This window comes from Mytilus trossulus, chromosome 8, assembly GCF_036588685.1.
Source record: "Mytilus trossulus isolate FHL-02 chromosome 8, PNRI_Mtr1.1.1.hap1, whole genome shotgun sequence".
Classification (NCBI taxonomy): Eukaryota; Metazoa; Mollusca; class Bivalvia; order Mytilida; family Mytilidae; genus Mytilus; species Mytilus trossulus.
The window spans coordinates 25,468,353-25,540,441 of record NC_086380.1 but is presented as its reverse complement, the minus strand read 5'-3'; the positions used below and the strand labels follow the sequence as shown (position 1 = coordinate 25,540,441).

Sequence of the window (72,089 nt, the reverse complement as noted above, 5' to 3'; positions counted from 1 at the left end):
TTGATTTTATTGAACCATAAAACTAATTTTTGACTCTTCACATTTTACATAATCCGCTTCGCGGATTATTCAATGTGAAGAGTCAAAAATTAGTTTTATGGTTCAATAAAATCAAAATAAATAATAGCCATTCATTAATTGAAAGTGTTTGAATTAGGATTTCAATTGGATTTCAAATCGGGCACTTGCAGAACAAAATCCTCCTCTGTTACGTAAAATGATTGTTCTGTAGATTTACGACATTAGCAACTGCGAGAAACTTGCAACAGTACTAAGACAACGTTTGAGAATACAAATTACGATATATCGTATGCATGTCGTATATTTACGATACATAATTACGATACGACATGTTGTATCGTATCTTTAGTGAATACGGGGCCAGCGATACAAGATCAACAAAACAGAGATATTTATCATAAAATTCTATTGTCGTCGACACTATTGAAAATGCACATATACCAAGGTGAGCGACACATGCTCTTTATGGCCTCTTGTCATTCCATCGATGTACATGTAACATTATCGGTGCATGATTGGCTAAGTTTGTTTTTTTTATATGTTTCGGAGTTTTTTGTGAAGTCCATTTGCGCTAAAACGTTGTGCGCGATGTTCCTACAACACGACGTTACACTAAAATGCTGCGTCAAAGATTGTTTTTGACTTCGATTTATTTTTGCAAGTTTTATTCGATTTTTTATATGTTGTTGGTTGATTCTGGTTTACGATATCGTAAGTTTTAACTTGTATTCATGAAAGAAACTTACGATGCGAGATGTTGTAAATATTGTTATATTGTATTAGCAATATAGAGGGTGTGCAATGGCATTATATGATATTCCGAGAGTTTATAATGGGTTATAATTATCCGTCTAAATATTAAGTGAAGTAGTGGAAAAATAATTAATTTTCATGAAATAATTACGTGTGCACCAAATATAAATAAAAAGAGTATAAGTAGCAGGATAAAATCATATCTTGTTTTTGTTTATCTAATTTAAATACCATAACCACAAAATCGTAGTAGGGGTATGACTGTTTAATTTGTTTCTCATATATGATAAATGCATTTAGATTTAAGTGGGAAATGGGAAAGGCGAAATAATTATATATAATTCCTATGACCAATTAATCTATGAATATTTATTTATTAGTCCAGGGTACATACGCGACTGTCCCAAGTCAGAAATTTAATGTGCGTAAATGCTGTGTTATTTTCTGAACTGCAAGACCACGACTAAATGAAGTCATTATGTTATTATACAATTTGACACCAGGCACTCTGCGAGAGCCGCACATTTTCTCCGAATGTCATTGATACTGAAGAAAATGTTTCAAAAGACTTTTTTGTGAAGAAGCCAAGTAACAACACTTATGAAACAAGGTGGCAACATTGCTTCTGACATTTCCAACGATACTTCGTCACTTGCTGAATAATAATCTCCAGAGATATATACATTTTCCATTGTTTATCTAATTATAGAGGCGGCTGCATAAAGTACATACATCTCAGTTTTTTTTCATTGGTTTTAGTGGAGCTACATGTACTTAAGTCGGCTTTTATCTCAAACATTTTTAATTCTGCATTGATCGTCTCCAATGGAAATATCACTAGCAAACACAATGCTAGATTTTATATAAATTACCTTGTCCTTGTTGAGCAAAAAATACAATGGTATCCCTGAAGTTTTTCTCGAGTTTAACCGTAAGCGTATAGGAATTACAGTAGTCAGGGGCGGATCCAGGATTTCCGATTAGGGCGGGGGCGTAAGTTTCGAAATTTTTTTTAAGGTAAAAATACAGAAACATCACAAAAAGAAATAACCCTTGTTTGCACATCGCCGGTCAATGTGTCAAAGCCGATTGTACATGGTTTCAATAATCTGAAATGAAATCGGTTCACTTAAGAATTACTTTAACACTCCTGTCCATAACACCAGCCCCGACAAACTTGGTTAAGACGATGGAAATGTGAAGAGTTGACAGATAGACGGGCGGACTGACGGAAGCAAGGTGAGACCTCAAAACCAAACCAACCCTACAATGATATTCACTTTTCCCGTTAAATTCAACAAAAACTAATAAACAACAAAACCAAACAACAAAGTTAATCACAAGGCTTCGAAAATTACAAAATGAACAATACATGTAAATATGCTTGAAAACGACTTCAATCTCGAAAAATTGCTGGAAAAAAAAGTTAGAATACTTATATTTGAATACTTGATAAAAAATCCTGGTTAAATTCTTTTTTTTTTTGAATTTTGAGTGTGACACGGATCGTTCGAATGCATTTAATATGACATCATATATTGAAAGTGTTTGAATTCAAATTATAATTTGATTTCAAATCGGACACTTGCTGACCAAAATACTCCTCTGTTACGTAAACGATTGTTCTGTTGATTTACGACATTAGCAACTGCGAGAAACTTACAACAGTACTACGACAACGTTGGAGAATACAAATTACGACATATCGTATGCATGTCGTATATTTACGATAAATAATTACGATACGACATGTTGTATCGTATCTTTAGTGAATACGGGGCCTGTTCTTTTTGTGATATCATTTTATCATAAAGTACATCAAGTTGTGGAAATCAATTTAATAATGTTTACCCTTGAAGTTATTTCACCTGTAGTAATGCAGTACTGTCTTAAGTAATGTAGGAAGGAAAAATGGGACGAAAGAACAGGTATCCGGTTTTCCATAAATATTTTTTTTTAGATGTGCAAAACTTTTATCATAGGATGTTTAACTTTCATGGTGTATATCATGTCATTGTAAAATTTCTATATCTTAATTCAATCCAAATACAAATATATACTCAATGAAACGGTTTTCGTCGCTGTTTGGGATTAGTCTTTAAATAACCTAAATTTACACCCCATCCTATACTTTTTATCTTTTACTATAAGAAATATATTAGGTTTTTTAGTCTTCTTATATAACTAACAAAGTAAGACCGTGAGACCGTGCGGTCTAACAAATTTCTGATAATATCGTTAACAAAAACTTAACAGTGCGATCAACCAATCGCTAACGTTAACATATAATACCATAGTGCTTTGAAGTCTAGCAAGTACGGTCTAACAAAATCTTTTAGTACTGATAACAAATTTTAAAAAAATAAACCAATCGCTTTTTTCTCTCTTTTGAAATGGTAATATACGCTGTTAAAATATATAAACATGCAGATATGTAGTACCTATTGCAAGATTGCAATATTTTTAAAAATTGTTACATAAAAAAGTAAGCAAATTCAGTTCTAGAATTAAAAGATTAAATTAAACTACAGGGACTTCGGCTTGTCAACTAAAATCACCACGGACCTGCTAGAGCACTAGATTTTTCATTAAAGAAGAAGTTTAAGAACTGAATCGTTTCTCTATAGAGGTCAGTATTTAGTGGCAATCTATTTCCGTCTTGGGTTATGTATCTGGTCCACAGGCACTTGTTTCTATCCATGGGAAGACCCACTGTAAAATATATTTACGTAAATATACCGTTTGATAGTGGGTCTTCGCATGGATAGAAACAAGTGCCGTGATCTGGTCTATAAAAAATATTTTGCCACAATTTTGTATTTTTTTAGTCTATTCATGAATTAGATAATGTGTCTGGTGTGATTTTTTTTACCACTGAATTAATCACCAATCAAACCATATGTATAAGAGGGGGGATAGGACCTTTATCAGGACTCCGGGATCGGGTGTTTTTAACCTCGGGATTTTGGGATTGACCCTTTCAAGATCCGGGAATTCCTTATTCGAATTTCGGGACCTCGGGATTTCGTGTTTTTAAGCCCGGGATTTCGGGATGAGGTATATTTTAGCCCGGGATTTCAGGATCAGGACCCCTTCTACCCCCTCTCATATAAATGGATACAATTTGAAAAAATGTCTGGAACCTGAATCCAAAGACAGAATGAATAAATAAATATAAATATAACTTTTTTATGCATCCCATAAAAATACATATATATTGGCGGGACTGGACACTAACTAATTGTAGCTGATACTCAGTGATTTTATTGTCGTTCCATACATAGGTAATAAAGATACAATACGGTACCAAACATGTGTTAAAAAACATATTCACTATTATCTTAATAATTTCCGATAATATCAATAAAATATCTTTCAAACTAGTGATGCCAGCGTATCAAACTTATAGTATGTCACTTTAAATTTGTTATTATCACATTCATTTTATCACAGAATGCAAACAGGGTAATTAAAAAACGGCGCTGATTGCAGTCCAAATTCAAAAACATTATAGAACTTTTTATAAATCACACTTATTTTGGACATTTTATATGACAAAATATATCTAATTAATTTTATGATAAAACTTTAGAACTATGTGGTCAATGTATAGCCTCAGCAGTTCCAACATTTTTTTCTATAAGAATACGCCACCAAAATCCATTAATCTCCAAGTCTTGGAAGTCTCATGGACCGTGGAGTCCAAGATTTTGTCAACATTATACTGAAGAGTCTATCCGATTCATTTCCTATTAAAATACATTGTTCCCAGACCACTGCAGCTGCCTGCTGGTAAAAGTGGTCTCTAACTTTTACTGTTGTCACATAAACATGCAATTTTTTCACCCAATTTCAAGTTTTTGAAGTTTTTTTACAATAAATTATTCTTCCATATGTATTAAATGTACTTTAAATGTAAAGAAAAGTTACAAAAAGCATTCCACATGATTATGAGTATAAAATGTAAGATTAAAGATTATTTAGAGTCGATTTAGGCGGTAGCACATATTTTAATACATATAAAAATTCATACAGGAGCTATGAGAAATTGAAATTTGTTATTTTTTGTTCATTTCTATGCTAGAATGTTATGATACAAGAAGTCTAATTGCACAAATACTCTTGCATTCAACTTTTTTTGCAGACAGCATGGTCTAATGCACAGTTTTTTTTCACTTTTCAAGGAAAACTTGCATGCAGTTTTAGTCTAAATTGGCATATATATTTGAACCACTAACTATTCTAAAGAAGACTGCTTTTTTATAGATTTAGTGAAATATTTATGATGGACTACAGATTTTATGTACAAAGCTCTTCACATTTCACATACAATGTGCATGAAACAGGCCGGTTAACCAAGGCCATGCATAAAACATATTTTGCACATTTTTCTGTGATAATCTACTTTTCTCTAGATTCGGAGTTCACCTAATGGGTAATAGAATTTGAATTGAGCACAGAAACACAAATATCAAAACATAAAAAGCCTTCAAATAAAAAGTCAGCATGCCTGTAACCCATCAACATGGAAACTGCTTTAAACTGCTTATTTAGCCGTAAAATGACAGAATTTCTATCAAACACAGATTTAAATCCTTTACTTTTATTGAGACCAGTAAACCATTCAGGGAAGTTGCCAAAGTACAGAATCTACATTTACTGATTTCATCTCTTAGGCCAGAGTAGAGTTATTTCGTAGTGCATTTCTTTTAGACAATACATTGTACATTCAAATTAAAAAAAATCGCACTTGTTCAATCTCAAAAAGATTTTACAGTGTAGTGTACTACTATTGGGACAAATAAAGCAAAATTATAGAAACTTCTACCAGCTCTCTAACTCAAAATATTGACAATTCTGTGTTAAGGATGTCTAAAATTCAGTTTGACAGCTTCAGACATACTATTTTTTTCCCTTTTCCACTGGACCAAATCACTACTTAAGGTAGCACAATACAAAGATTTTTTTACTTCCGATCACCAACCTTTGAAATGCTGTAACTTTCTTATGAATGCATAGAAAATAATAAAAGAGGTATATATAGATAGATAAAAGATTAATCTTTAAAATGAATGCAATATTTTTATTATGCAATCATTATGTAATCAACTATTATGTAATTAGTGGCAAAATCTGGGTAAGTTCACTTGAATGAATTTAGCTCTTTCATCTCTTCAACTATACAGAAAATTTTAACAGAATCTTAAACAACACATAATGGGCTTCAAAATAGTGTCTCAGATTGTCTCTATAGTATTTTATTTTCTCATAAATCTCAAATCAGTGTAAACATCCTAACCACATAAAAGAAGATAATGTTTAATTAGGTGTAAAATTTGTTCTATACATTCTATCTGAAATCTGAGACACCCTTTTGTAGGTAATGGCCATAGGAACAACATATGATAAAATCAACCCTCTAGGGATACCTATGCAGAAGCTAATTTCATTTGAAAGTGGAAATTTGGTGAAAAATATTTTGGACACAGTTAACATTATAATTGGTTACATAATTGTTGCATAATACAAACATTGCATTAATTTGAACGAGTAATCTGTTAGCTATCCAAAACTACCACTTTTATAAATTTTCAAGCATTATTAAGAAAGTTACAGGATTTTATAACTTGGGAGTTGGAGTCATCAAATCTTTGTATTGTGCTACCTTAACATAAAAATTCAGCACCCAAATTTTTTATCATGTAATTTCATCCCCTTACTTAATATTTCATGCATAAAATGTCAAGAAATAAATTAGAAAAGGGTATGAAAAAAATTGGCAAGTAATACACTGTTCACACTAGGGAATATATATATGTGGACAACGAAAATCAAAGGACAATAACTGTGTCCTCGCACCAATTGCTAAACCTCTTTTCTAGTCTCTAACTTTAATTTGTCTCAACAAATGTTATAAAACTTATACACTGCTTATTACAACAAAACACAGGTTAAGTTCAAATTTGACTTTTTTCACTGTTTCTGGTCTTGAGTTACAATTATTTATGCTCCATTATTATAAAATGGAAAAATATCCAAATCTATGGTGGATCTAAAAAAACTTTTTTTTACGGCTTATATTTATTTATATATATGATTTACAAACTTCAGAAAAGGTTGAAAAGCATTTTAATTTGAGGATATTCCAACCTGAAGCAAGTTGTACCAATGTTAATGATGGAAGACCCTGTTAGAATACTGTGCATACCTGGGGCTAAAACTTAATCAAAGATGACCTATGCTGAAGTGGTGAGACTTGCTATGCATGTAACAGGAGACCAAACTGAGACCACCTTTGATATAAAGGTATGAAAATGATGTCTATTATTATATGAATGAATGGAATATATTCCAGTTGAATGTGACTTTTTTTTTTATATCCCCTAGTCCCTACAAACAAAGTTTTGGGAGATACATAGAAATCCCTATATCATCCATCTGTAATTTTGGCAAGTGCAACCCCTCAGATCTGCTGAAATTGATGACATTACACAGTAAAACATAGGGCTCCTTATCAGCGAGGTGTATAGGCGAGTTAGGATAGTCGAGTTATGCAGGGCAAGATATGAAAGATCAATTGCAAGTAACAAAAATAACATTTTTCTCTAATTTCTTAAGAATTATATATACAGTCATATATATATAATATATATACAGTGAGTGAGTCTTAAAATGGTTGTGGCGTCTGATTTTGTAATCAAAATTTTTACATTTACTTTACATTTAATAAACAAAACATAGATGTACCCAAACTTAGTTATACATTGCATCAGGAAGGGTCCCGGTATTTTGATTGCAGAATTTGAAAAAGTTATGTGATAATTATTTATAAGAGGCCATATACATGTATGTTGGAAAGTCTTGCACACATAAAATTCTTTCATGAGAGTGACATTGTTCATTTTTCTAAAATAAAACGGGATACACTGTAGATACAAGACAAAATGTATACTGTTCTGAACAAATCAAGCATAAGAAAATTAATCATGTAGACAAATAAAATAAACTTGCAAATTGCCAGAACAAATATTGCCTCTACAGCTGCCCCAAAAAGACCACTCTTAATGAAATTTGCAGCAGAAGAGCTCGTTTACATATAAGTGCTATAGTTTTAGTTACTATCTCTCTTTAAGTTTAAAATGACACTCACAGTGTTGTCTATGAATTTAATGATCATGATGATAATTAAATTACAAGCCATCCTCAGTATTTCAAAAGGCTATCTGTTTCTATGGAAAATAAACATACTTTGTGTAGAGATTACATTTTTATTACATGACACTCAGACTCAGATGAACAACATAAAGATGATCGAATCAACAATACTGTATACAATTCTATAAGCAATCATCCTTCAAAAATGTTAAAGAGATACACCCACAAAATATAAAAATAGTTTTCCCCACATATCACATGAATGAATAATTATATCTTAAAAATAAAATATATCATATTTTTGTTATTGGTTAATAAAATTCATTTTATTGGAATTTTGTTTACAGTGTATAGAAATGAAGAAATCAATGGGAGCCCCTGCCAAAAGGAGGAGTGTTGTTACAGAATATAAGTTCCCAATGGTAAAACTATTCTGGAATATTATTTCCACAAGAAGAACTATTATTGTATAGCAATATAATATTTCCCACAGAAAGTAACCAAAAGTTAGCGTGCAATAAATTCCATTATTGCACTAGTGCAATAAATCTTCAAAATTCATGACGTCATCAAAGACAAAAACTCAGTTCAAACCAATATTTACTTTCAAATATTATATTGCTATACAATAAAAAGGTTATTGCATGAATATTGGGGAATATTGTCCCTCGTAGATCATATATTGCACTCGCAAGCTCGTGCAATATAAAATTCTACTCGGGACAATATTCCCCAAGATTCATGCAATAACCCTATATTACAGTAGGTGTTCCTAACGGAATAAATAGTATCAAATATTTGTTCCAACAGGTACAGGTATTATGACATTGTTTATAATAAAGTTTCAACTGGAAGTTCTGTTAGGTGGAACAAATTCACATTGACAGAGTGCCTTCAGATGAGATTGGTAGAAAAAAGAAAGAAAAAACAGTTTTCATATTATTTTGAATAGTATGACTACAAATGACCATTTATAATAATATAGGAATTAAAGATATTATACCATAAATTCGTTTTACACCAGCTTCATGCATGGCAAATGTTTGAACGTCTATACATTTTCGAAAATAAAGTGCTTATATAATCTTTGATGAAAAAAGAAATGCTGTATTTTGATTCCTAAATATTGAATGTTAAATAACTAATCCGCGAAAATTCAAACTTTATTCCTAATTCTTAACTTATAAATATCAGGGTTGGTCATTGATGCATTACTCTTTATGTGTTTATCTTTTCTTTTGCTCCATTATGAATTATTTTATTTGTAATAAAATTTACAAAGGGCTTCTCCAGAAAAAAATACAAAAAGGTTTGAGTTGGCATCTATAGTCTATACTATTAAACCAGAAGACCTCATTCTGTGTGTAGCTTCTCTTCCTTCCACAATAAATTAATCCTCATGCCTCTGTGTTCTATAGGTATTATGCATAGTGGCATTTGTCATCTATTCTTTTTCATTCAGTTTGGGTTATTTAGGAGAAAAACGAAAAATAAAGGCGTACGGATATTGTTTCAGTCGTCAGACAAACTTGTTAGTCATCTAATACTTTAATTTAATAAGAGTACTCGGGGATAGGACAGTAATTTTCTCGCCGATGGAGACTCTCTATATAATAAAGCAGTGATCGCCGTGGAGAAGAAACTCCTGTTCATAAATTACTTTTGGACACAACATATATATTTTACATCACATGATAATACATTGATATAATTTTGAAGAAGACTCACTCACACATGAGCCGTAAAAAATAACTACCAACAAAACTACTTAATAATTGTACAACTACTGTAATTCCTTATCTTTTAGTTTAAAACTGTTGAATGTTTTAGTACCTTCATCTCATATTTGATACATTGCATTATTTATTTTTTAGAAACAGGGTATAGATGAGTGATCTAGTGTTTGAGTTCACTGAGGATGTGGCTGTCATCCTAACAAACAAAGGTTTACATAGTATTTATCAGGTATTGTTGTATATGGCTGATATATATGAATATATATATTGAACTGCATAAATATCAGATCTCTGCATTTCCATCCATTAATAGTGTTGCTTCCAAAATCACATAAAGAATATATTTAGACTCCATTACAATGTATCTTGAATGCATTTATTTAACTATATATGCAGTGTAATGCAAGACATATTTCTTAATGTGAGAAACAGACAACAGCTAGCTACAAACATGAAAAAATAGATTTAATTTTCTGAGGCTTATCACATTTATTGAATGATCAACTTACAATAAAGAATGGAAAGGGGTAATGTGTCAACGAGACAACAACCCAACCAAAGAGAAGAAAACAGCCCAAGGCCACCAATAGGTCTTCAATGTGCATTTTTTATTCTTATAAGCAAAAAATAAATAAGAATTTATATGCTTATGCCTTCATTTTTTTTGTAGGCAACATTCAGACAGTCAGATATTCTACATTTCGGGTTAGTTATATATATACACATTCAGAATTCATCACACCATTTGAAAATATGGTAAATTACTTAAAGGATGTTTTCATCTCCTTTTCAAAATATCAAGCTTTTCATCAAACTGGTAAATATTGATATGTGATTAATAAAGAACAAAAGAGCAAAAAACAATTAATAACTGTCTTGTTTGTGCTTTTTTTGTTTGTTTGAGATATATCATGCGATATAGGCTATTGAAAATTTGTGGGGAAAATTATCTCTTGAATTTCGATATCTTAATCATTGACAAGTCTTACTTTCCAAACACTATAATAATTACAAAATGCTAGGAAGCTAAAATTACAAGAATTCAAAATTTGTACAAATGACTTCTTTCCAGAATGTTAAAGATTCTGAAAAGAAAAATGAATGTTGCATTTTTGTCTTCAATTGGATAGAACTATAGAGGAATTACGAAATCTGACAAAATTTAAAAACTTAACTAGTGAACATCTTTGATTAATATGGATTTAATTCTGCTGTATGGTGTTTAAATCTGAACTTAAGGAAAATTGATATACACTAGAATACAGGGGTTCAAATTTAGGTTGGTTCTAAGTCCATGACCTTCCATTTACGGATTAAAACTATCCCACAGGTAGTTTGTTGCCTATATTTGCAGTTTAAGAAAATTACAAAAACATTTTGATCAAAAGAATGAAAATTTGGATCTTTATTTGCCTAACGTGAATTTGAACTGTGGAACAAAAATACATACAGTTTTCAACAAGCATTTAATTCATTTGTTTTCAATACATCATATAAAAAAATTATGTAGAGTGGGTGGTTAATTCAATACGATTTTCTTTTTATTAGATACGGAATAAAGAAATTGCTGTTGAGGAAGAGAGGAGTTTCTGTGACGAGATTGATACACATAGAGCATTTGGTAGTGTATAATAACAAGTTAACATTTTTTTTTAATTGGAAACAATAAATAACATGGCTTCTAAAACGGTCATATATTCCTTACAAATGAAATTTGTCCAGACATTGTATGTCTGGGATAAGCATGATACCTTCATCTACTTTTCAGCTTTCTTAAGAGACGGTCATATTAATACAATTCACCAAAACATTTGGAAGTTCCTATATGTCAGCTGTTTACATCTGATTTCTTTTTTCAAAAAGATTAAAGTTATTAGAAATATGTTAGTAAATGTTTTATAAATATGATTTGATAACAAAAATTTAAAAGGTCATTAAAACAACGTTTGATCTTGTCAGTATGTGTGCAGGTGGGAAATTTAATAATCTATCAATGCTCATCAAAAATGCTATTAAAATTATCATTGATACGTTTATCTAACTTTCATTTCTAGTATTTTGATGATGAAATAATGTGGAAAGAGCTACTTTTACTCAATCGTGCTTTATAAATGCACATGGATTTTACGTATCCATATCTGGTCCATGTTTTATCATTGTCAAGTCAACATCTGGTACATGTATTACCAAAATATGTTTTTCAAAATGAAAATATAGTTTTTGATAATGTTATTTTGCACAAATAAAGAGTCTAAGGCAGAATTCAGTACACTGATGTTGCTCACTTCAAATGATGAACTGTCAGTTAAGCACTTTACGCCAGAACATTGAATTTATTTCAAAGTAAAGTTTGATATCTGTTTTTTTTTTAATTGTCAATCATTGTCACCATTTTCAATCTGACAACAGACTTATATTTTAAATTCAGTTTGAGGAATTATTCACATTTGCACAAACAAAATTTGTTGATAGTTTAAGACCCCTTTTTGGCCCCAAACTATAGCAGTTTTACAAAATTGTTGAAATGTAAACTTTCAGTTATTTATTGGACAGTAGAATGCATCTGCAACATAAATACTGGCTGTTCTTGACAATACAATGCACATACATCAGGTACTAGCACCACTGAAATCTTAACAGTTCTAGCATTTTAGTCAAATTTTAGACGGTTTTCATGTAAAGCGAAAGTAGCCGCATTCGTGTTCATCCTTTATATTAAAATGTAAGTTGTATTTTATGATAATACAAAACATATATAAAGGTTGAGGATGAACACGGATGCGGCCACTTTCATTTTTGACAAAAAACATCTGAAAAGGTGACATTTTTCAGCATATTTGGTAGATTTTTCATATTTGAGCTTGAATTGGAACGTTTTTTAATGACTAAATCAGTTGAAATCTTTCACAAAAACTATTAATTCAAATGAAATAGTTTTTAAAAAGTGGTAAAAATCTTTCGTCAGATGAACCTGAAATTTGAGGCCAAAATCGGCCCTTACCGGACCTATAAAAAAAATCTCAAACATGGTGATTGAAGTGCATGTTATATTATATAAATTATTGCAGTTCATCATCCACTCTTTATGTACTTTTAACTTGTTAAAGCAAACTTAAGTTTAAAAAAAAAAAGATCTGAGAAAGTCAATCAAGTTAAAGAGTGTGTATATATTGCAACTTAAAACTCTTTATCTCTTGTCTTTATCTATTGATATAAATATATATCTATGTGTATATTGTTTCAGAGAGTAATGAAGTTGTGAGTAGTATTTTAACCAAAAGAACATCTACCCTAACAACAGTGAATATTAAAGCGATCAGTTGCTGTATGGTGATATTGAAAGAAATCCAGGACCTACAATGGTATCAATCACCCCAAAAAAATATTTTTTAAAACTGAAATTTATCTAGGATTATTTGATCTGAAAAAAAACTTTCAATATGAGACATATGAATGGTTTAATTTTTAAATTTTTATTTGGATGGAGAGTTGTCTCATTGGCACTCACACCACATCTTCCTATATCTATATAACAACTTCATTAAAATCCATTTTATTAAGGCATATTGGAAAATGTTTCAATTCATCTTGTGACTGTCATACAAGTGAGAAGTTTAGCTAGCTATAAAACCAGGTTCAATCCACCATTTTCTACATTAGAAAATGCCTGTACCAAGTCAGAAATATGACAGTTGTTATCCATTCGTTTGATGTGTTTGGACTTTTGATTTTGCCTTTTGAATTTTGATTTTCCTTTTTGAATTTTCCTCGGAGTTCAGTATTTTTGTATTTTTACTTTTTTTTTTTTACATATTTTCATGGAGATTTAATGTTTTATTGACCAATGGAAAATCTGCTTAGTACTCTGGTGAAGTAAGGCAGACTGGATATGCTGCTCCAAACAGTTTCCCTGGGATGAATAAAACATTTGATCAATTCAAAATGGACATGAACAAAAAATCTACCTTTACTGCTTTCTCACAGTATTTTTTAGTTTGGTTTCCTTTAAATTTCAAAACGAGAAGAGACTTTACTGGTATAGTTTTAATTTTCCAGATACAAAATCAAAAATAAATAATTCTGTTATAATTGTTACATTGTACTGTATACTAAATTTATTGAAGATTATTGTTTTAAACCTCTTGCCTTGGTATTATCGTGTCCGTATCCAACTTATTGAGTTTTTGAGGTGAATATAGATCTCACTCTGTCAGTCTGTCTGTCCATTAGAACTAAACACAAATTGTCCTATCAAATCAATGTAATTATCTGCCCTTTATTATAAAAGGGTATTTTTTTTAATTAAATTTAAATATGCTTGATTACACTTAAATGTTTTGATAGTTGGATCTACCTTGCAAGCCAAAGATTTTCCAGTCGTATAATAAATTATATTTGGTAAAATATTTTTAAACCAAAAAAGGTATTTTTTGCGACATGTACAAACCAGAAGATTAGAAAAAGACACCATACCAACTTGAGTTTGATATATCACTGGGAAAGCCAGTCATCTTGTGGAAATGTAATATAAATAGTTCAAACTTTTTTTTTCTTTCAAAATGTTTATTTCAAAAATTAAACCAGATTTTGTGAATTTTACATGAAAGTAATTTTATTTTAGGTTTATGAAGACTTCTTAGAGCTTGCCATATAAGTGTCAACAATTTTAAAGAACAGGGAAAACTATTATTGCACTTAGTTTTGAGTTTTTGTTTTATATTTTACCACTATGATAGACTAATGTTAAATTCAGGAATTGTATTTTTCTGATATATCTGTTTTGTAATTACGTTTTACTCATTTTTAAATACGTTTGAGACGGTTTTTTTATACCTTTTCCTACTTGAGTAGCATTGACAACTATTTTAAGTTTTTAGTAAGGTTACTTTCTTTGGGTTTTGTATTTTATAATATTAAGATGTCATACTTGAATACCTTGTAGTTATGAACTGTGTATTTTACTTCTTGGTTCTTTGATATGTGTAGTATTATTCTCCCCCCTCCAATTATATTTAGTTTTGTAAAATATATTTTCCATAAGGCCTGTCAACAATGGATGCCTCTCTAGATAAAGATTAAATAATCTTGGCACACATTAAATATGAATTTCAAAAGAAAAAAATATGTATGAAGACTCCATACAAAACTACTTTGGAAAGTATCACTCCAGTGATTCTTCTGGTAAAATTCAGGTATGCTCTAAATCTCAGTTTTCATTGGGAACTTTCTTCATTGCATAGAGGATGCTTTATCATCTGTTTTATTATACATAACAATGCAAGTGTTAAATGTTGGGAATACAGAAAGACAGACATAATGATTATGATAAGTTAACCAATAATTTTACTTCAAATATAATGAATATTTAAACTGGAATTGACTATTCACATGTTATGCTCATTGATTGTTGACATTATGTGTTGAAAAACAGAAATAAGTCAAAAGAATTACAAGACAGAAAGTCCAAAAGTCACAATTTATCAATTGATAATAAATTTGTTTGCTCTATAATAGAATAGAATGTTTCTAAAAATGTCGATTGAATTAGTCTTTCTATAAAAAAAAATCTCTCCAAACCACATTGTGACCTCTTTTTATATATGATTTAATTGGTTACATGTTGGTCTATTTTGTTATATACTTTAATGTTATGCATGAAAAATATATTAACTGTATGCAAATTAGGAAAAATTGAAAGTTTTATGATAATAAAAAAAAAAAATTAATTAAACTTGTTTTGATTGATTTGATTTTATCCAATATGTATATTAAAAGAAAAGCTAGTATTTTATTGTTCAAAAATTACAAATGGATTAGCCACAAGTTTTTCAACTTAGAAACGTCTTCTTCAAAAAGGAAACCTGTTCCAATAATTGATATGGCTTTTAAATATAATTTGCATCTTAAAGAAAATAATGGAGGAAAAGAAAGAAACGAGAGAGACAATTGCTTCAACAGGATTATACTGTCATAATCAAAGTCACATTTACTGTTTACACAAAGAATTGACTCAATTGAGTGTAATAAAATGCCTGAATTAGACTTAGCATATGTGAAATGATTTTATTATTAGATGATAACTTTACTATTCCCACCAAGTAAAACTAGATCAGGATACAATCTGTGTGAATTATATGGGTTTCTTAGAAATGATCTACATGTATACATGTATGAATTGTCTGTGATTCTTAGATATCGTCAGTATGTTATGTCTTTTTCAAAGATCTTGTCTGAATGTATTTTCCAATATTCAAACATACAGTGTGTATGCTGTGTCTGTGGTTATTAGATACATTCCAAGCAATATGTAATGGTTTTAAATTATGATAAATGACCATAAATTTTTCATGTTACAGGATAATTTTTCTGAAATATAAATTTTATATCTCAAAAGTTAGAAGACTTGGATGCTGCAGATACCATATGTTAAGATTTTTTTTCTCTGTTAAATGTCCATGTCCATGTCCATGTCCTCAACCTCATTTTAATGGTTCAGCATCTGCTTATATGTTTGTCATTTAAATTTAGTATATACTATGAATAATAGGATGGATAACTATATTTGGTATATTGATTCCTGGCTATGTATACATTTCAGTTATACAGGGTTTTTTCTGACCTTTACCTCATTTTATGTTGAAAGTTGTGTGATTAGTTCCATTTCTAAAATACTGGAAGTAGTAGGTCAACTATATGTTGTATATGTAATGATTGAAAGGGGTACATACATGTATCAGTCTGGCAGGTTTCATCTAACCTTGGTCTAATTTTCATGATTCATGAATGTCGGTCAGAATTTATCTGAAATGTGAATTGTCTGTGATACTTGCAGTGAAACCTTAATCTATAAACTCATAAAATCAATGGTTAGTTAAAGATGGACAATGTAAGACAAATGTACATAGACCATTAGTAAAATATAGATAATGAAATATTTAAGGCATGTACATAAGACAATTAGTTAACTTTAGATGTTAAAATATATAAGGCAAATGAGATTTCTAGAAACAGTCTGTAGGTACTGTTTGCAGTTCTTATATATAGTCTGTAAGTATTGTCTGTGGTTCTTCGATGTAATCTGTAAGTATTTTCTGTGGTTCTTAGGTACAGTCTGTACGTATAGTCTATGGTTCTTATATACAGTCTGTACATATTATCTGTGGTTCTTAAATAGTATGTTTGTATTGTCTGGGGTTCTTAGATGTAGTCTGTAAGTACTGTGTATTGTTCTTAGATACAGTCTGTAAGTAAAGACTATGGTTCTGATATATAGTCTGTAAGCATTGTCTGTGGTTCTTAGGTATAGTCTGTAAGCATTGTCTGTGGTTCTAAGGTACCCTCTGTATGTATTGTATGTGGTTCTTAGATGTAGTCTGTAAGTATTGTATGTGGTCCTTAGGTACAGTCTGTAAGTATAGTCTATGGTTCTTAGATACAGTCTGTAAGCATTGTCTGTGGTTCTTAGGTACAGTCTGTAAGTATAGTCTGTGGTTCTAAGATAAAGTCTGTAAGTATAGTCCATGGTTCTTAGATATAGTCTAAGCATTGTCTGTGGTTCTTGGATGTAGTCTATAAGTATTGTCTGTGGTTCTTATGTACAGTCTGTAAGTCTATGGTTCTGAGATACAGTCTGTAAGTATAGTCTGGTTCTTAGATTTAGTCTGTAAGTACTGTGCATGGTTCTGAGATATAGTCTGTAAGCATTGTCTGTGGTTCTAAGGTACCCTCTGTATGTATTGTATGTGGTTCTTAGATGTAGTCTGTAAGTATTGTATGTGGTCCTTAGATACAGTCTGTAAGCATTGTATGTGGTTCTTAGGTACAGTCTGTATGTATTGTCTGTGGTTCTTAGATACAGTCTGTAAGTATAGTCTATGGTTCTTGGGTAATGTCTGAATGTATTGTCTGTGGTTCTTATATGTAGTCTGTAAGTATTGTCTGTGGTTCTTAGATACAGTCTGTAAGTATAGTCTATGTTTCTTAGGTACAGTCTGTATGTATTGTCTGTGGTTCTTAGATACAGTCTGTAAGTATAGTCTATGGTTCTTGGGTAATGTCTGAATGTATTGTCTGTGGTTCTTATATGTAGTCTGTAAGTATTGTCTGTGGTTCTTAGATACAGTCTGTAAGTATAGTCTATGTTTCGTAGGTACAGTCTGTATGTATTGTCTGTGGTTCTTAGATATAGTCTGTAAGTATTGTCTGTGGTTCTTCGATGTAATCTGTAAGTATTTTCTGTGGTTCTTAGGTACAGTCTGTACGTATAGTCTATGGTTCTTATATACAGTCTGTACATATTATCTGTGGTTCTTAAATAGTCTGTTTGTATTGTCTGTGGTTCTTAGATGTAGTCTGTAAGTACTGTGTATTGTTCTTAGATACAGTCTGTAAGTAAAGACTATGGTTCTGATATATAGTCTGTAAGCATTGTCTGTGGTTCTTAGGTATAGTCTGTAAGCATTGTCTGTGGTTCTAAGGTACCCTCTGTATGTATTGTATGTGGTTCTTAGATGTAGTCTGTAAGTATTGTATGTGGTCCTTAGGTACAGTCTGTAAGTATAGTCTATGGTTCTTAGATACAGTCTGTAAGCATTGTCTGTGGTTCTTAGGTACAGTCTGTAAGTATAGTCTGTGGTTCTAAGATAAAGTCTGTAAGTATAGTCCATGGTTCTTAGATATAGTCTAAGCATTGTCTGTGGTTCTTGGATGTAGTCTATAAGTATTGTCTGTGGTTCTTATGTACAGTCTGTAAGTCTATGGTTCTGAGATACAGTCTGTAAGTATAGTCTGGTTCTTAGATTTAGTCTGTAAGTACTGTGCATGGTTCTGAGATATAGTCTGTAAGCATTGTCTGTGGTTCTAAGGTACCCACTGTATGTATTGTATGTGGTTCTTAGATGTAGTCTGTAAGTATTGTATGTGGTCCTTAGATACAGTCTGTAAGCATTGTCTGTGGTTCTTAGGTACAGTCTGTATGTATTGTCTGTGGTTCTTAGATACAGTCTGTAAGTATAGTCTATGGTTCTTGGGTACAGTCTGAATGTATTGTCTGTGGTTCTTATATGTAGTCTGTAAGTATTGTCTGTGGCTCTTAGATACAGTCTGTAAGTATAGTCTATGGTTCTTAGGTACAGTCTGTATGTATTGTCTGTGGTTCTTAGATATAGTCTGTAAGTATTGTCTGTGGTTCTTAGATACAGTCTGTAAGTTTACTCTGTGGTTCTCATATACATTCTGTAAGTATTGCCTGTGGTTCATAGATGTATACATAATGGTTCTTAAACACAGTTTATATGCATGATTGGAATATTTGCCACTGGATTTAAATCGTTTATTGAACGGACAGAGACTAGCGGTTGAATAACCTAACTATTGTATTCATCGATAATATGATCTCGTCCTGAACATGAATGAAATATTTGTCACTGGACGTAAAACAAACATGAGACAGAGTTATAAGATGGATATGTAGACCCTACAACGATAAAAAAAAACCAATGAGACACAGTTATACAAAATACATAAACACTATAACAACGTTCACACATGATAGGTATGAACCCTTTATAACGTTCATACACTGATGAGACAGAGTTATTCGATGGGTATGAACCCTATATAAAGTTCATACACTAATGATACAAAGTTTTTCGATGGGTATGGACCCTATATAACGTTCATACACTAATGAGACAGAGTTATTCGATGGGTATGAACCCTATATAACGTTCATACACTAATAAGACAGAGTTGTTCGATGGGTATGACCGCTATATAACGTTCATACACTGATGAGACAGAGTTATTCGATGGGTATTGACCCTATATAACGTGCACACACTAATGAGACAGAGTTTTTCGATGGGTATGATCCCTATTTAACGTTCATACACTAATGAAACAAAGTTATGCGTTGGGTATGAACCCTATATAACGTGCACACACTATAGAGAAATAGTTTTTCGATGGGTATGAACCCTATATAACGTGCACACACTAATGAGAAAGAGTTTTTCGATTGGTATGAACCCTATATAAAGTTCATACACTAATGATACAAAATTTTGCGATGGGTATGACCCCTATATAATGTTCAATCACTGATGAGACAGAGTTATTTGATGGGTATGAACCCTACATAACGGTCATACACTGATGAGACAGATTTTGTCGATGGGTATGAACCCTATAAAACGTTCATACACTAATGATACAAAGTTTTTCGATGGGTATGGACCCTATATAACGTTCATACACTGGTGAGACAGAGTTTTTCGATGGGTATGAACCATATATAATGTTCAATCACTGATGAGACAGATTTTGTCGATGGGTATGAACCCTATAAAACGTTCATACACTATTGATACAGAGTTTTTCGATGGGTATGAACCCTATATAACGTTCATACACTATTGATACAAAGTTTTTCGATTGGTATGGACCCTATATAACATTCATACACTGGTGAGACAGAGTTTTGCGATGGGTATGACCCCTATATAATGTTCAATCACTGATGAGACAGAGTTATTTGATGGGTATGAACCCTATATAACGGTCATACACTGATGAGACAGATTTTGTCGATGGGTATGAACCCTATAAGACGTTCATACACTAATGATACAAAGTTTTTCGATAGGTATGGACCCTATATAACGTGCACACACTAATGAGACAGAGTTTTTCGATGGGTATGATCCCTATTTAACGTTCATACACTAATGAAACAAAGTTATGCGTTGGGTATGAACCCTATATAACGTGCACACACTATAGAGAGTTTTTCGATGGGTATGAACCCTATATAACGTGCACACACTAATGAGAAAGAGTTTTTCGATTGGTATGAGCCCTATATAAAGTTCATACACTAATGATACAAAATTTTGCGATGGGTATGACCGCTATATAATGTTCAATCACTGATGAGACAGAGTTATTTGATGGGTATGAACCCTATATAACGATCATACACTGATGAGACAGATTTTGTCGATGGGTATGAACCCTATAAAACGTTCATACACTAATGATACAAAGTTTTTCGATGGGTATGGACCCTATATAACGTTCATACACTGGTGAGACAGAGTTTTTCGATGGGTATGAACCCTATATAATGTTCAATCACTGATGAAGCAGATTTTGTCGATGGGTATGAACCCTATAAAACGTTCATACACTATTGATACAGAGTTTTTCGATGGGTATGAACCCTATATAACGTTCATACACTATTGATACAAAGTTTTTAGATGGATATGGACCCTATATAACGTTCATACACTGGTGAGACAGAGTTTTCGATGGGTATGACCCCTATATAATGTTCAATCACTGATGAGACAGAGTTATTTGATGGGTATGAACCCTATATAACGGTCATACACTGATGAGACAGATTTTGTCGATGGGTATGAACCCTATAAAACGTTCATACACTAATGATACAAAGTTTTTCGATAGGTATAGACCCTATATAACGTTTATACACTAATAAGACAGAGTTTTTCGATGGGTATTGACCCGATATAACGTTCGTACACTAATAAGACAGAGTTTTTCGATGGGTATGAACCCTATATAACGTTCATACACTGATGAGACAGAGTTATTCGATGGGTATTGACCCTATATAACTTGCACACACTAATGAGACAGATTTTGTCGATGAGTATGAACCCTATATAACGTTCATATACTAATGATACAAAGTTTTTCGATGGGTATGGACCCTATATAACGTTCAAACACTGGTGATCGAGACAGAGTTTTTCGATGGATATGAACCATATATAATGTTCATACACTGATATGACAGATTTTGTCGATGGATATGGACCCTACAAAACGTTCATACACTAATGATACAAAGTTTTTCGATGGGTATGGACCCTGCATAACGTTTGTACACTAATTAGACAGATTTTGTCGATAGGTATGGACCCTATATAACGTTCATACACTGATGAGACAGAGTTATTCGATGGGTATTGACCCTATATAACGTGCACACACTAATGAGACAGAGTTTTTCGATGGGTATGAACCCTATATAACGTTCATACACTAATGAAACAGAGTTTTTCGATGGGTATGAACCCTATTTAACGTGCACACACTAAAGAGAAAGAGTTTTTCGATGGGTATGAACCCTATATAAAGTTCATACACTAATGATACAAAGTTTTGCGATGGGTATGACCCCTATATAATGTTCAATCAATGATGAGACAGAGTTTTTCGATGGGTATGAACCATATATAATGTTCATACACTGATATGACAGATTTTGTCGATGGAAATGGACCAGGCTATAAAACGTTCATACACTAATGATAGAAAGTTTTTCGATGGGTATGGACCCTATATAACGTTTATACACTAATAATACAGAGTTTTTCGATGGGTATTGACCCGATATAACGTTCATACACTAATAAGACAGAGTTTTTCGATGGGTATGAACCCTATACTAGTATAACGTTCATACACTGATGAGACAGAGGTATTCGATGAGTATGAACCCTATATAACGTGCACACACTGATGAGACAGAGTTTTTCGATGGGTATGAACCCTATAAAACGTTCATACACTAATGATACAAAGTGTTTCGATGGGTATGGACCCTATATCATGTTCATACACTGACGAGACAGAGTTATTCGATGGGTATGAACCCTATATAATGTGCACACACTAATGAGACAGAGTTTTTCGATGGGAATGAACCCTATATAACGTTCATACACTATTGATACAGAGTTTTTCGATGGGAATGAACCCTATATAACGTTCATACACTATTGACACAGAGTTTTTCGATGGGTATGAACCCTATATAACGTTCATACACTGATGAGACAGAGTTATTCGATGGGTATGAACCTATATAACGTTCATACATTGATGAGACAGAGTTATTCGATGGGTATGAACCCTATATAACGTTCATACACTAATGAGACAGAGTTATTCGATTGGTATGAACCTATATAACGTTCATACATTGATGAGACAGAGTTATTCGATGGGTATGACCCCTGTATAACGTTGATACACTAAAGAGACAGAGTTTTTCGATGGGTATGAACCCTATATAACGTTCATGCATTAATGAGACATAATTTAATCGATGGGTATGGACCCTATATAACGTTCATTCACCAATAAGACAAAGTTATCCGATGGGTATATACCCTATACAATGTTCATACACCAATGAAACATAATGAGCCGGTTGATATATACCTTAAACAACTGTCATACATCAATGCGACAGAGTAATTCGATGGATATTTACCCTATTTATGTTTTTTCACCAATGAGACAAAGCTAGTCCATGGGTTTAAATCCTATACAACGGTAAAACACCAATGAGACAGTTATTCGATGGGTCTAAAACTTCTACATTGTTCGTACACCAATGAGACAACGTTAGTCGATTTGTATATAGCATACACCAATGAAACATAATTATTTGGTGGATATATATACCTTATACAACATGCATACACCAATTAAACAGAGTTATTCAATGGGTTGTCTTATTGTAAAAACAATTGTTCATTGCTGAAGGTCAGATTACCCTTAATTTCTTTAATCCATGATCACTGTTGGAGAGTTGTCTTATTGTAACGATTGTTTATTGTTGAAGGTCAGATTACCCTTAATTTCTTAAATCCATGATCACTATTGGAGAGTTGTCTTATTGTAACGATTGTTTATTGTTGAAGGTCAGATTACCCATAATTGCTTAAATCCATGATCACTATTGGAGAGTTGTCTTATTGTAACGATTGTTTATTGTTGAAGGTCAGATTACCCATAATTGCTTAAATCCATGATCACTGTTGGAGAGTTGTCTTATTGTAAAGATTGTCATTGTTGAATGTCAGATTACCCATAATTGCGTAAATCAATGATCACTGTTGGAGAGTTGTCTTATGTAACGATTGTTCATTGTTGAAGGTCAGATTACCCTTAATTTCTTAAATTCATTATCTCTGTTGGAGAGCTTTCTTATTGTAACAATTGTTTATTGTTGAAGGTCAGATTACCAATAGTTGCTTAAATTCATGATCACTGTTGGATGGTTGTCTTATTGTAACAATTGTTTATTGTTGAAGGTCAGATTACCCATAATTGCTTAAATGCATGATTTGTTGGAGAGTTGTATCTTTGTAACCATTGTTCATTTTTGAAGGTCAGATTATCAATACTTGCTTAAATCCACGATCTCGGTTTGATCAAGGTCATTTACAACAAACAATAGTTCCACACACCAGATCTGAAAGTTGATAACATCTGAGAAACTGAATTGCTGGCTAGTATGAAAATTAATCATTGACCAATAAAACCATAAAAAAAGAGGTCAATGTCAGGTAAACCATAATGTACAGCCTGCCTGTAATGGAATAATCATTCCATACATCCATACATCAAATACTGTTGACTTGCTGCTTACAACGTCCCAGAAAAAAATATGTGGTCAAGTTCATGTAGCTATCAGACTGATTTGTAATCATTTAATACACCAACTTAATATGATACACAGACAAAAAGTGTGCAAACCTATAGTCCCCTTTGACTGTCTAACTAAGAGCCTAATAACTTGCATATAATTTTGGGTTCAAAGTAGTAATAATATTTTTTGGTACAAACTTTATTTCATTCAATGTCATTTCAAACAACATGAGTCACAAACATTACAAATAATAAATCATTCAGTTAATGTTCTTATTGCATCTATGATAAAAAGCAAAGAAAGTTTGTGAGGGCTTTTCCATTGAACTGAGAGTAGGTAGGGACTTTCAAAATATCCCTACAATTAAGAACAATATTTTAGATAATTCTACATAATGATAAAAGATGCATACTGAACTAGTGAAAATGTGAGCTACTGCTCACTGATGATATCCCCGCCACAAGTGGATAATATTAATAGTGTTAAAATATGCAAGTGTTCGGTAAACAAGAAGTTGTCGAGTGATGAATCTGAAAACGCATCACACGGTATAGCTGACTTATATAAATCCTGAAACCAAATTTCAGAAATCCTTGTATTGTAATTCTTGAGAAAAATGTGACGAAAATTTTCAACTTGGCTATCAAGTGTAAAATCATACAAGTGTTTGGTAAACAGGAAGTTGTCAAGTGATCAATATGAAAACACATCACACGGTATAGCTGACTTAGATAAACACTGAAACCAAATTTCAGAAATCCTTGTATTGTAGTTCCTGAGAAAAATGTGACGAAAATTTTCAACTTGGCTACCATGTGTCAAATCATACAAGTGTTCGGTAAACAGGAAATTGTCAAGTGATCAATATGAAAACGCATCACACGGTATAGCTGACTTATATAAACCCTGAAATTAAATTTCAGAAATCCTTGTATTGTAGTTCCTGAGAAAAATGCGACGAAAAATATTCATGGGACAGAAGGACGGACGGACTGACGGACTGACAGAAAGAGGTAAAACAGTATACCCCCCTTTTTTTAAAAGGAAAGCGGGGGTATAATTAAGACCCATGACCCAAGTTTAATAATTTAACTTCCCTCCCTGATACATTTTAATGGAATAACCCTCACAGAGAATATACAGCTAAAAAAAAAAAAAAAAACATTTCATACGTGTGATATTGTTACGAAGACATACATTGAAATGTTTTACTTAAATATATGTAATTAATGTAAACACATGAATATTAAGTAAGTCAAGAGTATGGATAGTCATAGGAATGCACATAATAAGCGATACATTATTTTTTTTCTTTAATAAAAATGATATATAGTCAACATTATCATTAACACAATTTATGATGGAGTATGTGCTGTATAGATGTCTTATTTAGAATTTGAAATTTGTATGAAATGTTCGCAGACTTCAAAATAAATAATTATCACAAATGACAAAATCTTTTGAATCCCACAGAATAAAAAAAAATTGATTTGTTTTAGACTAATTAAAAAATTGGCAAACATGAATGTGTCCATTAAGTACAAGGATGCCCCACTCACACTATTATTTTATGTTCAGTGGACAGTGAAATGGGATCAAAAATCTAATTTGGCATTAAAGTTAGAAAGATAATATCATAGGGAATATGTGTTCTAAGTTGATTTCACTTCAACTTTATCAAAAAATACCTTGACCAAAAACTTTAACCTGGAGAGGGACAGACGGACAAAGGGGCGGACGAATGGACACATAGACCAGAAAACATAATGCCCCTCTACTATAGTAGTTGGGGCATAAACAATATCTAATGTGGTTAGATATTTGTTATTAAAGCTTCCTCTTATGAATAAATTCTATAAGATATATTTGTTTGTATAGCAGAGATAACAATGACTGCCAAAATTTAATGGTCATATACAAAAGAAATATTAAGTGCATTTCAAATATTAAATTCTTGCATATCTGTATCTTTCCTCTATCAATTTTCTTCTTAAATGACCTGAAAATAAAATCATTGTTTCATGGCTATTATAACATTTTTAATAAATAAAATGCAAAACAACCTGTTAGTGCTAACCTGTTAGTGCTAAAATTGAGTTTTCAATTTGAATTATCAATCTAATTTAAGGTCAAGGAACAGTAAATGGACTATTACACCACTGTCCCAGATTAGGGGAGGGTTTGAATTCTGCTAACATGTTTAACCCCTCCACATTCTCTTTGTAGTTGCCTGTCCCAAGTCAGGTGCCTGTAACTCAGTGGTTGTCATTTGTTTATGTGTTACATACCGGTATTTGTTTTTTGTTCCGTGACCTTATTTATATTTGTTTTGCAACATCAAAACTGAAATTTATGTATCAACGTCATATAGTTTTAAAAAAAAAATCTATGGAGAAGAATTAGAGATTTGATGAATTTTAAGACAGATTTTGGATGATTTTTTCCGATTTTAAGGGCTTTCTATACAAATGTTCACTCATATTGAAAGATTTCAATCAGTAAATTTTTCAAATGATAAATGAGATAAATGCATAACTTTTTCGGTTTCCACTAGAGCCAGAGTTCTATATATGCAAAATTTGACTGAAATCTGTGACATAGCCCATTTAATGTAACTTGACTTTAATAAAGATTTTTTCACATCTCCCCTCTGACTATAGAATCCATCTGCAATAGAAAGTTAAATTTGCAAAAACTTATCTATGAAGAGTATACAAAAATAATGTTACCTACAGATAGTAAAATGTAAAATTGAAAATTGGGATTTTTATAAAGAAACAACAACCTGACCAAAGAGCAGAAAGCAGCCAAAGGCCACCAATGGATCTTCAATACAACAAGAAAATCCCACAACCTGAAGCGTGCTCTTAATAGCTGTTTCTTAAACAAAAATATTTACTAGTTCAGTGATAATGGACGTCATACTTAACTTAACATTTGTTTTCGTTCCAATAATGAAATTTCATGTCATATCCAGAATAAACAGGTAGGCATTTCAATGTGTGGTTTATCATTAACATCTACATCATTAGGTCTCTGGTGGAGAATTGTCTCATTGGCAAACTTAACACCACATCTTTTCTTTTTGATACGTTTGTATGTACCATACACATAGAACAAGGGTAAAACCTGGATTGGAGTAATATAGATTCTATCACAGGGTTTTTTGTGTTTTAATATCAACTTGAAATAGATTTTTTTTCATATAAAAACATAAAGGGCTGCTCTAGAAAATACTATGTCCCGTCCCCCAAGAAAACATATAAAGGCTGTTCCAGAAAATATTATGCCCCCTCCAGGGAAGGTTATTAAAAAAAATTATGTATTTAAGAAAAAAAATATGTGGGTGGTTGTATTATGCATTATACTTTCATATCAAAATAAAACTTTAATATGTATGATATCATTGTATTACAATTTCAGGATATATCTGATAATTAAAATGTTATGCTTCAACAAAATTAAAAACAAAGGTCAAATGTTAAAAATAGTGTTGTCTCGTACAAGACTTAGAATATATTTGTCAAAGTAGGAATTTAAAAATCTGTAAAATTTCAAAAAATATTTTTTGATTGCTGTAGTTTTTAATTTATTTTGTGAAGAAGAATATTGTCAAGGTTAGAAACTTGCTTTTAAAAGGGATAACAGATATTATATGTGATGCACCAAAAACCCACCGGATGACAAGCTTGATTGTTTGTTGCTTTACGTCGTATTAGCACAGAAAGGCTATATCGCGGTGACCAGATGACAAGATATTTTTTACTTTGTTTGATATTTAGTTTCATGGTGTCCTTATACTTATGAAATGAACAAAGAAACTAAAAAAATGTGTAAGGGTTCCGCGGAACCCAGTGTCTTGCCTACTTTTGCTGTAACTCCCAGGCTCAACAAAAATGAGGAAAAAAAATATTCCTCTTGATACTATCTTTTGATTGTAAGAAGCTATTGTCCAAGTTTGGTAAAAAATTCAGGATAGTTTATGAATCGAATTAATGTTTTAAAAACTGTAACTGCAGACTGTATGTAATATTAACTGGAAGAAAAACTAAGTCAATTTATAAGTAAAATACAGATACACTGGTACAAACCCAGGATAGTTAAAGAAAGTTATTAAAATTCAAAAACTTTAACCACAGAGTGAATGTAATGTTTCCCCGCAGAAAAACTAAGTCCATTTATAGGTAAAAAACAGAAGAAATGGAATTTTATTTTTGCAAACCATTTATAAATAAAATACAGAAAAAATAGAATTTTAATTTTACTAAATTTCTTTATGGATACTATCTTATGATCATAAACAAGCTTCTATCCAAGTTTGGTAGAAATCCAGTATAGTTTAAGAAAGTTATTGAATTTTCAAAAACTTTAACCACAGAGTGAATTTGTGTGGACGCTTGAAAGTAGGATCACTTAGTCTTGCATTTTGGACTAAAGTCGAAGGCTCGACAAAAATCTGAGGTTGTCAGGTGTAGGACCTGTCTTGCATAAGTTAGTGATTCACATAAACAAATACCTAATTCTTTCCCAAACAAAGAGAAACATTTAATACAGTTTCAAGTTTCATAAATTTTGACACCAGAAACTAGACCATTTTTCATATTTAAATTTTCATTACATCTATACAGGTGTCATATGTGGAGCAGGATCTGCCTACCCTTCTAGATCACCTCCTTTTTTTAATAGGGTCAGCTTTAGTGTTACATATTTTATGCAATATTGGTTGTCTGTTGGTCTTTTGGTTAAATTTTTCTTTGGTACCTTTCGCTTCTCTTCTATTATAGCTTTTATTATAATATAAAGGGGGCTCGCAGGTCTGAATCAATTTTTTTTTAAAATATAGGATTTCGCAATTCTTTTCTATAAATAAACTTTATCCTAATCTTAAAAGAAAATTTAAATAAAAATATGGGTTCCCCGTTTATTTAAGCTCATAATCTGCATTTGAAAGAAGCATGTATTTCTGTTAAGGTACTTTTTTTCTGTTGAACTAATAGGAGAAAAAAAGGTAAAATCAAAAGAAAAAAAGAAAGAAATAACAGAAATCGCTTAAATTTTTCAATAGTTTAGTATAAGTACAGTTAATTTGAAAACAATAATAAAAAATAAAGGTCACCGATGAGTTAAAAGTTATTTCATTTTTTTCTTTAAAATGACATTTTTCACCAAGGGGAGATAATTTGGAGCATTTTCAATGATATAAACATTTTAAAAGTCATCTGGGGCCAAAACAAATTGGTTTTTTTTGGTTGATTTTTGTACAATATCATAAAGTAACACTAAAAGTGTAATAAATAAAATTTGAAATGAAAAAAAAAATGTTTCAATGTTTGCTGATGTATTTGTACCCTCGAGCCTCCTGAAAAGGAAAATGCAATAAAAAACCCAAAACAAATGGTCAAAATCAATCTTTAAGTGAAATGTCTCCTAAATATTACTGCAATTTTCAAAATTTCTCTACCATTTTTAAGACAATAAACATAACCTGAATTTGCCCTTCTGTTCTATTTTTAACCATGCATGGCAACTATGATGGTTGGCATGCCAGGTCCTTGGACAAGATATCCGAATGATGATTGTATACCAGTTTGGTTATATTTGGCTCAGTAGTTTCAGATTTGATTTTTGTAAAAGTAACCAGACAATTACGACAGACTTCAAGTGATGAGAAAAGCTCACTTGACCCTTTGGGTCAGATGAGCTTAACTGAAATGATTCATCTATCAGCCAACACATATAGACAATGAAAACATTTGTATGAATTTAACACTTATTATAGATATTACCATATGGAGAAAATCCAAGCAACACTGACAGTCTTTAATGCATGTTTTGCTTGTCTAAATTACTATAACCATTCACCTAAAAATAACAAAGAAACAATAACATGATAGCAAATTAATTAAAGTTGATAAATAAAGAGAAAAATAAAAAGTAATAAATGTGGATTTCTTGAATTAAATAAGTCAGTTTCCAATGGGAAACTCTATGCAAGAATGTAAGCCAAAGGGGAGATTTCTTGTTACATTGTTAATATTTCTTGGTTAAGTGCTCACAAGTTAAATCAATTAAAATGTGTATGTGTCTGTCTCAAATCTGGAACCAGGAGACTAATATTCAGTGGTTTGTTTCCATTAAAATTGTTTTTCTATTTATTCTATCATTAATTTAGTCATTACTTTTTCTAATTTAGTCTTTTACTACTCATGGTTGAAGGCATTACTTATTGTCCCTTCTACCCAAATCAATTGTGACTAGTTGTCACATTGGTAATCATGCCACATCTCTATCTTTTCAAACCTCTTTAGAAGTTCCTGTACATGTATAAAGTCTGTATCATATGAAAAAAAACCAAATATGAGTAAAAATGTATATGTTGATCATATGTTGTTTTCGGAGCCCAGAAATTTAGAAATGATCCGGCAGGTAAACTTATTGATCCTTTAAATAAACTCATTTAAACAATTACCAAATCAAAACTGTAATTAGGTCTTTGAATTTTGTTTTTATTGGAAATAATATTGATTTGTTATTATTTAATGAAAATCGAACTATAGTTATATACCTAATAATAAATATAGATTTATGGATCTTACAATCTGTCAATACCTGTATCTTGGCATTGCACAAGTTTTTGTTTTTCTCTTATTATGACACCTGTTCACTAAATCCATTAGATGGTGCATGTGTATTGATTGACAAATCAGTCTAAGATGCATGATTCTTTTTATAAGTTGTTATTGGCTTTGAACTAACTAGCTGTCAGTAACTGTAAACATTTGTTTTTCACTCATTTTTTTGTACATTAATTAGGCAGGTTTTTTTCTATTTTTTTGTTGGGATGTCCAAGTACCCATCCATGTCAACTTTCTGTTTTTTGGTAGATGTATTTCTATTTGTATCCATGAGCTGAGTTAAATTTTTTTCAACTGTGTTATTATGTTGTATTGTTAAACCACTTTTCCAGGTTAGGGGAAGGGTTAGTGCCTTCAAACTAGTTTAACCCTTCACAATCAAATGTGCCTGTCACATGTCAGGAACCTGTAGTGGATTTTTGCTGCTGTGACTGTGTTACATATATTTTTTTACATAAATTAAGCCATTATTTTTCTCGTTTGAATTGTTTTACATTTTTTGTTTTGAGGATTTTTATAGCTGCCTATGTGGTGTTGGTTTTGTTCTTTGTTGAAGGCTTACGGTGACATATAGTTGTTAATTTTGTGTCATTTTAAGCCCGACAAAGTTTTAAAAGTTTTGCTTAATATCTTTATTTCAAATTATTTAAATAATTTCTGTACAGTTGTAAGACATAAAAGTGTCCTGTGAAAAAGTGTCCATGTGGACATTTTTTCATAGATTTTTGGTATTTAATAATGTCCATTGCCATGAAATATTGTCCCTCAAGTGGACAGATTTTTACTGCAAAAGTTATGAAATAGTGTCCACCTACAGGACAAGTTGTCATAGAAGTGGCTATTCAATCGTGACCTCCAAGGGAAGTAATACAAAGGTCATTAACAAGTTTTATTACACTTGAATATTAATAAAAATCTAAAGGATTGATTGACATTGATTAATATACAAATGTTAACAAAAAAATAAGGATGGAAGTGAATAGAGAGAACTTAAAGTTTTAAGAAATACCAAGCTAACGATAATGACAATGAAAGAAGAACAAAAAGGAAGAAGAGTGTAAAGTATAACATCAAATGTGAAGAACTTTACTATATTTATTATGAGAAGGCAATAGAAATTATAGAATTTTGGTATTAAACACTGTCCATTGCCATGGAATGCTGTCCCCTAAGTATACAGCATTTTTCAGCAACAAAGATAATTATGAGTGCCAATGAGACAACTCTCTGTCAAGGTTACAATGTATTAAAGTTCGCAATTATTGGTAAAAAAATGTCTAGTAATAACAAGGCAATGGACATCATTTAATATTTTGATCATACCAAAAAAATGTCCTGATGGACATTATGTCCTGAAAATAGTGTCCACCTGTTCAAAATTATAGTATTAAATAATGTCCATGTTCATAGCATTTTTCATTCATGAGGACATATTTTCATAGGAAATTGTGTCCAGGACACATTTAAATAAGTAAATTTTGTCCATGTATTTACTATGAAATAAAGTCCTGTGGACATCATTTCATGGGAGACAATATTAAATCCTACACAGTATGTGGTTTACCATAAAACATTGTCTTATATGTGAATTGTTGGTGTTCTATTGTTATTCTTTGTCAAATTGTCTGTGAATTGGTCATACAGTGTCATACAGTATTGCTGCCAGATGGGACAGTATCTTGCTCTTTACTTCATCAAAAACTTTAAGGGCATCTGTACCTAAAAAATATACATTTTCATGTATGTGAATAGTCATCTAACTTTCAATAGTTTAGAGGGATTTTTTACCCAAATCATTACAATATTATCTTTGAAAAAAGCAATATTAGTACACAATGTACTACTGGAATTTATTCAAGAAATAAATAAGAAACAGTCAGAAACAATCTGTCAACACCTTATGGTGTTTATACATATATCTCAACTTGTTCGATGTGCTCCTGTATACTAGTACATGTACATTAATTGTAACAATACATTTGATTTTAATGAAAGAAATTGTAATCTCTGAATTACTGAAAATTGTTACACCAAAGTTCTTGATATTACAAACAAGTCAAAACATTTACAAAATGTTATCATTGAACAAGGACATCATTCGTAATTAAAGATCAACATGTAGACATCTTATACTTTCAGGTATTTCACATCCAATATTTTATGGCAATATTCTGTACCAAGCAATGAACTTGAACAAGGAGGATCTGAATTAAGGTCATTTCCTGAAAATTTAGAAGCAAGCTGTTGTCCAGATGTAGGTTTTGTATCCTGTTTAATTATTTATGATGACCTGAACACCTTTCTTTAATTTCCTTTTACCTCTTTCATATGTAACATGGGCTTAATGTCTGCCTCTTTTCCTAACCAAAGGCATTTTATCTAAAAATAAAAAAAACAGACATGAATTCATCATCTTCATAGAAGATCAGTTGTTCGACCTGTTAGTCAAACGCGTTTTGTTTAAATATATTTTTTCCCTTTTTTGGTATTTTGGAAAATGTTTTTGTGCTATTTAAAGACCCTTCTACAACGAAATTTGTTTGACATGCACACGTATAAAAATTGCGTTTTTTATCCAACGCAATCATAGGTTTGAACGTAGTTTTCAATTTAGACTCGTTCATAATATTGTTTATATATATATATATATACATTTAAAGTATGTGTTTTTGTTTGGTTTAGTCACACATTCTATAAGTTGATCCACATGACAAAAACGTTTGAATTGAAGTTAATAAGACAATAACAATCAACACCAAGGTGTAAACAAAGACTCGTAAAATCAAAAGACATTTACATGAACACTATAAAAAATAAATAAGAAACAACACGAACTCCACTAAAAACCGGGAGTGAAGTCAGGTGCTCCAAGAGTGGATCTATGGGATCAAATTAACGAAAATAAGGAATGTTTCAAAGCGACAACACCCCTGCCAAAGAGTACTGTTACACCACTGTTCCAGGTTAGGATGGATGGCGCCCACAAACATGTTTCAGTTCGCCTCATTCTGTATAAGCCTGTCTCAAGTCAAGAGGTTGTAAATCAGAGTTTGTCGTTTAATTTGTTGCTGTGTTACAAATATGTTTTTCGTGCATTTATTTTGTACATAAATTATGTCCTTTGTTTTCTCGTTTGAATTATGTTACATTTATCATTTTGAGGCCTAATGTAGATCAGTATTCTGTATATGCTTTGTTCATTGTTGAAGCCGTACGTTGACCTCTTGTTGTTAAAATCTTTGCCTTTTGATCTCTTGTGAAGAGTTGTCTCCCAATCATACCACGTCTTCTTTTTGATATTAAAAAAAGAGAGAGAGAGAGAGAGAGATTTTATACAATAAGGAAATACAATGAAGTCATTAAAACTGTTCCACGCTATTGAGAGATCAATAGAAATTATAAGTACATGTAGATGCTTCAAACGTTGTTTTTGCACATTAATGAATTACACGTTAACAAATTCAATAGTATATACCCGTGAATCATAAGAGGAAAACAAACAAACAATTCGTTGCTAAGTTACTAGTTAAACTGCCCCGCAAACGTATATGTTTTGTGATTATGTAATTGCGACTGTTAACAACTCCAATCTTTCAAATTAAATGCCGATGGCGCAAAAAATAAAGCAAGGTCCTATTCATATGTATTACTGTGTATGTCAAATATAAAAAAAAAAGAAGATGTGGTATTATTGCCAATGAGACAACTATCCACAAAAGACCAAAATGACACAAACATTAACAACTATAGGTCACCGTACGGTCTTTTATCAGGTTTGCGTTCTATTTCACGAAACCTTGAAAGACCGTCTATTAACTGAAACATTTACTTTGATTTTATATTTATTTGGCAGTATCTAATTTGAAAGGTGTTATTGTTCAATCATCAAATATCAGTTATGATAACTAGAAGGACTTCCTATTTCAAACAGCATACGATGATAAGGCTGTTATTGTATTTGTTTATAACTTCAGATTAATATGACTTTTGGATACTTAATGTTCAGTGGCAAATAATTCATGCATATTCAAGAATATTTCGCGTAAGACATACATGTGGTATCAATGTTATTATTCCGGTGACCAAAATTTTCTAAGAGAGCATAATTAAAGTTTTATTTGTTTGAGCACAATATGCTATCGTATAATGGGTGCAGTTCCTTAACTGCTGAATTTGAGACTTTAAGACAATATTTCGCTTATTACCAACAAAGCATACAATTTTAAATATTTGAACTTAATTTTGAAATGGATTATCAAACCAAGAATATCATTAGTAGGTACATATCCGTACCTTGACCTATGAATATTTACTTTTATAAATTGAGCTACTTGTATGGAGAGTTGTCTCATTGGCACCCATAACACATCTTCCTATATCTATTGGCTAAATGTAAATAACTTGTCCATCAAGGTGATAATAAAAACATCTATGGCGTTCATTAGGACGGACTTAATTGGGAGGAGAGGCATATGTGACAGTGGAAAAAGCAGCTTCGTTTAATATTTTGGACTTTAATATACAATTCTCAATTTTGATATTTAGACTTTAATTCTCTGAGTTTTATTAATTTCATTTTATTTTATATTATTTTTCGTTTCTATTTACATTTCGTATCCAGGACTTAAAATCAACATGCTTTGATATGCATTTAATTCTTAGTTTGGACATTGAGTGACATGTTGTACTCCGTTAGCTAATTAGTGACATTTTACCTTATTCATAATCATGATAATGTATGTTCTTAATTTTCATAATCAGATTATCATTTAATATCTATTCTTCAAGGTCTAAAAATAGTTTAATCTTTGTCAGTGAACAATATCACTCAAATTAACTGTTATTTGTTATGTCTATACTTGTTAATTCAATTGTGTATAAATACTTGTTTATAATTTCTATAAGCAAGATTCGGACTCAGGACTTTACACTGAACACAGTCCATCTGTAATAAAAGTAAAAGTATTCCATGCTGAATTATTGGTTTATTCGTCGCTAGTTCCAGAGTCTTAGTAGTCAGTTTTTACCCGAGTTCCAGTCTCCAGAGTTCTCATTGCTATTCACAGCAATCGTTCGTTGTGTGATCAGGTGCATCACACAATTTCAGTAACAAGAGGCCATTCAGTCAGGCTCTTGTGGCACAACCCACAAGTCACCCAGTTTCCCCGGTGACACATGCATGGAATTGGGATGAAACTTGAATGTACGTAACCTATTAGAAAACTAATGAATAAAACAAATTTGAAATAAAAATTGAAATACATACATGTAGCTGTAGAAATATTATAGCATTCTTAAACTGTAAATAACAAATGAATTAGTAACACTTCTATGTCATTTGGTTTCTTGTTAAGTGTTGTCTCATTGATTATTATGTATCATATCTTCTTTTTTATATAGAGAAATAGTAAGACTAACTTGGTTGACATAGAGGTGCAATATAGTGATTCGAACCCTCTTGCTTGTAACATTCTGATTTCTAAGTCATATTAGTTGCACAGAGGTATTTATGAGAAACAGATAAATATATGTGTATACAAAGGTAGATAACACTGAGTACTTGAGTCCATAGGAAATTTATGAACAAGCTGTATCGTTACAAATCAATCATAAACATATCTGATTTTTTTTGTTCATTTAGATTTAAAAATACACCCAATTCAACTAATTTAATAAGTTAAATGTTCGAAGCCCCTCCTGGTTGTCTGGGTATAGACATATGGCCCTCCTTTGACTTCCCCTAATCTATAGTTAAACTCTCGCTAAATCTTCAAACCAGTCCAACTTTTTGGGAATCCTACGTATTGAATTACATTGATTATACTGTTAACTTGTTCTAGGATAGAACCTTCTGTGTGGCCGGAGATAGGTCACCAGATACAGTTCTGAAATGCAGACTTTAACGTTAAAACGAAATTAGTGTGCCAGACATTTAGCTTATATTGTTATTTATTGTTATGTTGGTTAGTAGTACTGGGATGTCATTTTTATGGACAGGGAATACGAAAACTAGTTACAAATTCAAATTACCATTTTTGTTATCAGCTAACAGCTAACTCTGTGGGTTTGATATACACGTTTTTAGTTTGGAACTTACATGCACATGTTTTACATAAATTGTGTTTTTGGCATCCATGTCAGTTTGCATTATCTATAGCGTATCTGAATAAGATTATTCCGTAATAAGTTTAGGGCATAATTTACATTGTTAACTTTAATATTAAGAACTTATATACTAGTATTTCATTTCACTCAATTAATTTTGTTCAAAATTAATCATGTATCGTTTTATGTCTGTTTGGTTGTTTAAGTTCAAATCCTTTATACTAGTCGACACGCTTTCACATTTCAACCCTCCCTTTACAAAATTGTACAGTAAGCATTTATGATTGGTATCGACTTGCAATCTATTGATTTTAATGCTATATATCAACAAACGTGCATATTATTTCGTAAATTACTCATGTATACAAAAATTACGATATCATATAACATATTTCAATTGAAATTAATTTAAAGAGCAAACAACGTTTATGCTTACTTGCACTTATAGTACTGCAACCAGAGGTCATTTTTTAAAACTTTAATGGTCCGGAAGAACACACACCTAAATTATATATCGATGGAAAGAGGAAAACGTGTACAATAAGAAAAATTGGGTCGTAAAAATCCAGAGTGGTCACAATTTTGTGAAATTGAGGTCAAAGGTCAGAGCTAAAAATATCAATATTTCAACTACAAGGACAAAAAGGAGAAATATTCTGATATTTATTCAATAGAATGCTACAAAAACAATTCGATCATAAGCATATGCTACAAAACAATGTTAAAACGACAAATTTGACTACTTATATGAAGAGCTGCCATTTCAATATGGCGTTGATTTGGAACCTTCCGATTTTTTCCATTTAAGACATAGCAAAAAAAGAAGTGACCTTGTCCTTATCACATCCATAAACTTTCATTTTGTGTATAGTGTTTAACTAAAGTATATTACAGAATTATTTTCTAAACTATAAAACACCAGTTTATCAAATTATTTCAATATTTTTTCTATCTTTGAAAAAAACAAAATTCAAGCGCTGAAACAGTGTTTTTAATTTTGCATCTTAAAGTTTGTGTATTTTGTGAAAATTAGTATCTACTTATAGATAAATACATATTGTGTATATGCAAAGTCAAAACAGAGCAGTTATAACACAAAATATACCATAGTCACCCGAGGCGAATGCGAGGTTTATAAAAAAAAATGAGTGTAAAACAAAATCAGTTTGGTGCATGAACATTTTTTAGTGGGATTATCCTGGTAAAAAAAGTTAACTGTTACTCATTAATTTGGTTAAGGAAAAATCAAACAATGCAACGCCAATTTTAAAATGTTGTAATTCAAAATCAGTCATGATCCTTATATACTTTTAAAAGCGTCACACAATAGCTCAAGTATTCATTAAATAGGGACATGAACAAATCTCTTAGTCATCATATGCGGATTCAGTACGCGTGTAAGCATTTATTTATTTAAATTAAAAGTTCGGCACAGGACATGCAGATTTTGTTCAAAGCAAACACAGTTTTTGAGTACAAATGCTATCTGGAGCGTAAATACCGTCATGATTCTGTCAAACTCGTCAGATATAGTCTAACTTTTGCATAGGAAACACAAAAGCAATGTGAGTACTAAGTTTCGATCAATATTCGTGACCCATATTCCCATATGCATATGCATGATATATCTGCAATGCCAATCCCAAATGTAATTTGGTGAATGTTGCTTCAGAAACGATAGATTTTGTAATAGCCATACATTTTCGAATTTTTGTTATCTTTAGGGACATATACGGTTCAGAAGCGCCTAAAGTTGTGTTATTTTTCATCAGTTAACTAACAAAATGAACTTTTGAGCATCTATATAGGCTCCGTGTTGAAAACCGGACCGTGACCTATTATGGTTTACTTTTATAAATTGTGACTTGGATGGTGTGTTGTATCATTGGCACTCATACCACATCTTCCTATATATATATTAAGAAGCTATGCGGGCATCATTTCTATAGAAATACCAAATCGGGGACATAGCTCATAAGAGCACTGGTGGCAGGGTGAAGTAGTTGTTCTTCTTTTAATGTATCCTTGATATTTTCAGACACATCTTGGTGTAATTCTGAAAGTCTTAACATAGACTTTGATTTTCCTGCAGCAGGTATGGCATCCCCTATATTGAGTTCAGAGCTAAACTCTATATTTCATATCCCTTGGCCCCACTGTGTCTGAATTGTAAGGTGTCACAATATCTAGCTAGTTCTAGAGTTTGGCAGTTTGACAAGTATCAGATGCAATCTTGGGTAAAAGTGATCGGTATATGTATTAGGTCGTGCTACATGAGAAAGGCTTTTTCTTATGGAAAAACAAATCACATTACTAACAGTTGTTATTAATGAACTGACAGCAAGTTCAAATTCTACTTTTTCAGTAACTGTTTTACTTAGTTGCACGGGTGTTGACCACAATAAGTACTTGGTTATGCATGGATAAATGATTACTCACATTAATAAGCACAACTTAAAAGACTGTCAAACATGTTTGGAGGACTCAGTTGTGTGTAGTTTTCTGTTTTTTTTTTAAAGGTTTTTCTTTTACACAAAAACCCTGTTTTCATATCCAAACTACAAGGAAGAAACTGAGCGCGAGATCGTTTAAAAGTGTCAGGTTGTGAGGATACATGTCGATCAGTTTGATCACACATATGGATTTCTGTTGTTTCTAATTTAAAGTTCCCAAAGGGTGACTGGGAAAACGAAATATGGTGACTTGGTCTTCTCCCGACCGGCAGTAAAACGAAGTGGGACGTACGTTTGGCTGTGCGGGATGTACTAGTATCAAGTTCGCAGTCACGTCCAGTCAGAATGGGGACGTTAAATCCGATGCCTCGTGTAAAGGGAGTGCCACGTTCTTTGCACGTTAAAAACCCTTGCAACAACTCTTTGAGGGGTCCGTAGGTGGCCTGTTGCAATGGCAAATTATGTTCCAATCCAATATACAATCATTTTCCAGTGGCAGTCTAAATTTTCCCGACCATCATCCCGAATGACCTCTATTATGACAAAACCTACCTATTGTTTTTATTGTTAACTTGTTCTCGTCCTGAAGATCCAGAAATATTTGCCACTGGACGTTAATCAACCAACAATCAATCAATCAATCTAATTTAAAGACGCACCAATTTTGCCTTCTGGTGCAAGTCTCATAATATCATTGATGAGTCGCCCAAGGAAAGCAGAATATCAAGAGAAGTTGGTTTTAGCATCACCTTGTCACACACCAAATCTCTCCGAAACTTCCATAGTTCTTTTCCCCCGACCACTTGCATGCATATTAATTGCTCTGAGGTTAAACATTGACATATAATGTATTTTCAAACAATATCAACTATAGTCATTTCCGGAAAAACCTCTTATCCGCAGGATTAGGTTAACTTTTATGAAAAGTCAAAATTTTATTGACAAAAATATAACTTATTTACAGAAAATACAGGAAAGAACTACTATATATATTCAAATCACTCAAAAATAAATTAACTTCTCCTACAAAATCTACATTGTCACACCAAAACTATCAAATTGATTTTGAAGGAAAAATTAAGTGATGGAGCTGATTGACGGATAGGAAATTTCCGTATTTGAAAAAGGTACAAATGATGTTTTTATTTTTCAGTTTTTGACAAAATTGTTTGGAATTTGCCCAACAAAATTTGCATGCAGTATCGCAATAATATGTTATGTCCGCTCAAATGTCACATACTGTTTTTGAATCATATGTTTTCTCGTTTTCAAAGAAAAAAGCGTTAAATTTCTATCTAAAAAAACAGCCAACTTTAAGTTTGAAAGTTTTACTTGGAGATGGTATTATATTTATGTCTTCATCATTCCGATGATCCTTGATGATATGTGCATAGAAAATATGTACGAAAATAGCGGGAAATTTAACCAAAAAATATATTTTTGAATTTGAAGGTAACTACCCAAAACCGTAAATTGAGGGGTACCCCTATTAAAGGGATAAAATACAAAAATGTGACCATAGAAACTTTTTACGACCCGACGAAAATTAAAATATAGATATGATTCTATCATTTAAAACAACTTGCAGCCGTGTGTTATTCCGGACCATTAAACTCGTTAACTAAGCGTCTTTTTCGATGTCAGTTGCAGTACTATTAGCATATCTTGATTTTCTGAAAACAGTAAAATATTGATTGTTCGTTTGATTGAAGGAAAGTCTCTCAGGAAATCTTTTAACTGAAAGGTAGGAACAAATTGATAAAGCATATTTTGTCATTGATATGGTTTTATTTATAAATTTACTGTTTACAAAATTTTGAATTTTTTGAAATAATAAGGCTTTTCTACCTGAGGCATAGATTACCTTAGCTATATTTGGCAAAACCTTTAGGAATTTTGGTACTCAATTCTCTTTTTTTTTGAGCGTCACTGATGAGTCTTTTGTAGACGAAACGCGCGTCTGGCGTATATACAAAATTTAGTCCTGGTATCTATGATGAGTTTATTTAATTCGGAACAATCCTCCAAATGAATAATAAAAAAATACTTATTTTCGATAACATTCCAATGTAAAAGTCTTTTAAAAAAACCAAACCAACAAAGCATTGCATTATTCAAAACTATACTTTTGCACTGAAGAGTGTTAATCTAAGAATTCAATTTGCAACACGTTTATTTTTCTCTACTGTACAAAAATGAAATAGAAGCTAAAATAATAAAAAAGAGAGAAGTGGTATGATTGGCAATGAGACAACTCTCCATCAGTGAGAGCTCAAATATTTAAGAAACATACATGTTAGCAATAAATTATGATAAATCACCGCACGGCCTTCAAAAAATTAGAAAAGTTATAATGTTTTGTAGGAAATATAATGAAAAATGTACGGCCTCCATATAATTCAGTTGCTATGTTAACAAAATGCCCTTTACTAGGAACAAAAGGATATTTCTATTTATGTTATTCGAGACAATTGGTTCAATTAACTATACCATACACATCTTCTTTTTATGCATGTCATTTTTAATTTGTTTTTGTCTGACAATGTTTTATGTCATTGTTCGAACTGACGAGTCTGATTGAGTGCACCACCATGATAAAATTGAGAATGGAAATGGTGAATGTGTCAAAGAGTAAACAACCCGACCAAATAAAAAAAACAACAGCAGAAGGTCACCAACAGGTCTTCAATGCAGCGAGAAATTCCCGCACCCGGAGGCGTCCTTCAGCTGGCCCCTAAACAAATATATACATGTACTAGTTCAGTGATAATGAACGCCATACTAATTTCCAAATTGTACACAAGAAACTAAAATTAAAATAATACAAGACTAACAAAGGCCAGAGGCTCCTGACTTGGGACAGGCGCAAACATGCGGCGGGGTTAAACATGTTTGTGAGATCTCAACCCTCCCCCTATACCTCTAACCAATGTAGAAAAGTAAACGCATAACAATATGCACATTAAAGTTTAGTTCAAGAGACGTCCGAGTCTGATGTCAGAAGATGTAACCAAAGAAAATAAACAAAATGACAATAATAGATAAATAACAACAGACTTCTAGCAGATAACTGACATGCCAGCTCCAGACTTCAATTAAACTGACTGAAAGATTATGATTTCATCATATGAACATCAGGCACAATCCTTCCCGTTAGGGGTTTAGTATCATACCATCATAACATATATGTGAAGAACATATTTCAAATCAAAAGAAGAAGCTTTGCGTTCGTTATACGATCTTATCTGCCACAGTCTGAATCATTTAAGTATTATTATTCTGATGATTTTTTTCTGTTCAAACAAAAATAATCCATCCATATCCTCTGAATGTCAGGTTTTTACAATCGAAAACTCATGAGCCTACTGTTCGTACAAATTGTGAATGAACTGTAGTTTTAAAATATATCAACTGATTCCTTCGATGCTGCAAGTTTTTTTTATATATAAAACTTAGTAGAATATGTTACTCTCTGGTTGACTCTAATATCGTAATTTGGTCATCCCATGCGAACGTGGTGAGTCCTGAATATGCATTAACTGTTTACCATTGAACGTTTAGAATGCATTAATGAATCACTATTCGTCTCGTGTCATTTAACGGGTGATCTAAGATCCCACTAGCATGTTTTACCCCGTCATATTATGTATGTATGCGCCTGTCGTTTGTTTATGTGTTACATATTTTGTTTTTCGTTCATTTTTTGTACATGAATAATGTCGTTAGTTTTTTTCGTTTGAACTGTTTTTACATTGTCATTTCGACGCCTGTTATAGCTGACTATGCAGTTATAGGCTTTGCTCATAATTGTAGACCGTATGGTGACCTATAGTTGTATAGTTGTTTATTTTTTATTCATTTTGGTCTCTTGTGGACAATTGTCTCATTGGCAATCATACCGCATCTTCTTTTTTATAAGACGTTGGTTTGACAAGTCAGTTTCTACGTTAAAGAGGGTACCCTTTCTTTACTCCATCTGTGGTGTTCAAAATTTTAAATTCCTACAAAAGAAAAATTGAAAATTCGTAGTAATAAGTGTTATTTCGTATTTAAATTTGACTGTTTTTATTAAAAAAGATACTAATTGTTTTTCAGAACATAGATATCAATGGCAACCAAGCGTAAATTAGAACCAGATTATGAAGCCAAACAGCAGCAATCCGACGGTACAACGAGCGATAAAAAGGTAAAACAGAATTCCGCTAATACCATAGAAACAACCCAAAGTGAAACAATACAAGTTGGAATAAATGAAACAAGTTCTTACAAGTATATTGACACGAAGGGAAAGTTCAGTTCTGCTATCAATGAGCTAAACGACAAGATTAAAGACGGCAAAACCATAGCATTGGACTGTGAAGGAGTTGACTTGTCAAGGTTTGGATGCGTAACGATGGTCAATGTAGGTACTAAATATATGGTCTATCTAATTGATGTTTTGAAGATAGGAGACAGCGTTTTCGATGACGGGCTTCGCTCTATACTCGAAAATAATACTATTGAAAAATTAATGTTCGACTGTCGAGAAGACGCAGATGCTTTATTTCATCTGCATAAAGTAAACCTGGACGGGGTATTAGATGTTCAATTGTTAGAATTGAGTAATAGGATTTTTAGAAATGGATACACAATATTGGGCAGTCTAGAGAAATGTCTTCAAAAATTTCTTTCAGACGATACTCTCCATAGATTGAAAAAACAGGGACGGGAAACTATGCTCAAGACAACAAATATATGGAAAGATAGACCCCTGAGTGAAAGTATGCTGAAATATGCAGCTGTAGATGTTCTAGCACTTTTCAAGTTATATAATACGTTTAAAAACAGAATGACACACAATACCTGGAAAGCTGCATCTAGCCTATATTGTAACAACAAAAGATCTCGAGCAAGAACATATCGTGATGGAGATGCTCATTTGCCGATACGCGTGCGTGATATAATACTGAATATTATGAATTAATAAAACCAAGTACATGTAGAGTTATTTTATCTGTCATTTTTATGGCCGCGCGACAAATGTCGAATGCAATATTTATTTACCTCTGTCCGTCCGTCTGTCCTTCCGTCTGTCCTTCCGTCTGTCCGGATATCTCTCCTTAAAATTTTTGAGCTTCAGCTTTTATATTTTATAGGATGTTTATACACAAACTAGAGGTGTGCATGTCCACAGGATTTAGATTTTATTTCAAATATTCACAAAGTGCCAGGTATTTTTATATAGTCATGTTTTAGTACTGGCTGCATAGAATAGATCATGGTATATACCCGGTGACGGCTTTCTCCTCAAACAGTTTCGGAGCTGCAGTTTACATTTTTTGTAGAATGTTTGTACATATAGTGGAATGTGCATGCATGTCCACGTGCTTTTGGTGTTGTTTTTTCTCCAATATTAGCAAATACAAGTTTATTTGACTTCAATATCTGTGTGTACATAAAATTAAATAAATAGGGGGTATGTTAGATATTCACAAAAACATACTTGTTGTTGAACTTCATTTCATTCTCACTTTCTATATCATTGAACACATTTTGTTGTACTACTATTGTAAACGTTTAATGCCACTTTCGCAATAACCAAGAAAGCTTATTTTGCAAATATCTCATCAATATCGGGCAGTTCAACTTGGTTAAACATTGTTGCTGACTCTTAAAAGTAGAAACATTTTTACTGGACATTGAGTCATGTAGGTGAAAATTAAAGATAAATTATCATACATAGTGTTAAATTCTGACATATAGGCCCTGTTGAAAAGTTAAGTTGTACTGAAATGTAATAAATATGGATAGGACATAGGAAACACTATTGAAAATTCAAATTACCAGTGTTTTTTTTTAATCAGCTCATAGCGTCTCTCTTTATATTTAGTTTGGTACTTACACACGTGTAACATTAGTTGTGTGTTTTTTGCTTCCATAACAATTTGTATTATCTAGAGCGTACTTGAATAAAGTTATTTCGTAACAAGTGTCGCGTGCATTTGCATTGTTTACTTATTAAGCATTCATATATTTCATTACCCTCAATTACTTTAGTTCAAAATAAATTATGTATCGCTTTCATGTCTATTTGATTGTTTTAAGTTCAAAACCCGTATACAGTCGATACGTATTCTTTATTCAAATATGCCTTTTCCAATTGTAAAGTATGTTTTAGTATCAAATTGATATGTATTATATTGACGCTAATAGTATATTTAACAAACATATTAGTTCTTTGATTAATCCTATATCCATAAATGCACAATATCATATAACGCATTTCAACTGAACTAACCTTAGATTTCTAACGTCTAGACTTACTAGCATTCAACATATCTACAGTTATTTGAAATCTGCAAAATATTCATTGTTGGTTTTATTTAAGGAAAGTATATTAGGAAATCTAAAAAATGTAGGGACTCGGTTGGAACGTCATGTTAAAAAAACTTATATCTACAACATTTTGTAACTGCAAGTAAAACAACTTTTCCCTGACTGTTTAAAACAAATACAAATTGACAAACTACAGTGTCCCAGCTCATTTCAGTTTTTTTCTATTTAAACATGTTATTTAAGCTTGTAGCAAAACTTTAACTTAGATTAGAGTTGCCGTAAACGTCAATTTTAATTAATGAATGGATACCCATTCCGTTCATCGCGCTATTAATAGACATTTAAACAGACTACGACAATTTACATACAATATATGCATTCATAAACCAGTAATATTATTTTGTAAGTATCGCGAGTTAAAGTTTGAGAAGAAAATGGGAAATTATTTATATTAACTGCATTTGTTTAGTTTTTTTGCCAAAAAGATATTAATTTCTAAAAATAACCGGGGAATCTATACTTATTATACTTTTCCTAATTCTAGAATATTTTCTTCATAAAAGGACCAGGGGGTCATAAAAGTATGTCGGATATGTCTTGATCTTTTCCGTATTAGCTAGGCGCAAAACCTGGTAAACATAGTATGTTTCGTCTAAAAAGGGCCAATACATTTAGCCGTGAACGTTCACGACGTTACATACAAGCACGTGCAATATTTTCTCATTTGATTTCGGTGTTTGAAAATTAGTTTTCTTTAATATTGTGTCTTAATTTCATCGTCAAACACGACGAAGTCTATAGTTATATACTCTTCACACTGATAATTATCATCGATAGAATTGCCGCCTTGTTTTACAATTTATATATAGGCACCTTATAAATAATGGGTTAATTCCCCTTCCAGGTGCACTATGCGGGATAATAATAAAAAGAGATTCGTTCAAGGTCACCAGGACAAATAAGCTCTAGTTTTCTTTTACATGGCATTATATAATACTATATATTCTGTATTATCATATGTAGTTCAACTGACAGAAGGAATGAAACATTTATATTATTTGCTATGCAAATCAGATAAAATTATATAAGTATGTAAATTTTTTAAATGAATTCGAATTTTATTGATAAATACATGTGACAAATTGACATTGCTGATAAACATAAATTTTATTACTTCTGTAACATAAACTTTATTTTTTAAATACAACTGCAAAGCACAATTCTATCCAAATGAAATCTCATCCGGTGGGGAAAAGTTTACAAAAGTTGTTATTTTCTTATCCGGTGGAAACTATTTCACTGAGATATATTTGCTTTGACGTGAAATTCTCTCTGGGAAGTTTAATTATTGTTAAAAATAGTAAATAAAAAAAAACCTTAATCTTTGCAAATACTAAGGACTACTAAAAGGGTATTTGAATATAAGCTAAATTAGTAAATAAAAAAAAACAAAGAAAAGTATAAGAAGGGGAATGAATTTCACTGATTATACTAATAATTGAAAATGATATCCTGAAATAATAAAACAAATATCATTCTTTTAAAAGACTATTATCATGACAAACATATGAAACAAAACCAAAAATAATTTCACAGATCTTAATTGTGAAATAATATCATGAATAATTTAATATATAAAATAAGGTATTAATGTAATATACAGGTACACATGAGTTGTTTTCAGGTCTCAGTAGAAATAAATAAAGTAAAGGTAGAACTATAGTTACATTACTACAGTAATCAGTAATGTCTGCAGTATACGCGTCGCAAGGTAAACTCAATTTGCAATTGCGACCTACGTTTAACGAAGGCCAAGCTTAAAATACTATACAGTTATTTCATAATTCACGTCCCCTTACTGCCAGCCTTTTCCAATCTAAAACTAATGCTCCTATCGTTCATGAGTATCGTCAAACAGCTGCACTTTAAGTTTTTTAATACAGCATTTGATATAATTCGATACTGCAAGTGTTATGTTTGTCTAACTTCTGGTTAACAGTAAAGTCGTATTGGTCATCCCATGCAAAAAAGTGAGTCCTGAATATGCATTACCCATTTACCATTGAACGTTAAGAAAGAAATTATCGATTACCCGTCGCTTCATGTATTATAACAGATGACCAAATACATTGTTTTGACAAGTCTGTTTCTACCCTCAAGAGAGTAACCTTTCTTTACCCCATATGTTTACGTTTTACGCGTAGTTTTTTCTAAGAATAATATCAATAAAACATTTTGTTATATCATCGAAGGTAAGGATAATTATAGGATACGTTAAAAATTTAAATTCGTACAAAAGGCGAAATTTCTAGCAATAAGTGTTATTTCGTTTTAAAAGTTGACTGGTTTTATTCTAAAAGTAACTAATTGTTTTGCAGAATAAAGATATCAATGGCAACTAAGCGTCACTCAGAACCAGATAATGAAGAACAACAATACGAAGGTATACATAATTCAGGTCAAAGCAATACTACGTTAGATGAAAGCAAGGCAAATGGCACTAACGATACCCACACTGAATATGTTTTAAGAAAGAGAGAATCAATAGGGGATGTAACCAAAAGCGGATCGATACAATTAGGTAATTCAGAACCAGACAACGAAGACCAACACCAGCAATCCGACTGTTCCGCCACAAATACCAAAATTGCAGATGTTGTTTTATATAGGAGAGCAGCAGCAGTAGAAACAACCCACAGCGGGACAATACAAGTAGGAATAAACGAAGCAAACTCTTACAAGTATATTGACACGAAAGGAAAGTGCATCTCTGCAACCAATGAACTTAACGACAAGATTGAAGACGACCAAACCATAGATTTGGACTGTGAAGGGGTTCTTTTATGTGGATGTGGATGCTTAACGATGGTTAATATAGGTACTTGAGATATGGTCTATTTAATAGATGTTTTGAAGATAGGGAACAGCGTATTTGATGATAGACTTCGCTCTACACACGAAAAAAAAATGCTATTGAAAAATTAATGTTTGACTGTTGAGAAAACGCGAATGCTTCATTTTATCTACATAAAGTTAACCTTGACGGAGTATTGGATGTTCAATTGTTAGAATTGAGTAATAGGAGTTATAGAAATTTCTTTCTGGCGATACTCTCATTAGACTGAAACAACAGGGACGAGAAAATATGCTCAAGAGTGAAAGTAGGCTTAAATATGTAGCTGTGGATGTTCTAGCACTTATGATCGCATTTATGATGGTGATATTTTGATACTTGAAAACTCTATTTTTATAAGTGTATATCTTTCAGATGTCTGTCATATTTTCTTTTACAGTACGTAGGGGTATTAATTTCTTTTTCTAAAATACACAGAGAATAATAGAAACTATCCCTTGCGAATCGGATTCACAATTATATTATATATACTTCAGTGTCCTGGTTTTGTTGTTGAATATGCCTTTGACATAGCCTCCTGTATAATGGAAGGAAGTTCCTTACCTGATCTTTTTGTGATGGTATGCTCTGTGAATCAAATTTCTTTCTTTTGATCTAGACAAAACAAAAAGACCGATGCTAGCTTACACTACCAGCCATTTGTCTATATGTATGCATAGCACCGCTTTTTTTTTATGTTCGGGATACGATTGTTGTTTGCTTGTTTGTGTTTTGGTTTTATTCTATCTAATGAAATATTTGCTATGAAAGAAATGTACTTACATATCTGTTATAATCTCATACTTGTCATTTGCTAAAAATCGTGAGTTAATACGTAGACTAACATTCGTTTATGTGTCTTCGGGTTAATAAAACATGCGGTCTTATTAACTAAAAATACATACTAACTCGTGTATGTATTAATACTGTTTATATGTTATGGGATATTTGATCAATAAAGACAACAATAGTATACCCCTGTTCAATAGTAGTAAATCGATTCAATTGAAACAAATCCCGTTCATAAACCAAAATCAAGGGAAAATATCAACTATAAGAGGAAAACCCACTAAAGAAACAAAAGTGTTAGGAGTTCTGCATAATGAAACAAGGCGCTGATAACAGAGTGATTAACCGATCAAAACTATAAGAACTAACAAAAAGTAAAATCATAAAAATACCAAACTCCAAGAAAAATTCAAAACGAGACGTCCCTACTCAAATATCAAAATCAAAAGCGCAAACACATTAAACGAATGGATATCAACTGACATAATACTTACTTGGTACAAAACATAGTCAGTATTGAAAAAATGATTTACATACAATATCAAGTGAATATTTGTGTTGAAGTTCATTAAGAATTTATACATTAAATGTATACAATTACAATTTGGCAGGAGTGGGAATAGACGTGCTGCCAAATAGACAGAGAGCCGAAATAATGAGATCGAAAACATTTCGTATTCTTTATACAATTTTGTACAAATGACTGTCGATATTTTACCTCAATATAAACTATTGTACACAAATATTTAAAAAGAATATTGTAACGTTACTTTAAATAGTACATAAATTATATTTGTTTACTATGTTTTAAACTACTTCCTTTTTAAAAAAATATTTTCAAACTGATAAAATATATAAAACTGTCATCGTCATGGATTATTAGATATACACAAGATAAATCATTCGGCATATAGTTTACTCAAATTGGACGGATGTATCAACACTGACAAAGCTTCCGCGTACAAACCTGTTAAAAACCATTAATTCACCATATGCAGTATGGATACTAGTTTCTGAATGTGATACAGGTTGTCCTGATTGGTTACAGATAGTAGGATAAGTCGATATGGTTAATCATGTCAACTTATATATCAAATATTTTATCAAATCATCATTTTAAATGCTATGTACCAGTTAAGTGTGTCAACTTTCACTTTCACAAATACTGGAATTTTTTTTTTATCAAAAAAGACGAACTCGAAGGAAATTTCAGAAATGTGAAAATCATAAAAACTGACATAAATCAAATTCTTTCATTCAACGGAAAACAACGGAAAAACAAGGATATTAAAGCATACATGAATCAAACGTAATGAATAATCAATTGAAAACTGATTCAGTGGCAAAATTATTCAGACTACTCAGGGAATTTGGTAAAAAAGCCTTGCCTTTGTTGTTTCACAAAACTGGATGGAAACGGAAACAGTATATGGTAGCCTCTATTATATCTCTCGGAGAAATTGAAAATGAAGATTTTCGATTCATTGTTGAACCTAGAAATAAACTAGAAAGAATTCTAACGGATAATGACGAATGTGATAGCTTCGAAAATTACAGTCTGTGTTTTGAAAGGATCGTTGTCTTATTAAACCTTCCAGATCCTAGTATGCATGGCGAAGAACGATTATTGGACCCGGATGGTCGTATTCGTAGAAATATATGTCATCTGAACGCAGAGTCAGCAGTTTGTTTAAATGATATACAATTTCTAGATAGAATGAGATCTCAATTCTTTCAAATATTTCAGAAAAGCACAAAGTATCTGATTTGTATCTTTTCACATTATGTCCCTTGTATGCTTAGAGTACACGCATGCGCTAAACTAATTGATGAATATGTGAGAAAAACGAATGATTTTGTTATTGTTTCATCTGAACACCGTTATTGGGAGACTGATTCGAAAGAAGCGTGGACAACAATGAAACAAAATCCAAATATCTTCTGTCTCGCTCCGAAGCATTATTGCCCTCCAAAAAAATCAGAGGAATTTATCGAATCCTATTTGTTACCATACGACGGCGCAGACGAACCTGTAATTCGCACAATTGTCGTTCGCAATATGCAAAATAAACAATATAAACGATATAACTCGCACAAGCCAAAATCAAAACTAGACAAATCATTTAACAGGCAACTGTCTTACGATGCGAAATATTGTTTTGTGTAAGGAAAAACAGAGGAATAGACATGTCAGTTATACAAACAATAATATACTTATACTTTAAATGCAAGTCAATAGAAATAGCACACAAAAGTTTTATATATATATAGTAATTAACTTATAACAATATATATAATATATGTATATGTATATATATTAATACAAATGTAATAAAGATGTGGTCCAAAGAATGGAGGCTGCAGTATAACTCTAATGCTAACAACGATCAATTTCCAGTCAATTGTTAAAATGTATAGGATTTAAGTACGGTATGTTAAACCAATTGTCTTCCGATAATGGGTAAATATGATACTATAACGTGTGTTATTTTTGTTTCAATTGTAACCTTATTATTTTGAAATTGAAAGTTGATTCGCCCGATCTAACAGCCGGTTCATCTCACGCAATGGTTTCTTAAAAGTTTAATACTAGATATATAAGCTAAAACTGGACAGTATAACGGACAGTACAGTGAATTATGCAAAAAACCAACAGCTGTCATGTAAGCTTTTATCGTTGACATGAATAGATTCCTTTTTCTAGAAAAATTAATGGTTTTTAAAAATCGGATATGCTTAAAAGTAAACTGCAGTACATCAAAATAGAAAGTAGCTTTCAGAAAATAAAATGTTAGATGATTTTCAAAACATAATTTAACATATGATAACATTGTTTACGATTATTCATTAATCATTGTACAGTATACATGGTATACTAATACTATATTATCAAACTAAATTGAGTGCAGAAAGTGCTTTAATAAATTAGTATTTAACACGAACAAATTGTAAATAATCGAAAACACGACCATATTAAGATTTCGTGAACACATATCATTAAATAGCCTAAATGGTCTTATACTGCTGTGTTATATAATATATATGTAACACTCCCAAACGTGTCCTTCCCCCCAAACGTGTCCGATTCTCCCAAACGTGTCTTTCCTACCTACACGTGTCCAAAATGTACAATATTCCCCAACCTTGTCCGATTTCATATCCCCCAAACGTGTCCGATAATTGTTATAAACGTGTCCAATATTTAACGCCAAAACGTCATACGTCTTTTAGCGCTAACATATATCACCTAAATAAAATCGCCGATAACGTTTACGGCAATTCTATGATGGGAGTCACACGTGATGAAGTTGTCATTTATCATGTTTATCAGATTAAGTTAGTTCCATGTAGGTTTTTAATGATTCTAATCATTGCAAAATTAATCTGTTATTACTAAGTAACTTTGAATGCAGTTGCTTATTGTTCAGTTGCAAGTATTTCATATTCATTTAGAGCGAACATACAAATAGTTCTGGAGTTGGATTAATCGTTAACTTTGTACTAATATTTGGATAGAAAAGGAAACAGTATATGGTTGCCTCTATCATATCTCTTGGAGAACTTGAAAATGAAGACTTTCGATTCATTGTTGAACCTAGAAATAAATTAGAAAGAATATTTTGTACTTATAAACTCCGATGATGTCTTTTATATTTATCGGAATATTGCATGGCGGGCTTTTAACAGCATTTGTTTCACTTTTGTCAATAGTATGTGTGTGTATTTCAAAAACTCATCAAATTATAAACTTGTTATCCGTTTTTTTAATAAATTTTAGACTTCCACCATCACTGAAGACACACGATAAGAAACATAACGTCCAGTGCCAAATATTTCATGCATAAGTTTTATAGATTCTTTTTTTATGAATATGACTGCTATGTGATCAACGCCGGTTTTAATTGCAAATTTATTTCGTAGTGTATAAATAAACTTTAGACTGTTGATTACGTATTGTCCAGTTGCAAGTAGTTTATGCATATTTAGAGCGCACAATAGTTTTGCAAGTTTTAATGCTTTTACAGTTGTACTGTACACATTAAGTTAAAACTGAACTTTAAACTGATGATCACGTATAGTCCAGTTGCAAGTATGTCATGCATATTTAGAGAGAACATACAAGTTTTAATATTTTTGAAGTTCTATTAAAAGATAACATAGGCTACCTGTTTTTATTTTTTTACATTTGAACATACATGTTTTAATATTTTTACTGTTCTATTGTTAAGATCAAATTGAGACTGCTGGTTGCGTATTGTCCAGTTGCAAGTTTTTCATGCAAATTAGAGAAAACATACAAGTTTGAATTTTTTTTCAGTTCTACTGAGTAAATTAACTTTAGACTGTTGATTGCGAATCATGCCTAATTAGAGAGCACATTAAAGTTTGAACGCGCAGAGAAAGGGACACTTTGACCTGTTAACTGTGCAGTTTAACTCAACATGTCTGCTTACAATTTATATACGATATAGTCGAAATAACGCCCCCACTTTAACCCAGTTTAATTCTTTCGGTTTGAAAAAGTACTAACGTGCCTTATGTATATTTTTTATGAAATGGTAAAATTAGTATACGTCAATGAAATAACAATAACCAAATAACACGGACACGTTTTGGGGATTGGACACGTTTGGAGATTAGTTGAGAAATGGACACGTTTGGGCGTTTATATAAATGACACGCTTTGGCGCATTTTTCAACTAGACGTGTTTGTGGGAATCGGACACATTAGGGGGAAGGACACGTTTCTGAGTGTTACATATATACAACTCGTCTAAACATCAACCCAACAATGTTAGATCTGTAAATTCTGTAAATTTGCTTTCGCAATTTTTTGTTCTTCCCTAGCCGAGATTCGAACCCATGCTACTGAGATATCGTGACACCAAATCGCCTGCACTGCAGCCGTCCCACTAGACCACACGACCATCTGGTCGTCACTATAATAAAGCGCTCGGTGGCCGTGTGTTACCTTTCCTCGTCAGTTTTAATCTCGCGTCGTACTACAAGACATATATATATATATAAATTTGGCAGCCTTTTTTTGCCTTTTAAATATTTGACAGAGCGTCAACTATGAGTGTTTTGTAGACAAAACCGTGCATCTAGCGTAATTTATTATCCTGGTATCTATGAAGAGCTTGTTCACTCTTCCGTTCATTAATGTTTTTATCGATCTTAACTACACAAAATACATACAAAATAGATAAAATTGAGAAAGGAAATGGGGAATGTGTCAAAGAGACAACATCCCGACCATAGAAAAAAACAACAGAAGAAGGTCACCAACAGGTCTTCAATGTAGCGAGAAATAACCGCACCCGGAGGCGTCCTTCAGCTGGCTTCTAAACAAATATATACTAGTTCAGTGATAATAAGTATATTTAATAGTTCAGAGAATGTTTTACCATTCTGAATAGTGAAAAATGGTACAAAATATTTTAAAATAGAGAAATGAAAACCTCACCAGAACTGCTGATAATACATTTTTATCTGTATATATTGATCTGCATATATACGTGTACCACAATATTTATATATGTCTTCGGTTACTACAATGTGATAGTATCAACACGGTTTAGCTTTTGCGAGCACAAATAAAAGATTCGATCGCAACTTAACTCAAACGATTTGCAGGATTAATTTCATGGCCTCCAATAAAGTGTACATGTCATAACGAAGAACATGATTTTGTGATGATTGTCTCTCCAATATAGATGTTTTATTAAAGTATTGCTTGTTACTTAATGACTTATTATACTAAAGAGCAATCACTTTATGTAGATATAGGAAGATGTGGTGTGAATGCCAATGAGACAACTTTCCATCCAAATACCAATTTAAACAAGTAAACCATTATAGGTCAATGTACGGCTTTCAACACAGAGCCTTGGCGTACACCGAACAACAAGCTATAAAGGGCCCAACAATTTCTAGTGTAAAACTATTCAAAAAAAAAAAAAAACAACGGTCAAATCTTTATATAAAAAGACTTTTTTTATTTCTTGTCTGACAGTTTTGACAAAATCTATAAGTACTATTTTTTTTTTACATATTTTAGTTTTTTTTTTCTATTTTAAACATGCTTATGTGCGACAAGCACGTGAATTGTGATATGTTTTGAGAAAATTGCAACGTTGAATCAAGACATATAATATTTCTTCTATGTATTGGTTAATTCTTCTTCTTCTTTTGGATATAAATAAGTTCGTTTTTTGTTGTTGTTTTCTTAATTGTTTTACATTTAAGTAGTTTTAAGTCCCGATATAGGTTTCATTTCAGCATTGAACCTGTGCTTGCTTACTTAACTAGATTGTGTCGTGGAAGGAAAGATGTCGCGTTTAGCACTCATATCTCATATTCCTATTTCTATTTAAAAACATGTTTTAGAAAAACCATAATAGGGAATATTGTACCCACTACGATCCAGAGGATTTTGATGATAGGAGATATTGCACATACGTTAATAGGACAGAAGCTATAACAATTCAGACATCAGACGGACTTCAACGATGGATGAAACTTTATAAAATATATAAAGCTATTTCCGTTCCCGCTTTTATAAAACATTTGTTTAGCATACTAAAACTAATGATGTTCTTACTTTAAGTTAAGATCCTGATAAACAGTTTCCACATCCAGTACAGACAGAAGTGTTACAGTGCCAGAGCATCGTTTTTTCCGAGGCAGATATGTTTTTGGAATGACATCAAACAGTTTTTAAAGTGCTCAAACATTTTTTCGGATTGGACAGTCGTAACTTCATCTGAAATTTCCCTGTTTCACGCTGTGAAATTATTAATCATGTACAATGCATAATAATGGAAAAGAAGTCGGATTTTGAAGCCGGGAAACAATACTTTTTTAATCTGAGCATGCAAATTGAAGAGTATGTTATATATTTTACAATAAGCATATTCGTAAAACAAAAACATGTTTTATGAGAGTCCCAGGCATTATATTAGTTGACAGTTTTCCAACTAATTCCCCGAGTTTTCAAGTGGTAGTTAACTAGAAGGAGTCCACAATGCATTGTAGTTCATTGAGTCGATTGGTCAGTTTGTCAAACCCGTTGAAGGTGAAATATGACATACGGAAACGTTTCTATACTATATTGTATCATATATTAACATGAATAGTCGTCCTTTTATATATTTAGATATTTGAACTTCACACTGAAAATCTTAACTTAGATATCCGACAAAAACAGGTGTCCTGATTGAAAAGCCTAGCACTTTCGTTCAGTGGTTGTCGTTGTTTGCTATGTGTTTAAAATACATATTTCCCTTATTCCTTTCTTTGTTGTTCACATTTCTGGACATGTGTAAGAAAATATTGCTCTTCAGTAGTGAGATATCTATTCTCGACAAATGATAGGTCTAAATCAATTTATGGCTTAAAATGTACTGGTTTTTCTCAATTTCCCATTTGGAAGTCATGAAAAACGACTTGCATTGGTGTAATTGTTTTTAAAAAGAATGAAAAAAGTCATTAGAGATGACAGACAGATTCCGTTAGTACGACTTATGTATTACATTTTTTCTCCACTCACAACATTAAAATATATATGTTACACGATCTGTATCGTACAATTTACAGAAAAAAAAACATTGTTTTTTCTATCGTTATCGATTACTCTAATTATAATATAAGGTTATTGCATGAATATTGGAGAATACTGTCCCGAGTAGAATTTGATACTGCACGATCTTGCGAGTGCAATATATGTTCTACGAGGGATAATATTCTCCAATATTCATGCAATAACCCTTTTATTGTATCGCAATATAATATTTGAAAGTAACAATTGGTTTAAACTAAGATTTAAACGTTGATGACGTCATGAATTTTGAAGATTTATTGCAGTAGTGCAATATTATAATTTATTGCACGTTCTGTGGGAAATATTATATTGCTATACAATAATAGAATTTACTGCACGCTAGCTTTTGGTTACTTTATGTGGGAAATATTATATTGCTATGCAATACTATTTGCTATAATCTGTTGAATAAAAAACAGCTGGTTTACTTTTTTTATTAAGTTTTTTACTTTATACCTTTGGATTTATTTGTACACAAAATGTTTTGAAATGTCGGGAAATTAATATAAATGGTAAATTGTATTTAATAATGTTTCTTTCTGATAAGCTTTTGTCTTGAGACTTTGGTACAAACTGGATCCGAGTTTTCCTACGATATCCTGGACTTTTGTAATTTGCAAACACTACAATTATACTTATCGTACTCTTATATGTATTTATATAACTTCATAACAAATACATATAAGTATACATGTAATTATTATTGTACACAAACTGTCAATGTCTTTTATGGCTGACGATAGTTGTGTTTCTCCCCGTTAATGGCAGTACTTTGACCTTTAACTCCTTAAATTTACATCATTCGAACCTGTTGGACCGTTGACTCATATAACATCGCCTTATTACAAATTAAAGTTTTAAACATCATCTCCGTTTTCTTTGGTGAATTATTCCAATGATATGTTATTCATCAAATGATCAATATTAAACGGGAGAATGTTAAGAACGGAAGCAATTTAATCCTAAGAATCGATGTGCACTTTCATGACCAAGCCATCAACAACATCAGTGATTTTTCTTCGTTGTTGAAGGGCTCTTCTTTTCGATAAATATTGAAAAAAGTTTATCTCTGTCATGTTATCCACAACTTCGAAAGAGTTTCTAATAACGGATCACATATCTACGGTGATTTATCGCTCGCGATTGTCCTTGTTGTTTTCGGTATGTCATTTAATGAAGCACTGGCATCTTTCATCCCTCTTTTATTTGTTGATTGAGTATGACATTCAAGTTTTTATACATTTTATGTAATTGAAGTCGTAGTCCCTAGAAAGAATAAATGATCTTTGACAAACAATTGACACTCTAATCAATCAAAATGAAATACAATGTTCAGAACTTTGAAACTCATCGTAATGACTGTTGTTTGAATACTGAATGTGAATGGCTACTGAGTCCGACGCGGTAATTTAGATCGACTATGGTTTTAATACGGTAACACATTTCCTCGATCAGGCGTTTCTCAGACTGAATTGAATGATATGGATTATCGCTGTCACTTATAATAACACGCTTGTTTGATATGTGACCTAATTTTGAATGCTAGATTTAACATGACGTTTCATTCGATAAGTTGACTGTTATACTTTGGTTTTGTCGTTTTATGAACTTTTCCTTTTTGAATATATATAACTATGTGTTCGATATCTGTTATATGTTTTAGTAGATGTTTAAGTCAAATATGAGGTATTGCAAATTACTTTACACACCCCTAAGACCTTTTGAAAACAAGGTGTTCAGTTTGTAGAGATGTTGTCAATTCCCTTTATGCAGAAGGTAATATATACGTATGACATTATGACCCCTGCAAGAACTTGACATATGTAGGATGGTCATATAGAACGTTGGTCAAGTGTATGCTTGTTTGACATTTAAAAGAAATTCTGAAGAGTTAAAAAAGATTTAAACAGAAAAAAATGTGAAATTGTATATCAAAAAGTTGTATAAAAACAAAAAAACAGACACTTCATATATTCACGATGAACCCTCAACACATTTTGCGAGTAACAGTCTTTGAAAAAGCGCAAACACATATGTAAGGCAATCAGCATTACATTTGTTGGCAGCATGTGGATAAAGGATACGATACACCTCATATAAACATCTAAACATCATAAGAACGAAACACTCACCATACGTTGAAAAAGGGGATATATGCCAAATTCAGGTGTAAAGTTCTAATTTTTCTCAGTTAAGGTCAAGTTACAGTAAATGGGCTATATCACAGATTTCAGTAAAATTTGGCATACAACTCTGGCTCGATGAACTTTAACTGAAAATCGAAAAAATAATGTATTTATCTTATTTATCATTTGAAATATTACTGATTGAATTCTTACAAAATGGGTGAACATTTGTATAGAAAGCACATAAAATCGGCGAAAACTCTTCTAAGATTTGTCTTAAAATCGCCAAATCTCTAATTCTACTCCATAGATTTTTCTTAAAAAACTATATGTTGTTGATACATAAATTTTTGTTATAATGATGCAAAATAAAGATAAGGTCACCGACTTCGTTTTTACGGTATACATCGTTTAAAGTTCCGTTCTTTGTAAAAAAAAGCCAACAAAACGTCGAAATAATCGTAACGTTATCGCGTTGCAGGCCGTGAAATGTTTGATTTTTTGACGTTTTTCACTACCAACAAGGTAACAAATTGATTATTAGACAAAAAAACGAAGTCGGTGACCCTATGGTTATTTTATATCATTAAAACACAAATTTATGTGTCAACAATATATAGTTTTTAAAAAAAAAACATTTGGAGTAGAATTAGAGATTTGGCGATTTTAAGGCAAATTTTAGAAGGGTTTTCGCCGATTTTATGTGCTTTCTATACAAATGTTCACCCATATTAAAAGAAATCAATCTGCAATTTTTCAGATAATAAAAGAGATAAATGTATTATTTTTTCGATTTTCAGTTGTAGTTCAACGAGCCAAGGTTGTATGCAAATTTTTAGCAAAATCTGCGACATAGTCCATTTACTGTTCCTTGACCTTAACAAAAAAATGAACAAAGTAAAAAGTGACTATCAGCGATCTGCTGTAAGGACCAAGCATAAAAAGTAAAGTAAAATATCAGATGCAATATACATAGTAAGAAAACAAAACATTCCAACTTGTCATGCATGCACAACTTATTGTAAAATCAGTGACACTTATGCACAAGAAATATTAACCTGTGGGGGAAGATGAGTTCATCACCTAAATAAATACCCTGTAGATTATACCATTTCTCACTGTTGTGTTTCTATATACTTATTACTATAATAAGTATTTGTCGATAAATTTAAAACTTTTGTTTTTTCATTATTTTTTCCGTATCTATCTTTATGCTTTCAACAACACCCTTTTCTGACTCACAATGTTTTTGAATGAAGTTATTCATTCATCCTCTATCAAGGTTAACAACATAATCTTGCATAAGTCTTTTAAATGATTTTTTTAGACCTCTGAATATCGAAATGTATGACGAAAGCGATAAAAGATAATCGATCATGGTTTGTGTTTTTCTATTCATCGGTTTATCTATTTTTATAAATGGTTGATCATAAAGGTAACATGAAATTATATAAGTGACTGGTAGTGAGCTATATATAGATTAATGTTAATGTGCATCGTAGTGTGGCTTAAGTAACAGGAAGTTTTAATTTTCTGAAAATCGTAGAACTGATTAACATATTTAAACCTTTAATCATCATAGTTGACACAAAAATACAACGTACAGTAAGTCATACATATACATTCATAAAATTATTAATTTAAAAACGATAGATATTGTTGTAGCTTTATAATTCTCATTTGTCATACGTTTTCTGTTCTTAAGATACATTTTGATGGTGAACGCAACATTTAGTTATTTCTATGAAAAAATAAATTAATGATCATCTTGATAATGAGTACATATTATGTATGTAAATTCTAGTATAAAATTCATATGATATATGATTTAAGAAGAAATACAAAATCTTGTCTTTGTATATTCTGAGTACATTTATATAGTGATTAAGATGATAACACAACGTTGACGGCTGTACCCATATTTTGACATTTAGAATGGATTGCTTTTTTTTAATTTTCTTAACCTTATGCTTCAAAAGGATTTTTATTTATATAATAATCCGATTTGTTGGAAACCTTGATCGATTTATTTGGCATAACAACTCGATAACAACGTGCATTTGTAAACAAATGACCCCCTTTTTTCTTCAAAGACTGTTACGCGTAAAGTAAGTAAGTAAGTAAGTAAGTATATCATTTATTATAGTTACATGTGAAGTATATATAATATTACATAATAAGAATACAGTAGTTAAATCAATTTACACCCGGCCCGTTGGACCTATAAGTCACTTTAAACCTAATGTTCAAATTTTTAATACGCAATGTGATTGTTACTTATAAAGAAGTTCCTTTCTTTTACAGAAAAATAAATTAAAATATTTAGCAGTTTGTCTTTGATGAAGTGTCATTTAATTAGCAAATGTTCTATTATCAATAAAATGTCTATCAAGGTTCACTGATTTAAATAATAATTGTCTTACTTTATGGTAAGCTTTACAGTATAACAAGAAATGTTTTTCATCGTCAACAGATCCGTCATCACAGAAAGTGCAAAGTCGTTCATTAGGAGCCTCATTTCTAAATCGTCCAGTTTCAATGCGTAAGGGTAGAATACCACAGCAAAATTGTGCCATAACTGATCGTTCTTGTTTCTTAAAGTTTATTTTGACGTAAAGTTCAGTCTCGTACTTCTGTTTAATAGTAATGTAAGTCCTTAATTTGGGGAGAGAAGTGATTTTACCAGTCCAATCGTTGTCGCAGTATTCCATAATCTTTGTTTTAAAAAGTTCAATGTTGCATAGATTTACATGTTCATAGCAACTGTCCATATCCACTTTGTGAAAAATTTCCTTCATCTGAGAGCTCCACTGGCCCGATTTATGATAGTTCCAAAGAAAAATCATTTCGTTAGTCTATCATTGTCCATTTTAACAAGCCGATTCCATCTTCTTACCATAGAAATCCACCGTCTTAAAGTTGGCTGTAACCATCCTAGTTCACTGTTTAGAGAAACTACTGGTGCAAATCTGTGCAATCCCAAAAAATATCTAATAGCACGGTTTTGTACAGCTGCAATGAAGTGGTATGTTTTATATCCACAAACACCTGCACAATAATCAATTACTGATACAACACACGACTCGAAAAGGGTTTCAAATGTTTTAAATGCAACGTCCATAAAATTGTGCATCTTTGATATCATCCCTCCTAGTGACCGTCCTCAAATTGTCCTCCAGCTTTACCTAATGTTTCGGTGGCAATACTAAACTCCATTTTATCATTGAGAATAATGCCAAGATATTTGTATTGACTTACATATTGTAAACTGTTTGGTCCAATATTGAAAATAAAGTTGCTTCGTGGAACACGCGGTTTTCTAAAATGCATGACATTTGATTTTGAACAATTCACACTAAGTCTCCATCGTTGGCACCAACTGTATAAAACATATAAGCAACGTTGCATATCATTTTTGGTCTCTGTTAGAATAAAAATGTCGTCAGCATATAATAGATGACTGATTTTCTCATTATCACACGGTATTCCAGTTTCAAGATCTTTAATTTAAGTAGCTAAATCGTTGACAAATAAAACGAACAATGTAGGCGATAAATTATCCCCTTGGCGGACCCCGTTTGAACACTGGAACCAATTTGTACGATGATCATTTACGCACACACATGATTCTGTGTCAATGTATAAGCTAGAAATAGCATTATATAAATCATACAATTATTTCTCAAGCATTGACAGAAAATTGATATATCTCTGATTTTCTCTTTTATGTAAACTGTTCTATAAGTCAGATACATAAATCATTTTGAAATGTCATTTATTTGTGGTTGAGTCGATAATATTCTACTTTCGTTTTTGACCTTGATACTCTGAACACTACGTGGGCTTTGAAAAATGTACTTCAAAAGATACTGATTCTGAACAACATGATCTACTACACTGTATTTTATTTAACTGATATTATTCCATAACATAATATTGTCATCCTATCTGATTGTCTTCACGTTTTCTAAAAGCCAGAACCAACGAGTAAATGACCATCGGAACGTCTCTATTGTTATCGTTCAATGAACACCGGAACGTTGCTCTTGTTATCTTTAAAAAGAAACGATACATTCTGATTTTAAATAGACAACCAATCAGTGACCTGAATTCCTGTGAACTATATTTAGCTCAAGGTAAACAACTGACTTTTCATCCTTGTTTATCGTGACCGCGACTTTGCGACAACACGTCTCTCGTCTGCCTGTTAACATTTGAAAAAGTATTTATCTTTTTTTTGAATTTATATTTTTTGTGAGTGAAGTAGCCGATTTAAAAAAATCAGTGAACGGGTAGGTTATGTTGATATGCTTTAAGAAATGGATAAGATTGATCATCATTGTGTAAATTAAGAGTTAGTGTTCACAACCTTGCCATTGAAACAGGAAGATATTTAAAAGTGCCTAGATATCAAAGAATTTGTGAAATCTGAAGAAGTGGCGATATTAAAAATGAACAGCACATGCTGTTACACTGCAGAAGGTACTCCAGTATTAGAGAGAATTTTTTTTTTAAAATGTTCAAAATTACAGGAAGAAATATAATCACATTGTGCGATTAAAACAAAAATATCTGATACTTAATGAAACATCTTATACGGCACTAAAATTATCTTCCTCTTTCGTAACACATTGTTTAAATGAAACAAAAAAATGTCAATTGATGCCATGTAAATAAGTGACGTTATCCAATCAAAATGAACGTTACAAACGTTGTTGCATTAGAATGTCTATTAATGTAATGTAGTGTTGCTCAAGTAACAGGAAGTTTTAATTTTCAGAAATACGTAGAACCTATTTACTTAGCATGTAACATATTAAAAGCTTTAATCATAAGTGAAAGAAAAATACAGCGAACAGAAAGTCATACATATACATTAAAAAAATCATGTATTTAAAAACGATAGATAAATTCATCATAGATACCAGGACTAAATTTTATATATTCGCCAGACGCGCGTTTCGTCTACAAAAGACTCGTCAGTGACGCTCGAATTCAAAAAAGGTTTCAAAAAGCCAAAAAAAGTATAAAGTTGAAGAGCATTGAGATACAGCTTAGGTTAGGCTGAGGTATAAAAGCCTTAGTATTTCAATTTCAAAAAATTCAAAGTTTTGTAAGCAGTTGATTGGTAAATATAACAATATCAATGATAATTCATGTCAGCACAAAAAAGTGCTGACTTATATATACTGGGCTTGTGATATCCTCGGGGAAATAAATCTCAACCAGCAGTTGCATCGACTTAGTGGTTGTAAATAAACTCGTCATTATTACCAGGACTAGATATTATTTTATCTTTATAATGCTTATTTGTTATACGTTTTCTGTTCTTAAGACCCATTTTGAAGGTAATCATGGTAATCGCTAATTTTACTTATTTCTATGAAAAATTTCAAAATGATCTTGCTAATGAGTACATATTATATATATTAATTTTAGTACAAAGTCATATGATTTATGGTTTTAGAAGAAATACAAAATCTTGTCTGTGTACATTTTAAGTACATTTATATAGTGATTAAGATGATAACACAACGTTGACGACTGTACCAATACTTTAACATTCTAACCTATTGTGTCTGTTTGCTTTGTTTACACATCAATTACAATATAATGTAATACAAGTGACAGAGTAAGGTAAGTATTAAACCAGGTTTAATCCATCATTTTCACCATACGAAAACGCAGTACAAAGTTAGGAATACATGTATTGTTGTTGTTCATTCATTAAATGTGTTTGATTTTTTTATAATGGAATAAAGACATTTTCATCGAATTTGAAAGAACGTTTATCATGGTTTCAAAGTAATAACAAATAAAGTGACGCAAAAAGATAGCGCGAATAACTCAAACATTGTTGTAAATATAATGGAGTTCATTACGACTGTCATACACGTCAGAGGTTTAGCTAGCTCAAAAACAGTTTTAATCAATATTTTTACATAAGGAAATCTCTTTACATAGTCAGAAATATGACAAGTATCTACCATTCGTCTGATGAGCGTTTGGTAGACCTCTTTGTTAAGTAAGAAACTTTCTGTTTACTTTTTCCTTGGAGTTCGTTATGTGTGTTAGTTTGTGTATGACTGACAAAAAATAGTCTCTAATACTTTGATTATTATATTGTAAATTCGTCTAATACTTGATGCAACCTGTTCACTGAAAAAGTTTCTCCGTTTGAACAAAGTTCTAGTGAAGCGTACATTAAATTAGTAACGGAACTTGACTTTTTTTAATAAAAATATTGTAATCAATTTGTACCTAGTAAAACAATACTCGACCTCATAGTGATTGACACCTTTTTTTATGGCAAATATTTTTTTACATTGTATCATTATTATTTGTAAACAATCTATTAAAATGTATCTGTTTACGTGTATACCAATATCTTCTATTACACAATCTTACAGTACAACATATTTTAGTAAATTCTCGTCGTGTGTATCAACTTTTCAACACACGGATATGCGGTAAAAGATTATGTTACAATAATTTCATTAGATGTTTGTTTCATAATCATACGTTATTCTGATTGGCTAACTTCACATCACATGTTATTCCGTATGCAATTGCACCACTCAATAAAACTTATCATTCATGATGACACGAGTTCCCACAATAAAGTGCACAGGTGAATTAAACAAAAACTTGATAGAAATCGTGTTTTAATGATCCCAGCTAAAAATATAATTATAAGTATTGAATGCTTCTTTTTGTAACTTTATAGGGTTGTAAAAGCGTTGACCGTGCGTACATTTTTAGAATGAAGCGCTTCCGCGCTTCATACAAAATGTACTTCGGTCAACGCTTTTACACCCAAATAAATTTACAAAAAGAAGCATTCAATTCTTAAATAATAAATTAGGTGGTTTATCTATCAACAAAAGTAAAACTTTCAAAGCATGCTCACATCATGTTATATACGTATCATGCAACTAAGTGTTATTCCGTAAAGTGTCATTATAGCAAATAAATTAACGCAATTTTTCAAAATAATGCAGAACTCAAATTTTATTCAAATACATCTAAACATATCAGGTATGTATACATGTACCATTTAAGAAAAAAAAATTGTGACGATTATTCAATAATATTTTCAGTAAATTGTGTTCAATTTAATATTTCAAAATCAAGAATTATTTTAAATTATACTCTGCAATGGTTCAACGTATGAACAAACTTGAGTTATATAGGATATGTCATCTTAAACGAGGAAGAGATATTTAGTGTCAAAAAAAGTGGCTCTTACATTTGTTATTTCGTTTTGACCAACACAAGTGTTGCTGAAAGTGTTAAAATCTTCTTTAATAATCATCTTTACTTTTACGGTGAGACTGGTCTCAAATTATATACGGATATAGTATTAAACACTTTTTGTTACATTTTTTTAAAATACTACACACATATCTATGCCTTGGTGTTTTTATCTACATATACATTTGCTCTTTTAATAATTGTAAGAGCTAGTTTATTTTTTAAATAAATATTGATGTAATTCCATGTATCTTAAACTCTGACAAACATGCGACTTTTACATGTATTTTCCAAGAATTTGTCGTTTCCTTTTTATGTATGTATTTGGTGATTTTTTGTAAAAAAAAATCTATATATATTCAATTGATGGTTTTACATGCAGATATCATACAGTAGTTAATTGAGAACAAAATGTATTTTATAAACGGTCTGTCCTTTTTTCAGGATAACAAAGATAACATACAATGGCAACTAAACGCAAAATAAACACGTCAGGCACAGATGACACAGAAGAACAAACTAGCAGTGAGGTCAAAACCAAAAGAGTAAAAGTTTCTTTAGAAAGTTCATCAGGATCATTGACAAAAGAAAACGTCGAGAAAAGCAATCAATCTTCAGATAAAAATGTTGAGGAGAAGGAAGAGAAGGTTGCCAGAAAGGATGACCATGGTACTATGATTCCTATTACCATCAACATTGGTAGGAGCGAAACCAGCACTTACAAATATGTTGACACGAAGGATAAGTTTATTGAAGTCATGAAAGAGCTCCAGGAAAAGATAAGAAATAAGCAAATGATAGCTGTTGATTGCGAAGGAGTAAATTTGTCAAGATTTGGATCAGTAACACTGATTAATATTGGCACTCGAGATTTAGTCTATCTAATCGATATTTTGAAAATAGGGGACAGCGTATTCGATGATGGTCTCCGTTCTATACTCGAGAACAGTGGAATAGAAAAACTGATGTTCGACTGCCGAGAAGATGCCGATGCTTTATTACATATTCACAAAGTCAAACTTAATGGAGTACTAGACGTTCAAATACTAGAGGTGAACAATCGAATACATGTATACAGAAATGGATATACTAAGATCAGAAGCCTTAAGCATTGCCTAGAGGAATATGTAAACGACGACACATTATTGAATGCCAAGTTACAAGGACGATCGAGTATGAGTATGTCGAGTAATATTTGGGAGAAAAGGCCACTGGAAGAAAACATGTTGAAATATGCAAGTGTTGATATTCTTGGTCTTTTCAAACTCTATGATGAACTTCGTACTAGAATGGGTCATATCGTCTGGAAAGCAGCATCAAGTCGATATTGTGACAGTACTCGTTCAAGAAACAGAACGCAGCGTGATGGCAGCGGAATTTTACCAAAAGGCATAATATTATAATGGCATGTTCTGATGTCAGTTTTTATCATTATGATTATTTTACCACATATTTATATTAATTATCTGGTCAGCAACGTCTTTTCATAATTATTTCCGGCTTAAATTGGAATTTAGAATAAAATTAAAAGGAATGACTGTAATACTATTTCTATTACTTCGAAATAACCTAAAACAATGTTATTCAGAGTTCACCACATTTTTCATGGTACAGTTGGGTGCAGACCGAGCATTACATAAAGTAAACGCAAGTTAACGCCGCGTGCACATGTTTCGTTAGTTAACTTCAAATTTCCCGTTTCCAAGTAAACGCCCGTTTACTATAATTACGTTTACGCGGTTAAAATGGAAATTTCTAATGTCTACCAGAGTAAACGCACGTTCACTTTGTGTCCGTTTAGTCAGTAGTAAAGTTTACTTCAGAATTCGTTAAATTTATTCTTACGTGCACTTAAAAGTAAACGGGCGCTTACTACACATTTTAAAAGTGTATTTTTATGTGCACTTGAAAGTAAACGCGCGTTTACTTTTCGCGTTAACTGATCGGCTACATTTGAAAATAAAACTTCAAGTTCGTCTGTACATTTATTTTATAAAAAACGACCTTTTATTCTTTATATTTTACGCATATAAGTTTTAAACCAGAACAATTAAAAAAAAACTCTTTTAATTCGAATATTAATTTCATTAAATTACACAATCAGTTCCATTAAGTCCATTATTTTTTACTGAGCAGATTTTCTACTATATAATATTTTCTTTTCAAAAGTGACATGTACAAATATCGATACGGAAAGAAAGGTTATCCGAGGCATTGGACAAATGTTTTTATATGATGGATATAAACATCATGGTTTACGTTGTTTCTTTCCCCATTTTTAATTGTCTCTTCGAAATCCTGCATTAACTATAACTCGGTGCATTTAATACATGATTTTTAATCGAAATTCACCTCGTTTGTCTTGGATTAACACGATTCAAGCTTCTGTTTTGGCAAATGATCAAACGTAAATTGTACAGGATATAATTTATAAAGTGTAACATGAGTATGTACATTTGTACCATCCCGTCAATTTAAATGTTCAAATATTGCTATCCTTTACATGGATATATAACTCATTTACTATTCAGCTATATAGAGTGCTCAGATGGTCTGTATTGGTTGTTGCGGACAAATAATTTTATAATGCGAGTAAGTCTGAGGTATGACAACTACTTAAATTGGTTTACGATATAACAATTTATAAAAAAGTATTATATAAAAAAGAGAAAATATAACTCATTTACCATACGGCTATTTAGGCCGTGTTCACATTGACCTAAATTTGGTGTTGTGTTAGTGTAACTCACACGTAAACTAAACACAATTGCGTTCCCATTGATAAAACTCAATGTTTACATGTAGTTTAAATCATGTTTTACCTACACACAGTCGATAGTCAATGTAGGCCTTGTGTAGGTTAAGTGTACACAAAACTAGGCATTTAGGACATTAGTTTTATCGTGTATATATTTAAGGAGGAAACTATTTTTGAATAAAATTGATATTTTTGATAATTATAAGTTTTTTGTTAAAAAAATTTAACGTACTTTATTAATTCCTAATCAAGACTCAAAGCAGCATCATTGCCGAACCCATAAGGCAGCAACCAATTGATTTTCGGGGGAGGGGGGGGGGGGGGGCTATTATAGTTGAGTATAAAACATAAAGGCAAAGGGGGTGGGGGTGGTGAGCTATGGATTTTTTTTGGAAACTAAAAAAGTTTCCAGTTTTTGGCCCTGAAAAAAATTTGTGTGTTTCACCCTCATCTGCCACTATATATAATGCTAAAATTGATTTCGACTTGTCACCAAAATTTGTCCTGAAAAAAATCAATAGCTCACGCCCCCTCCTCCTCCACAAAAAATGAAGTAAATAATTGTTGCCTAATTCATTTGAAAAGGTCTTCCCGAATTGACTTGACGTACACAGAAATATTCGCCACTGGTCTTTACTCAAAAAACGATTCACGCATAAATACATGACTAAAACAAGTGTGAGGTAAATGATATGTTTGTCTAGTATCTCAGATCCATTAAATAACACGTTAAATAAATATAAAAAAAACCGCTACCCTATTCCTTTACCAAATACTCCTTGGAGAAGAAATACCATTTGAAACGAACAGAAAAGATAAAAATGTAGTGATCCCTAATATCTCAATCCTTTTTTTTCGGCTGTAAGCACGCTGTTGCAGCTAACGTTTTCTAATGCGTTATCGAGACTTCTCTTGTATATTCAAACTACTGCAAATTATAACAAGAGGCTGTCACAACGACAGCAAACCGGATTTATTAGCATTTATTTGTGTCCTGGCAATATCACAAGAACCATTACTGATGATTGGTGAAAGTTAAAATTGTCAATATCAAATTTGACCTCTATTTTGTCATCAGTATCAACATATAAAAATTTGAAAAGCTTAGATTGAAAGGTTTGTGAGTAAATGCAACAACGTGAATGGAAACACCATTTTACGATCTTTCAAGAACCATAACTCCTGAACGGTAAAAGTCAAAATCGTCATTATTGAACTTGACCTCCATTTTGTCATCAGTAACAACATATTAAAATTTGAAAAGCTTTGGTTGAATGGTTCATGAGAAAATGCACGGACACGACTGGAAACACCATTTTTCAATCTTTCAAGAACCATAACTCCTGAACGGTAAAAGTCAAAATCGTCATTATTGAACTTGACCTCCATTTTGTCACCAGTAACAACATATTAAAATTTGGGAAGCTTTGGTAGAACAGTTCATGCGTAAATGCACGGACACGACTGGAAACGCCATATTTCAATCTTTCAAGAACCATAACTCCTGAACGGTAAAAGTCAAAATCGTCATTATTGAACTTGACCTCCATTTTGTCACCAGTAACAACATATTAAAATTTGGGAAGCTCTGGTTGAACTGTTCATGCGTAAATGCACGGACACGACTGGAAACGCCATTTTTCAATCTTTCAAGAACCATAACTCCTGAACGGTAAAAGTCAAAATGGCCATTATTGAACTTGACCTTCATTTAGTTGTCAGTAACAACATATTAAAATTTTAAAAGCTTTAGATGAACGGTTCTTGAGTTAATGCACGGACACCATTTGATTGCCGACCGACTGACCGACCGACCGCCCGCCCGCCCTGCCGCCCGCCGAGCATCCCCAATTTAATAACCTGCATTTTTGACACAAAAATCCGGTTAAAAATGGCTTTCTTAAAGTAGCAACCACTTAACTTAAAAAAAGGGGGAGAGTTATTTTTTTTATCTGAGTCAGATTTTTTTTCGCGCGTACGTTTTTATTCCTTTTTTTTCGATGCTGGTTATCAATTACTTTTTTTTCAATATTTAACACTATAATGTATGGGGACACTCTTGATTCAGAACATTTTTTTTTTTATCATCTGTATGACCATTTTTTTTTTTATCAAATTGGAGATCGGAATATTTCCATTCCCATCCTCCGCCCCCCTTTTGAAGACAATTGGTTGTTCCCTTACCGCTAGAAAAAATTTCCAAAAATTTTGAATTCAGTTCTACGTAATGAACATTTAAATGACATATAGTTTACAAATGGGAACAAATCTTATGTACAGGTAGCTAAACAAGGTGTATAGATGTGAACAAATGTAATGTGAAACCAGTGTACACTACACTAAACTAATTGTAAACATGTTTACTCTACACGGCGTTTGGTGTGAACACGGCCTTAAACTTATATAATAAAGTACTTATATGGTCAATTTTTGTTTTTGTGGACAAATAATTTTATTATATGAGTCTGTCTGAGGTATGAAAACTACTTAAATTGGTTTACGATTCAATAATTTGTATAAAAAAGTACATGCTGGTACTCTCAATTGATGCGAACCAATTTTTTATAGTCATAATATTCAAATATTGCTACCTTTTATATAATACAATTAATCCTTACATCAAAATAGAACTCATTTACTTACAATATGGCTATATAGACTGATATATTAAAGTGCTTACATGGTCAATTTCGGTTGTTGTTGACAAATAATTTTATAATATGAATCTGTCTGAGGTATGAAAACTACTGAATTTGTTTTACAATTCAATATTTTGAAAAAAAAACATGCTGGCACTCTAAATTGATGCGAACCAATTGTTTTTAGTCATAATATTCAAATATTGCTACCTTTTATATTATACAATCAATTGTTACATGAAAATATAACTTATTTACTATGTGACTATATAGATTTACATAATAAAATGCTAATATGGTCAGTTTTGGTGGCTGTGGACAAATAATTTTATAATATGAGCCAGTCTGAGGTATAAAAACTACTTAAATTGGTTTACG

The 72,089-nt window shown here is 31.8% G+C and overlaps 2 protein-coding genes and 2 long non-coding RNA genes across 8 annotated transcripts; 3 read left to right on the top strand and 1 right to left on the bottom strand.

The window, feature by feature from the left end:
* Window positions 1-3,154: 3,154 nt before the first annotated feature.
* Window positions 3,155-14,608, top strand: LOC134680744 (uncharacterized). 4 transcript variants are annotated; one of them, XR_010100493.1, is made up of 8 exons: window positions 3,155-3,170; window positions 6,886-7,080; window positions 8,277-8,351; window positions 9,804-9,894; window positions 10,336-10,370; window positions 11,214-11,303; window positions 12,910-13,027; window positions 14,287-14,608. It is a non-coding gene; the product is annotated as an uncharacterized LOC134680744 (long non-coding RNA). The 4 variants fall into 4 exon arrangements; XR_010100495.1 differs by having other exon boundaries at window positions 11,214-11,286; window positions 14,287-14,607; XR_010100494.1 differs by lacking the exon at window positions 3,155-3,170 and adding an exon at window positions 3,367-3,403 and having other exon boundaries at window positions 14,287-14,606.
* An 11,398-nt stretch (window positions 14,609-26,006) lies between these two features.
* Window positions 26,007-33,155, bottom strand: LOC134681773 (uncharacterized). Its single transcript, XR_010100687.1, has 4 exons — window positions 33,096-33,155; window positions 32,341-32,495; window positions 29,928-30,003; window positions 26,007-26,140 (listed from the first exon to the last, which is right to left on the bottom strand). It is a non-coding gene; the product is annotated as an uncharacterized LOC134681773 (long non-coding RNA).
* Window positions 33,156-43,442: 10,287 nt separating this feature from the next.
* On the top strand, window positions 43,443-44,297 carry LOC134727503 (piRNA biogenesis protein EXD1-like). The gene has a single exon (XM_063591884.1). The coding sequence runs from the start codon at window positions 43,443-43,445 to the stop codon at window positions 44,295-44,297; it is 855 nt and encodes a 284-aa protein (XP_063447954.1).
* Window positions 44,298-60,562: 16,265 nt separating this feature from the next.
* LOC134681772 (piRNA biogenesis protein EXD1-like) lies at window positions 60,563-67,844 on the top strand. Of its 2 annotated transcripts, none has more exons than XM_063541416.1 (2): window positions 60,563-60,665; window positions 66,759-67,844. In XM_063541416.1, the coding sequence occupies exon 2, from the start codon at window positions 66,779-66,781 to the stop codon at window positions 67,715-67,717; it is 939 nt and encodes a 312-aa protein (XP_063397486.1). In that variant the 5' UTR covers window positions 60,563-60,665; window positions 66,759-66,778; the 3' UTR covers window positions 67,718-67,844. The 2 variants fall into 2 exon arrangements, with proteins under 2 accessions (XP_063397486.1, XP_063397487.1); XM_063541417.1 differs by lacking the exon at window positions 60,563-60,665 and adding an exon at window positions 63,252-63,352.
* The last annotated feature ends 4,245 nt before the right edge of the window (window positions 67,845-72,089 follow it).

Coding starts and splice junctions, on each gene's coding strand:
- LOC134727503 (XM_063591884.1), top strand. CDS start 43,443: ATGGCAACCAAGCGTAAATTAGAACCAGATTATGAAGCCAAACAGCAG.
- LOC134681772 (XM_063541416.1), top strand. CDS start 66,779: ATGGCAACTAAACGCAAAATAAACACGTCAGGCACAGATGACACAGAA.